This window comes from Haliaeetus leucocephalus, unplaced genomic scaffold (assembly GCF_000737465.1).
Source record: "Haliaeetus leucocephalus isolate CR32 unplaced genomic scaffold, Haliaeetus_leucocephalus-4.0 Scaffold439, whole genome shotgun sequence".
Taxonomy (NCBI): Eukaryota; Metazoa; Chordata; class Aves; order Accipitriformes; family Accipitridae; genus Haliaeetus; species Haliaeetus leucocephalus.
In genome coordinates this window covers 4561073-4633161 of record NW_010972875.1, presented here as the reverse complement: position 1 = coordinate 4633161, position 72089 = coordinate 4561073, and the positions used below count along the sequence as shown (strand labels likewise).

The 72089-nt window shown below is 39.3% G+C and overlaps 1 protein-coding gene across 1 annotated transcript; it reads right to left on the bottom strand.

Moving 5' to 3' along the window:
* Positions 1-13549: 13549 nt before the first annotated feature.
* Positions 13550-54534, bottom strand: GRXCR1 (glutaredoxin, cysteine rich 1). The gene is made up of 5 exons (XM_010574480.1): positions 54139-54534; positions 52240-52242; positions 24306-24545; positions 16655-16720; positions 13550-13729 (listed from the first exon to the last, which is right to left on the bottom strand). Exons 1-5 carry the CDS (start codon positions 54532-54534, stop codon positions 13550-13552), a joined length of 885 nt encoding a protein of 294 aa, XP_010572782.1.
* Between the last annotated feature and the right edge of the window lie 17555 nt (positions 54535-72089).

Genomic DNA, 72089 nt, shown 5'->3' with positions numbered 1-72089 from the left:
ATTACAGGCAACTTAAGACCACAGTGTCATCAGAGAACTATCTGACTTCTTTAGTGAAGTTACACATCAGCACTACTTAAATACCATTTTTGGGATTGCTCTTAGTTTCAATGTGCATTTAATATGATCATTGACTTCGGACTGAGACAGCAATTTCCATTTGTTATAAGGCTCTGATAGATTTAATCAGGTTAATTTTCTCTGCTATTAAAAAAAATCATTTAATTCTAAAAGAAAGAAAAAATTCCTCCTCACTTACACTAGGAGACTGTGATTCCAGTAATGTTTTGTGCCAAAATACTTTTTCACTGTTCAAATGATTAGGAATTTAACTGTAACATACTATAACTTCTATAAAGGATGCACAAATTTTGCTTATTTAATTATCTTAGCTGGATTACTGACACAGTAGAAATTAGAGATGAATTAAGGATACCTAAAAGGTATCTTGGTCAAGAAGCCAAGGGATAAGATTTAACTTTCATCATGTACTTCAGAGGGACACTGTTCAGCATAGCAAGATGAGCAGTTGCCTTCCAGAACACAAAAATGTCCAGCAAACAACAAATTAGACATGATCTCAAAATTTCATGTAATTCCCTATCCAAGGAGTAATGAGTCTGTGTGAAGTTACTCTGCCCTGGCTCAGACCAGAAAGGTGGCTGTTTCTTTTTATTCTCTTTCAATAAGGGCAAACCCAGATCTCTGAACAACTCAAGGTTCTTTGGTACAAAAGAAAGAAAAAGACTGAAGAATTTCCATAATAGAAGGAAATCTGAGAAGTTAGCAGACACAGTAAAATGTAGCAAGGAGCCTTCCAGGGTTGTAGAGAGGAAGATGTGAGGTCTACGTAGGACACCCTTAGGTTGTGCCTCTGAGAACACACTGAAAGAGAACACAGTTTGCAAACTCCCATTGTCCTTGAGATGAGATAAATATGGGCAAAAGAGAAGAAAAGCGGTGAAGGGTCTGTCCTTTGTGCAGTGACTGAAAGGCTATAAAGCATCCAGCTAAATATATGGGAAATGTTTGAAACAGCATGATTTAGGACAATATTTTATTGGTTCTTTCAAAATTGCTTTGGATATAGCAAAAAAACTAAAATTAAATGACTGATGTGAACATACTCATTTGTGGAGGGATTTTTATTTGTGGTTATTTTAAAGACATCTGACAGATAACTGAATACACAGCTTCTACTTGTTATGGGCAAGCACTGTTTCCTGTTAAAATTTTACTTAACATGCTAGATTTCACTAATTTAAGTGCTGAATTGGTATAATCTTTCTCGTGTAAGAATTGGCATTAAGACATTCACTAGGTGGAGTGTTATTGGAGAGCACTAGAGGTGAGTAAGTGGCTGAACATGCGACCTTGTGAGAAGGATTGTCCTACAATCTCCATGAATGTATATGGTCCAGGATAAATCACCCTGACTGTGCTTGCTGTGTTCAAGCACTGCAAGAATACAAGTTTTCCAGTTTACCTCATTGCTTTTTGAGACAGAAAGAGAAGCTAAACAATTCAATTGCAATGGAGGATTGGTTGTATCCTGCTCCTCAAGAAAAATCTGTAAAACACCTTGTGAAGACAAACTTGTAATTTAAAATTCTTAATTCTACTGGACACCAAAACCATCAAGTTGAAAGTGGTACTGTTTTTATGACACATTATATTATCCCTTGTTCCTATCTGTCTGTGTCCATAACAGGCTATGTGCTACTTCTGTCCCTCTTACCCCTGAGAGATAACTACCTTATCATCCCACCCGTTCCTGTTCCCACACTTTCACCTCCTGATACTGCCTCCACTCCTCAGAAACCAGATACCTCCGGTCTGAGGCATATCTAAATAAACCTGAATCAATTGGTTTCAACTCATATTTAGCTCTGAAATTGGTTGGGCTTTTTTTCAGACCTAAAGAAGGAGCTGCATATTGAAAACCTGCCTCTTTTTACGAGATACAAGTTATATAAAAAAAGCAAACTCTCCCTCCAGGCTTCTGTTGCTTATATTTTTGGACCATACAGCAGAACATGTGTTCATTACACTAAGGCTATACTGACAACAAGCTTGTGTCAGGCATATGACAAACTGTGTCTTAGAGGACAGTTTCCACCCCTGCATGGGGTCACACTTTCAGACCACTGTCAGGACAGAGCTTGCGTCTGATGTTGAGGGCAGCTTTAGAGAGATCCCCAAAAGTCAGGCTAGACACACTTATAATGTTCTTCCACGTACATCTTTGCCGAAGGGATGATGAGGAGGCACTCAGTGTCTTTCAATAAGTAGATAAGTCATTAAAAATCAGCAGTTGTGAACAGCTCTTAGTATAGGAGAACAAAAGAATAAGAAATCTGAGGTTTATCCAGCTGCTCTATTGGGATCTGGGGTCTGAAGTAGAGGAATTTTCCCAGAAGCGAAAGGAGTTTTCAAATTCAGGTGTTATTTCTGGCTTATGGTATCTAAAATCGTTGGAGCAGGAGTCAGAGAACAACATAACTGTTATTTGAATAAAATTAAAGAGATAGATATAGTTATATATATACACACACACACACACCTCTACAGAGGCATGAATACTAGATTACATTCTATACTATATGACCTAAGTTAATAGAATTAATTTATCTGCACTTGCTATGCTATTGATCATTTAGGTATTAGAATAACTTAAACAAGTCCACCTTAGTTTTTTTTGTTGCACACTGAACTATACTGACAGAGACTTCTCTCTCCAGCATACTAGACATCTGTTAATTACTAAATATAAACACTGCTACTGATTAAATGTATATTTTGTATAGATGACAAAGTTCTTCGGCTCGGTTTTTTCTGAAATAAAGAAGTTGTTACCGAGAAAACGTAACTGAAGACATCCAGTCTCTCATTCTACACAGAATGCTTATAAATTTCCTTTGTATTTTTAGCTGTGAACAGAAATGTTTGTATCTTATTTGAAATACTTTGTATAAGCTGTAGGTCTTACCAGTAAGAATTTCTAAGCTTTAAATAGATCATATAAAGCAAAATGCTAAAAGTTAATTCAAAACTGTAGCAAAAAATCATGGTAATCATGAGTAATATGACAGGTAGTTGTTTATTTTGTGAAATACAGAAGCATTATCTAAGATCTGATGTGTTTTCCTAGTTATGGCACAGATTTTGGCCAATTCATGGAGGTACATGAGGATTTGTAGCAATAGGTGCTACAACATCAAAGACACTCACTGTGTCGTCCTGCAAGCGGGCTGGAGAAGGCATGGTCGAATGTGGGGCATAACGCGATATCCAAAGCCTCTGCTGAAGTGCTGCAGTCTTGCACAATGTCTCATGCAGGACTGAAAGTGCTAAAGAAGAATGTAAACTGGTCTGGTCCGGTAAAGTCTAGAGCAAGTCATAAGTATTGTGCCAGGAAAGCGTCCTTCTAAACATAGCTTTGGGCCCACCTCTGAGAATTTTGCAATAAAAATAAGAATGCCAGATGGCACTGTGAGACTAGCAAATCAGATTGCTGAGGATGATGGGACAAGCATTTCTATTATTTTCTTCAGAAACAAATGAAGGAAAATGGGGCTTTATTATTCCACGCTTTGTTTTTAGCTATGTGGGTTTTCAGCCAATAACTGATGTCACTTGTGATAAATAATACTTCTGTTTTTTCCTAATCTCCCTTCAGATGAAAGAAAACATTCTGAACAGATTGCACACATATCAAACTCTAGAACAAAAGTGCATGAGAGTAGGAAGGTAAAACGTAGTTAGTTAGTAATCTTAATTTGGTTGATTTCATTTAATAGCAAAACACATAAACTATTTCATCCATGAAGGATGGTTGTTATTTTTCCTTCAATTAGACAAAGTATCCAGCTAATGCATATGTCATCATTAAGGTCTTTCTCTTGCAGTTAAGGTAATAGTGGTCCTTCATGGATAAGATATGTCCCAGTATTTGGTCAATAGAAACAGCACTTTAAAATTCTTATATCCTTGTGCGAAATGACAAAATACTTGCAGCCAGTTCCAACTGCATCTTACAGGAGAAAAAAGTATCACTACGCACAAATGCTCAAAACTGAAAAAGTTTTCCAAAAACTTGTGACAACCTCTCTTAGTATGAAACATAAATACTTGCTTCTGCAGACATGATATGATCCTTTTGAGCTGTCATGTAAAAAACACTCAGAATGTAATGACTGCTGAAAATATTAATAGTATTTTAATGTCAGAGAATCAAATGCTGATAAAGATAAAAAAAAGTTACCAAACTTGCTACCACCATGTCACTATTGACATCTATCTCTCATGAACGGTGATGACATGGTGAATATACTGCTCAGTGTTGGGTAGCAAATTTACAACAGGAAGTTCAAATTTTCACTTTATTTTAAAACATATTGGATTTTTAGGCACAATCAGATTTAAAAAGTTAAAACAGACATGTTATAGCTATGTTTAACCATTTAATTATTTCTAGGTATCTAATAACATCAACTGAAGAAGGAAAGAAGGAAAGTCAGAAATTGCTAGTTTTTCAGATATAAAGCTTTTGGAAAAACCTTATACTTAAAAAAGGGGGGGAAATACTTCAAAGAATTTTTTTTAGGGGGGAAGATTTAGTGTATTCCAATTTCTCCCTGATAACATCTACAGGAATCCAGGCATCAGCAAAGATTGGTTTTGTCTGGAGGTTTGGATTAATTTTCTCTCCTTCTGTGCCTCTGAGGCAAGCAGTGATGTTAAAACAGCAATGTTAAATCTGGCTTACCATTCAGAATTGCTGTGCTGATCTTCACTGTTTATGAAACACTTTCAGATTCACAGCCAAGAAGTCCTTTATCAGTTTGTAATTATTACTGTTATTATCAATATGAAATGTCATGTTGGGAAAAAAGTGCTTTGGGGATTTAGTAAAACTCTTGAAAATAAAGCTTACTATGTATCTAAGCCAAAAAAAAAAAAAAAAAATATATATATTGACTACTTTGGCTTTATACTGTTTCTCTGCAGGTGTACATTGGATGAAGACAGTTCATTCCAGGAGGTTAATAGTCCCACTCAAGCTGGCTGTCAGGAGGAGTGGAGGGCACAGGCTGACACCAGCTGAGGATTTAGGAGAGCAGGGTGGAATAAACTACTTCTGTTAAGCAGGGCAGATAAACTCTGTGAGGGAAAGAAGATGAAATGAGTGAATCTGGGATCAAATTCTAAAACCAGGTTATGGTATAGCAAGGTATTCTGGACCACAAGTTATAGTACAGCAAAGACAGATGGTAAGAAATCTCCAAGACAGGACAATAGGATTTGTGGCTAGGCCCTGAGGCTATAAATCCTACAATAAGTAGATATACCAAGTTGGCTGAAGGTAAGCGTAAAGGGTGGCATGACATATTTGGCATTATTGAGCATTAGGTGCTCTGCAAGAAGTATAGGCTGCAATAGGAAAGACTTATTGCCATCATAGACCTGATAAAGGAGTGGAGAATAAATGTGGAAAAATATTATAAGGTTTTTCAAACTGTATTGCTTGTGAAGTATGTCCTGGAAGATCAGATATGGTGGCTATAAAAAGAGGAGAGGATTTTATTGTTAACTTTTTGATACAGGATGTGAATATTTGATCAAGAATGTGAGAAAAGGCTGACAAATTTAGGATCATTATGTCCCAAACTGGTAAAAGAATGTGGGATGTGGAAAAAGGCAGCGCAGCACCAATCGTCTCCGTGCACTGTGTGCGCTGCCAGCAGCATTGCAAGAATACGACACCAAATAGCAAGGAGCCCTATTGTGACAATCTACATCCCGCAGAAAGCATGTTAATGGGTTTCTCTAAAACACTGAGGAAGAGGATTACAGAATAAACTTTGTGATAGGTTTGTCTGTTAATCTTGCTTTAGTTATTCTTGCTTCTCCTGAGTTCCTAACTGATGGAGGGAATAATAATGATAGTAATATTCTACTTATGTTTAAAAGTACAGTTCTGTTGCTTGATAGTAGTCTAGTAGATTTTATTCTGTGTTTATGATGAAAAAGAAAACTTATCAGCATCAGCTATTACCATTAAGCTGTAATGAGAGGAAGCTTGATTTTCCTATAATACTAAAAGCAATGATTGTAATATCTCAAATATATGAGTAATGATGATGATTGTTCATTATTTTTGTGCTTATATTTAACAAAAAAATGACAAGTTTTTACTGAGTCCTTTGATTTTGCAGACTAAGGTATTGATCTTATGTCCTGTCTGTCTGATTAGATCCCTGAGGCACTATAAAGCACTCATTGCCAGTGCAGCTCTACTGATGCATAAGGTTTAACATAAATATGTCATCCCAGAGGTTTGGCGGCTTTTTGCTGGAGTACACCACCTCTGTCCTGCTGTGTGCTACTTCCACGTGTCATATGATGGGGAAAATTAAAATGCAAATGAACTTTGGGGGTAAGACAGAGTCTAGATGTTCTTCAAAGTCTCAGACTTTGGCTCAAATCAGGGGCAGATAGCCAAACAGAAAGAGTATAAAGTTTTTACTGGGAGTTACCTCAGACAGTACTCAGATTTACATGATGCTTCATAGTTTTGTCATCCTCACTCATTTATAATTTACCTGACTTGAGATCAGAGAGGAATTTCTCCCATATCTGACAGACGAGAATCCCTCCACCAGATTTAATACTTATAAAGTAAAATAGCCACTTTCAAGTGGTAATTTGATGAGGGTTCACCTTTAAATTATGACATTTGATGACTTTCTAATGATCATTATTTGCCTACTTTGAACAGATCATGATCGATAATAAAAATAACAACTTGTAGTTAACCCATCTGACTGGTCATATAACCCTTCCTTGTTTTGTGTAGTCACAACAGGTTTTTTCCTCCAGATTGAAATGTAACTCTGTCAGCTACCAGAGACCATTACCCTGCAGCATATTTCTTTTACATAGTTTCAAAATTCAGGTCACTAAAGGATAATTATTTTTGTTGAACTTAATATCTGATTGGGGTGGTGTGGGGTGGGAGTGTGTTTTTGAATAAAACTTTGTTTTCAGTAAGATGATACTTCCACCAGTGGAAAAAAAGTGCCTCAAAGAGAGACAGGCAGTATATGTCTTATTGCAGTGCGGCTTTTCTTGAGCAGAAAACTTATTGGATTTCATAAATCTTTTAACTCATTTGAAACCAATTTTTCAAAGCAGAGCTGATAAGCTAGAAGAAGCTTAAACTGCAAGTTTTTTTCACAGCCATTTCCTTCTAATGCAATTATTTCCTGATTCATCACCCCTAAGCAAATTAATGCAAGAAGAAAGAAAAATAGGATTAAATATAAAGATTTATTTCTAATAATTTTTACTTTTCAATTATTGTTGGATTACAATGTCCTTTACTATCATCTCTAAATTATTTAAAGTAAGCCAAGCAATCTAAATTCTTCTCCTTACTAAATTATTTAGGGCATAAATGTTTCCTGTTGAATGCTTTTGTGGTCAAATAATGTATCTCGGGCTAAGTGAATAAAATTAATTTTAATGCAATAAGACAAAGGCAATAGCTAGGAAAAGTACCTGACGGGTCTTCCATTATGTATTTACTCATGCAAATTGTAAAACTCAGCTCACTAAAATTAATTTCTTACTTTTATTAATGAAACCCCAAAACTCTCAAGAATTTTTTGTTACTTTTTGCACGAGACACTGAAGTCAAAAGTAGTAAGTTTTCTTCCAATAAGTGTTTACTTCCAGCAGAATTAACTTCTCTTCTTTCAAGACATATTAAGTTCTTTTCATTCATAATTATGAGTTCCCAGGTGTGACAAATTAACTCACAGAGTGAGTGAACATCTTGGAGGCCTTCAAGCCACACTGCATTCTTATTTTAAAAAAGGCATTTATACTAGACACTATATAGCATTAATTACATAACTCTGTATTCAGTTGCTTCATTTGCAAAGGTAAGATAGGCTAGACCCAATCAACCAAGAATTTAAATCACTAGCATTGTTCTCATTGATTTAAGAGGACTGTGTGTGAGATCGGCAAACTTTAGAATTAGGTACAGAGGTCAGTAAGCTGTATGTCTGATATTGGTTTTAGATATGAATCATACAGCATTGCCTGCAGAAACTCTCATTATTCTAAAGTAATATAAAATATTTTATTACAGTAGGCTGCTGACAGGTAAGACAGTCAATCTGTTTCATGTGTCTTTAGAAATAGTACACCAAGGAAGCAACCAGAGGTTGAAGGGAAATCAACTCCCAGATACACTATTTCTTACTGAAAATGGCTGGATTTCACCCACAGCAAATGAATGCCTATTGGTGTGTTAAAAGAGCAAGCTACTCCCTAACAGAGCAAAACCGAAAATGTGTATGAAATAGTGTAATATTAAATAAAGTTAATAATCCCTAGGCTCTTAAACAGTGCAAGTGAGAAACACATTACTCTGAAATACCCCAATGTTATTACAAAGAAAACAAAGTGAGGAGGATGAACACCCTGCTTAAAGCGGTCCTCCCTATTTAGAGTAACGAATTTTCTTACACTTTACTCTCATGAACAGTCAAATCCTCTACGGAGTAGAAGACTGGTCATTTGCTCAGATACCAACCTAAGACTACGTAAAATGAAAGTACAAGTAGGTTTGTCAACGTGCGATCATCTGTTGAAATTTAATATATGATTAGTTTCTTCAGTATGACATGGCTTTTTACTTGGAAAGAAGGGCCGAATGTTTTAAGGACATTCATCACTTTCTTAAAACTCATCAGATCAATATTGATAACAGGAAAAGAAGGTTTCAGGTCAAAACTTGTAGAGGAAAACCTGATATTGCGGCCTTGAAGTCAAACGTCAGGCAAGAAGGCAGAAAAGAAAGCTCAAAAGCTCCTAATCACCATCTGGTCACTGAAAATTTGCATGCACAACTTCTCAGAGTACTTGTTCGTCTCAGATGGGTCTGAACTCACATGAGTGAATGTGTGTAGATGCTGAACAGGCATCTGACTTCTGCAGAGGTCTCGGGCCAGGTGTGAATTCGGTTGCTAGTCCCTACTGCATTGGCATTTGGTTTTGTTTTAGAAAGTAACTCATATACATCTTCCTCTGCCTCACAAGGGGCAGTTGTTCCCTGTCAGAGTGGGAAGATGGTCCCGGAGTAGCGATGGAGTCTCAATATGAGTATGGTCATTCTCCTTTATTACAGGGTTTTACAGGGTTTATATAGAAAAAAGGTGATAGCACGCGCTAGCTATAACATTATTATTGGCTAAGCTTCTATGTCCACGCGCCTTATACAATACTCTAATTGGTACGATACCCCGTTTCATGCGACACTATCTTATTCTCTATTGGCTGCGCAAACTTCTTCACGAGGTGTCCAGCAGTTACTGATCTCATCCTTCAGCATCCAGGTGTTGTTTGTCAGGGTCTTCTTATCTTCCTTTTTCCCAGCGTACAAGGACACAGCGTCCTTGTCTGCTCCAGTATTTTGTAAACTTATGCTTCGTTCCCACATAACGGCTGGATTGCTCACATGCCTTCGCTCAGCCAAGAAATCCTCAGCAGTTCCCTTTCCAAAAATTAACCAGAAAAAGTTATCCATAGCAGTCTAGTATTTTCTGTCTTACTCTGCTTCATTTCCCCCTCTGTTCTAAACACTCTATTTCTTTTTAAGTGTCTCCAGTTAAGCAAGAGTAGTTCAAAAGTTTTCTCCTTTCAAAATTGTCATGAAGTCACTAAAGCATGTGCATTCTGCACGTCATTATATACCGCAACATCATATTTGTCTAGCCAGTCAGTTAGGGTGATATATACAATCCCCAGAGCAATAGTCACAGAGTCTTTGTGGCTTATACCTGAAACGATTCCTTTATTTGTCAGTCAGTAGGAGCCTTTGCCATGAGAGGGCCTGCCTTTATCCATGAAGTTTCAAGTATGAGAGACCTCAGATGGCCCTGATGTGGAAGCCAGTTCCCTGCAACATTTCAGTTTCTACTTTTCAGTTCTTTTTCATGAAAGTAAGCAGTAGCTACAGCCCATGAAAAATTATATTTACAGAAAAATCAGAGAACCAGTTGCATCATGTCATGTCCTAGGACATGAATCCTGGTAAAGCCAAGCTACCCAATGGCTGTAGCATATCGGTATGGGGAATACATAGCCCACTGTGGAAAGCATGGGGCGAGCTACAGGACTGAGAATTCCTAGCCATTCTCTTTCTCAGGATCAAAAAGATTATTTTGCAAAGCAGACAGCCTAAGGATTACTTTGCTCTCTGATACTTGCTCTTATATACGTTAATATGCTGATCTGTCAGCCAGAGAACATCTACTTGGATCCTTACTTCAGTGTAGTGATGAGGGCTAGAAACAAGAGGAGCACAGCTTGATGTATTTAGAAATAGAAAATTTCCTGTACAAAGATGCAGCTGAATGAGTCTTATTTGTCATATCAGAGGAGATCACTGCCAACTCCTTGAAAGTAAAGATGCAATACTGGTGTAAATCAGAACAGAGCTGTATTCCTTGTCTGTTCTCAGACTGGCTTAAAAATTGTATTGCTAGCTGCTTGATATATCTCTTATATCAGAAAGTGTCATATCCCTGAACTGGCTCCTGGGTTTGCATTAGTAATACTATCATTCTGTCACCTGCAGTGCTTCTAGGATGGTTGGAGTGATCTGAGAAGCCAGACCCAAAACCCTAGCAAAGATGGTAAACCATGCAGTAAAAACATATTCCTGCCAAAAAATTTGGGTTTGTTTTTGTTTTTCATGCAGGCTGTTAGAAGGAAAATATAGCTGGAGAGCAAAAGCTGGTAACTCAGTTGATGACAGAGGAGAAAAGAACTTTTCCAGTACTGGAAATTTGTCATAGAATTCTTGAAAAATATATAGTCCCTGGAGAATGCTCTATTTGTGAGCGTTATGTGTCTTGTGTTTTGTTTTATTTCATTATCTTCTAGTCTCCCATAAAAACCCTCTGATAAAAAGATTCTATGAAACGTGACCTTTTGCTTTCATCCTTTCTCCTTCTAAAAAGAAAACTAAGGAGATTTTGCCTCGTCTTTGCTTGTAGGAGTTCAGTGCCTCTGTTAGAAGGGTAGTGCCTTGGCTTGGACAGTCTCTCTAGATTTCTTGCATGGCCCCTGGAGATAAATCAGGAAAGAAACTGGATTTAGTATATTTGTCTCACTCTGAAGAGAAGTAATTTTCTGATTGCCTGAGAGGTGGGAAAACCAGCTTCAAACCCTTATTCCAGATCAATGAAGAACATTTTCAGTTTCACTGAAAATGTTTAACATACTTTGACGAGTTATAGTTCTTTGGCCACATGGTGCTTCAGTGGAAGAATGGTGATATGGACTATCCCATCAAGCAAAATGCCTTTGGGGGGTGTGAAGACCGTGGAATTACACTATCACAAATACATTGGCATTTTCTTCAATAGTAATTTCCCTCAAGGACAAATTTGCTTATGCCATCTTAAGTGCAGTATTCACTACCGTGAATGTGCTCACCCCCTAGTTCCATAGCTTGTTAACAACTAAAAAGTAAGTTTTCATGCATCAGAAATCATGACATTCCAAGCGTCGGTATTCTGCTTTATGCTACATTTCAATCCCTATCATACCAGTCTGGACTGCAATATTAGACAGAAATGGAGGTTACATGAGTGTATTAAATAAAAGAAGGGAACTGTATTTTCTTTCTTTTCTTCTTGCCCATGCAGTAATAAGTTAAGCACATCTGCAATTCAGAGTTTTATAGCTGGGGTGCTGCTAAGCATTGTGGATGGCCTCTGTAGAAAATTTAATCTCTCTCATGTTATGCAGAAAATCCAGACACTCCCTCTGAGCCTCACTGTGGAAGCTGTAGGAGCAGTAGCAGCTTAGAGGCACGTTCAAGACTGCACATTCAATATCTCATAGAATATGCATAAGTCCCTTAGATTCAAATGTTCAAAAAGATAAATTAGCCCAACTTGTCCAACTCTTCAGCACCAGCTACCATCTCTAGACATAGCAAGTGGAATGGAGGTGGAGGAAAGGTTGTTGTCTGTTGATTCAGGTGAGGGAAATAAGGCATGAGGAAACACAAATGTTGTCAGAAGGAGCTTTTTTGCAAGCCACACTTTCTGCAGCTGTAGCTATCCTGCTTTATACCACAGCTGTGCTGTGCCCAAAACACTGAAAGGAAAGCTGAGTTTTTCATCACAGACAAATAAAGGAAGGTTGTACGGGGAAGAGGGAAGGGGAGTGGTGTCCCCCACCAGAGTAAGCAGTGTCTAGTAAAGCCAACTGCCCTTACCTAACCCCAGTCAGCACAGCTTTACAAGGAATGAGGCAAAGGGCAAAAAGTGACATGGCTTAACATTTGTTAAAGCAGTTTGGGCAGGATGAAATGCCTACCATGGAAGCATTTTCTAGCCAACACCAATTTCAATGAGCTGCTAAACCTCTGTATTGCTTGTGCCAGTACAGACTGACAGCAGGAGCAGATGTGCAATGTCAACATAAGCAGAAGGTGGTGGTGCACTAAAGTACCCTGTTAAAAATATGCTGTGGAAGTGCATCAATGCTAATGCACTTCCAAACTGGAGTATATTCAAAGTGGAGAGCCCACAGCCCATTCAGTCTAATTACTGGGTAATTCTCTTGTGCTTGTGTTGGGGAAACCCACCAAAAATGACAAAGCTATATACAGTGCTGGAGTTGTCTGGGCATAGACCAGTGGCCCTCCTGGAGAGAGCAGATACCCTAAAACACTCGCGCCAGGCTAGTTGTCAAACCACAACACTTACTAAGCTGAAAAAGCAGAAATCTCGTCCTCAATTACTTTATATGCAATTTATAAAGCTATCTGGTGTTCTCACTTGATCACTATAAGTTCTGCTGTGATATGTAGCATCATAAAGCTCTGAGATAGTCCAACAATAGTTATCAACATCTACGCTGTTAAATGTTTATGTTACTTTGTCTAACAACATTAATTTAGTACCAAATGCAAAGCAGTACTGAAAGAGAAAGCTGATTCATGAGGCCTTTAAGAAATGTTTCTGTTCTTCTGTTGCCACTTAAAATTCAGGCCAGAATTCAGCCATAGTGACTTTTCAGGGAAGTGCTAAGTGGAATGGTCTTGGGCTAGTCCACATCACAAAATCTTTATTCTCACTGATCTTGAAAGCAGCAGCTACTCAATAATCTGAAGGTTAAGTTTCGTTTTGCTGTAATCTTGAGGGCATGATTCGGAAACACCTACTGTTGCTGATGATCCCCTATAGAAAAAGGGAAGACTTCACATCCAAAGGACTGATGATACAAGATTTGCAGACTACAAATCTCTCTATAAAGAAAGTAGAAAAATATATTTCAGAGTTCATTATATGGTCAGCGACCTAAGTTTAAACAGCTCAAATGATCAAACCAGCAGAAGTATACTACAAATGGATTTTTATTGACTGAATTGGATAAATGGATTAATTTTAAAAAATCATATTACAAACTGGTGCAGTACCATAAAATCAGTTTTGTACATGTGGAGATGCCATTCTTAGCCTGCACAGCTCCTGCAGCGCTGTAGCCCATTCTCATTGCAAGCGGTACACTTGAGGGCTTTGAATGAGTCCGTAAAGCAGTTCCGAAACACAGACATCTTGCTCCCATGGCACGCTGAGCACGGCAGGAAACCAAAGCCCCCACAAGAGGGGCACTCGTGGGGATGCTGGACTCTCTGCTCAAAGAAGAATGAGAGAAAGACAAAAATGTTACCTCACCAACGGCCATAAGCTCTAGGGCAAGGAGGGCTCCAGGACAGCTGAGAATACACATCTTGAGCAATACCCAGCACCCTATCCCAAGATATACCCCCACTGAAGACCAGTGCATCTGCCTTTTCCTTTGGTCAGATCCACATGCAATGGTCAGAGGCTCACGGCAGATTCATCAGTCACATATATATATACATACATACTATACCTTAGTAGCCTGTGTTTATACTTGTCAAAATAGCTACCTAAAGGATAGCTTGCATACATTACTCTGATGTAGTTTAGGTCTAGATCAATTCTAGAAGGTATTGCAATTGATTGAATCTAAACTCCAGGCAGTTTATGTTAACACTATATTTTCTATGCTGTATCTTAAGTTATTATGACTTTTAGCATTTGCATGCTTGCGTTGAACATATTGTTCCTATTACAGTTAGAGTTGATCATATCAAAAAGCAATTCATAGCTTCTGACAAGTATTGCTTGAGGAAATAAGTGGTGTATTCAAATTTATGGATGTAGAATGCTGAAGCTTTAAGTGTAAAGAAGAAAGATCATCAATATTCAATGGTTATACCTGAAGAAAATTGCTGCAAGCAAGGTTTGGGCTCCCTCAATTGTCCTAATTCCTGAGTAAAACAATAATTTTACTCTATTTTGTGTTGAATTTAAAACAATGGAGAACACAAGAAGAGATTTCAAAGACATTTTTTAAGTTTCACTTGCTGAAAATGTTGCTAGTTTGTTGAATGATTGCCTTGAACTTCTATATCAGAGAAATGAAAGGTACACCACGTTGGGTACTTACCACAGCACAGATATGTGGCTTTAACATCTCACTGTTGAGTAAAGACTTTACAGATTTATTTACAAAGGAAGAACAAAAATCCGTACAATTCCTGCTAGTGTTAGTCTGCGGAGTTATACGCCACTAAAAAATTAGTCATAAATTATTACCAGAGTATACTAAAATATGTACAGATAACGTAGACGTTCTTGTAGCTTCATCGAGAAAACTGAAGACGTTTCTGCAAAACCATTAATAATAGCATTCATCTATTGACAACTCAGACGAAAATGCAACAAAGGCACTTTTTCTTTTTGTCCTGTAGCTCATAAGCTTGCCGCTCTTCTTCACTTGGCAAACAACTCCTATTACTATTAACTTCTCCAGGGACAATATTTGGAAGTATTTAATGTAAAATTAGCATTCTTTTTATCTTGGGACTGGCCACAAACAAACCACCAAAAGGCAGCAAAGCAGTGATTGTATTCAGTAAGCGGTTATCAGCCTGCTGTAGTCTGGCACTGTTTGTCTTATAGATGTACTTTCTGTCCCAAGATTAGGACACACATTGGGCTAGGCAATAACATTATAGGACCCCCCCAAGCAGGATCTGGGGACATTTCATTCCAAAGTAATGAAAAAATGTTAAGGGGGTGTATTAGCTAACCTTTCTAGTCAGACAACAAAAATGTTGCATGCTTTAATCATATGTATGCTTTTGTTTAATAATTTATGGTTAGCTATTCAATGTGGTTCAATACGGCAAACATTTTATACAGAAATACATACACTGAGTTACAAGGCAAGGAAAGTTTTGCTGAGTTAAGGAACAGGCCAGACAACTGCAGAAGGCACTACCTGCACTGCAAAAGGACAAGACAGTTCATGATTTACTGGTAGTGTTGAATCTGCCTCCTGAATAAGATAGAGGTGAACAACCCCCGGGCTCAGCCTGACTGGAACTTTTGGAGGAGTTCAAGAAGGACACTAGCTATAAGAAACCAACATGCTTCACAAAAAGAGATACTCATTTTGTGATAAACTCAAAGATGTATAGTATACAAAGAGTTGCTGAGAGCGTGTTAGGAAAGCATATGCTGTAGTTCAACTAAATGCAGGGAGAGAAAAACCATGGGGTTAAATCAACTAGATGTAGCTTTCTTCTGCTCTTTCATCAGTGTCTTTTACAAATATCATATCCTCATTATCTATTTTTAATGTTGATGTTACATACTTCTGAAGTTTATGTGTTTTCTTAATTTGGTTAGGGGTAATTTCAAACTAACAAGATAACTAATAGCAATACGCTCCTTTTCTAAGGACACAGCTATCCACGTAACCCAGACATTATGACATAGGTCTCCCCAAAATGTCCTTTGTTGCAGGCTATCCAAAGGAAAACAGAAAATGCCTTGAGCAGCCAATAGCACAAGACCAGCAGAAAAGTGATGCCCAGCAGAGATCTCAGCTTACAGCAAAGCTGTGGGAGCAGACCCACATTTCAAGTGTCCTCAGGGAGTGTGCATCCACTGTTCGCAATAAAAGACAAACTTGCACCACAGAACTTCGATAGACAAGGCAAACTGAGAGCTGGAGAAAGGCATGATAATCTGTAGTTTGAAATTATGGCAAACTGGTGTAATTGGAAACTTCCAGCATTTGTCCAGATTTTGTAGAAGTCCAGCTTTAGGTCTAGCCAGAATGCAGATGTGCAAGTTCCCAGTATGTTCACTGCAGTACACAGGGAAGCGGTGCAGCTTCCACGCAAGAGGCCTGACTCCCCCAGGGCATGGTGAAGGTTAAATACCGAAGATGATGTCAAAAGTTATGGGAAAGGGAAAATTACTTGTCTTTCGGGCTGTGGCAAAATCAAGCGAAAATAGAGATGGATGTTTTGGTTTGATGTTATAGCCATTCACGGTTTCTCGAACTTAATGGGCTCTGATACTAGATGTCATTCATCCAAAGAGAAAAACAAAAAAAGCATTTGGGATCATCAGTTTACAACAGAAGAAAAGGAAATGGCAAAAAAAAAAAAAATCTACTCAATTACAAATATGCAATGTACGTTCCTTGTATTTATCTGCAGAAATACCATTACCTCAATTTTGGTTAAGAGATCCTGCAGTTCCCCAGATTCATTCATTAGTAAAATTTTCTCAGCACCCTATTAGGAAGAAGAAGAAGAAAAAGGTCAGCCAGTTTAGCATGAAAAAAACACGGATTATTAGAAGATTTGGTCTTGAAAATCTAAACAGGCTGAGGACAAATTTGACTCACATTAGGTATTTTGTAATTAGGTCAACCTTAGGAAAGCTAGAAGGAGAGGAGAATCTAATCGCAGTTCTGATAGAAGTACCTGAAGTTTGTTACCAGGTGTCGTATCATATTGCCTTTTTGTAAAAGGTGACACAGCTTGGAAATTCTGATTGTGTTCCCTTTATTTTACAGGGTATGTTTCCTGACAGAATAAAAAATATGTCTAGTTAGGGTGTCAAAAATTACAATTATATAAATATACAACACATCAGAGAATGCAGCAAAACGAGAGGAGGAAATTGTATTTCAAATATTCTGGCAGTTGAGCGTTGAATTAAGACATAATATGCCTAATGTATAACACAAGGAGAAAAAGGGTAATGAAAATACTGTAACAACATTAAAGTCAGACACAACAATGAATAATAATAATATAGTCTGAGTACATTAGGCCTCTGAGGGGTTCTGTGATCCGAACCAAGGCAGCGCTGAAGTGTTTTTTCTTTTTTCCTCCTGAAAATAAATGCTAAGAGATTATTGCAGACAAAATTAAAGTGTCAAAGATGATGTAAAACTTTTTTTCCTCTTTCTTCTAATTAGAGGGCCACGTTTGAATGCTTACACTTCACTTACGTAACCAAATTCACTGAATACTAAATATTACCAAATACTTAGAGACACTTTTAATCAGTGGATCACAAGAAACCAATAAACCGTGAGGAAACCGAGGCACAGACGGAGGGAACTGCACAGCCCTTTACCCACTGCGAAGGGCGACTGGCCACATCTACACCAGGTGATGGGTTCATGCCATCACGCTGCCCCAGTTTGCCAGTCCCTGCATGCCCGGACTGTTAAATTTCATCTTTGGATTTGCTTCTGGCATGAGCTGGGAGGTGTGGTGGGATGCCAGCAGATGGCTGAGGTGCGGTGGGATGCTGGTACAGAGCTGAGGCGTGGTAGATTGGTGGCACAGGGCTGAGGTGCGGTGGGATGCCAGCACATGGCTCGGATGTGCCATTACTTTGAGCTGCCCACGGTCAGCTGAAGGGGCTCTCAGCCCCAGCTCCCCACCAGCATCGCTCTCCTTGTTACTGGGAGGTACAGGAAAGGCTGCTGGGGAGCACAGGGAACACATACAGGTCACTAATGTACGTGTTAGTGTCCAACCATTCACAGTGCCTTGCTGGGGAGTGCAGAGGCTACAAGTGTGTAGCTCAAAAGCCAACTAAGGGCCACCAAAACATTGCAAAGGATTTTGTGTGACACCTTACTAAGGTTAGTTTCTCTGTAGAAAGTCTTTTTGCTCCGGCTTTGCACAAAAAAGAAGGACTTTTGACTCTGTGTTTGATGATTTTCATTTCAGTTAAAAAGCAATATATTAATATTTTAGTGGATGTGAGTGCCACTTTTTCAGTGAATGCTACTCTTACAGTGCTACACTTTCAGAGAGTTGTTGGTTTTTTTTAAAGAAGTACCTCCAAGGTAATTAGTTGTGATTAATTAGTCACAGAAGATGACAGGAGACTCAGGTTAGCTAGCCTTACTTGTGCTGACTCTTCTATCGAAATCTGTTCTAGACCATGGGCACAGAGTGCACCAGCTTCAACATACGCGTTAGGCTCTCTGTGTCCCCAGCAGAGCAGCTCTTAGCAGCCTGTCAGCCCCTTTCACACTTGCCCTCTCATCTTTCTCTGCTTTCACACAGAACGGGCAATAGGAGTGATTGGCACAACAAAGCGAGGGTTTGCCAAGGCGGCCCATGGAGTATTAGCTCTGGGCCTGAATACACTGCAGCGGCTTAAGACAAAGCTTGCGCTGCCCGTCTGATGCAGAGACGTTAAGGATTTGCAGCTTTATTGATGTAATTGCAGCACTGCAAATTCCCTACGCCAGACAAGCCCCATTTTGCCCCCATTTAGGCAAGGATCTCTTCTCTGTGGCAACAGTTGGCAAAAGCTTTCCTGTGACTTCTGGTCCGTGTTACAGTGATGCTGTACGATAATGCTGACTGGCTTTTACAGCAGCATAATTAAAAGTCTGACAGGTTTCCCATTATAGATTCATATTTTAAAGGATTTATATTTCAGATGACATTCAGTCGGCCAGCTGTGTTGCTTTCAAAGTGGAAAGCCTCATTACTACGGTTTTAAAATTAAAAACCAAACGTCCAAATGGCTATCAACTTTTTTAAGTGTTTCGGCATGTCTTTTCTGATTAACGGCTGCCTCAAGTGAAATTTGACTAAAAGATACTTTGCAGAGGTTAAACTTCCCGTTGGATCTGTGAATCTTAACACGCAGAGTCTGTAATTAATAGAGTAATTAAAGCAGCTGTTAAATAAGTCCAATAGCAGCTTTCTGACCAGAAAGCGATGCCTTTCTTTTTCTTCCTAGATTGTGCTCAGTTCACAATTACCCACAAAGGGATGTGAAACATTAGTCTGTCCCTCCTAAGACTCACATAAGGAGCACAAGGGACACTGGCCATAACGTTTAAAGAAGCAGCTGGGAGAAGGAAGTTTTCAGGTTTTTTCACCAGTTAAATTTCAAAGCACCAGCCTGCAAATCCTTTATCTACTGACTTCAACAGCTCTCTACCGTGGTGGAAGAGCCCAGGGGCTGCGGTCAGGTCCTTGCCCTTCTTTTGGCAAGGAAATGCCACGGACTTGGCTAAATCACTCGTCAGGTTTTCTAGACCATGTTCATTCTTCAGAATATTTTCCCAATTTTCTCTTGAGAACATCCAGAAATTAACACTGTATTTCAGGTATTGTCCCACTAACTGCAGAACTAGGACAAATCCAAGGTCCACTGTTTCCTACTGCCCCAGCTCTGTTCTGTCACTAAACCCATCTATTGCTCGCCTATCTTGGATGTAACCCATTACCATTTTCACACTGTAATTATTCATAAAGGAATATACATAGATATATGGCTCTGCAGTTGGCTGTACTACAATACCTGCTGATTTTGGGAAGCAGCCTCTCTTCCACATCCTTCCTTATGTACAGAGAAAAATTAGCATGGCACTGCAACATCTCGCTTGTGAACACATTTGCTGTCCAGATAAATTGCATCCCTTATTTCCTTAAAAACTAATTTTGCTGAGTATACAGATGAGGCCTCTTGCTAAGGCAGCAGAATGCAATGACGAGCCCCACTGTTACTGGACCTGCCATGTTTTTTCACTGTGGCTTACCAAGGAGACAGGCTGTATTTACCCCTGTCTTTGGCCAGAGCTCACAAGCTCTTCAGCCTACAACACTACACCTCTGACAGTGAGGTGCCGCTTGGCAGCAGACAAGCATGGGGTATGATTAAATGCCTGGAAATCTGCCCATAAACTGAGAAAATTGACACTGCAGTATAGTACCAGCACCAGAAATGCTGGATTGGATACACAAAGAACTGAAAGGTTGACGTGTAAAGAGCTATCAGATTAAGTGAACCCTGCTGTTCCGCATATTATAAACTGCAAAATGGAGGAAACAAGTGGTAAAATGCCAGATGACTTGATGCAATAATTGCATCATAGTTTTACCGCCACAGAGCCATTCATATCCACCCCATCAAGTGAATGCCAGGTGTGTTTTACTCTGACAAAACATGGAGGCAGTTGAGAGCTACTAATCATATATGGCCACAAGAAAGCAGCAACTGTTAATTCTTGTGTAACAAAAAGAATATGTTACACAGGTATTTTCTAGAAGTCAGTTACAAAAATAGCCTCAACATTCTTGGTAAATAATCATAACCAATTAGTCAAATAAAAAAAAATTACTGTAAATCTCATGCTGTTGTGGATTCATTACAACTGGGAAAACTAAACAGGAAACAATTTCTTCAGAAAAAAAAATATTAAATTCACATCTTTGAAAAAGATTCAGGTAGGTTTGTATGGCAAGTCAATACTGGAATTCAATCACGTATTTAAAGTGAAAAATAAAATAAATGTATTTTAACACTACTATGCAGCGAGCTAACATGTTTACTAAGGATGACTCTATTTGCCTTTTTTTATGTGCATCCCTTTTCCAGCAGAGTGGGTCTTTGCATAACATAAACCTCTAACGGCCCTGAGTGCCTTTGTAAAAGAGTAAATGAATGCTCCAATTTTTCTTCTGTGTTGCTTTCTGTTTTTTGGAAGTCATTTTTTATTCTGCTTTGGTGTCCCAGCAGATGGCATAGTTCGTTTTCAGATGGAGGCAGCCTCAGGTGAAAAAGAGGGATTAGATCAGCTGGTAAAGAGCATGCTGCAGAAAGAACCTGCAATTTCCGGACAGACTGATATTTAGACAGCGTGTGTCAAGAAATATAATGATTCAATCGTGAAAAAATGAGAAGATTAAAAAACCTGCTGCACTGCAGCACACAGGACTTCGCTTGACAGGGGCTAAATACGATTTTTCTATTGCTTCTGCCCAAGTCGCGGGTTTGTGTCATTCCCCCTGTGCAGGCAATGATAAATTCCACAGTGCTGTGAAGATTTATCCACACAGCCTGCAGTGCTCTAACAACCTTGTCCGTGCTTCTGAACAGCTTGGATACCGTATACTTTATCAGATGCACATATGCTGTGTTCTGGTGCTTTTGTTACATTTATCTCATTAAAACTAATCTTGTCCCCTTTCAAAACTGTTCACATTTTAATTAGGAGTTGTTGGGTTTTTTCCTCCTTGTGACTCATTGAAAGGTGCATGGCTCAATATAGATTCTCCTTTGTATTGCTACATGCAATCTCCTTCACGGAGGGATTTGCCAGGAAATAAATATTCAAAATTTAAGAAGAAGAGAGACAGAAAAAGAGCGAGAAAAAAAATATTGCATGATTAATTTACTGACACACCAGGCTTCTGGATTTCTATGTTGCATTTGCATATCAGAAGATAATTATCATAAAAGGCATTATAGAAATGTCCACTGTTACCAACGAGACCAAATTCTGTAATTAGTTCTCAATCGCATTTTAATGAAACATAAGCCCAGCACAGGTTCCAGCCAACTTACTGCCTTTGGAGTCACTGACGCATTTTCTTCTTGAGGTGCCACATCCACCAGGCATTGACATAGCTGGGGGCTGAACACTTCATTGCCAGACCTTCTCAATATACAAAATGCCCCCCTCCTTATTTCTCTTTGTAAATCAGTGAATGCCAACCCCTCTTACGAAGTTATATTAAGACAGAGGAATAAAAACTGCCATAAAATAATAGGTTTTGCCCCATTTACCAAAGAGAGTGTGTGGACACAGGTCCCTTGCCAGCGCAAGTGACAGGTTCGCCCTGGGACTCTCCTTTCAACTAAAGCACAGTCGAGAGTGATTCTGTAGCGAGCAGCAGTGCCCCCCAAGATGATGGGTTTTAGCGGAGAGCAGTGGAAGGCAGAAACTTTGCGTGTGAGCGCAGGTGAGGGGCACCACTTTGGCAGAGCAAAGGGCTGCCCCAGTCCTGGCCAGCCGCGATGCTCCCCATGAGCAGAGCAGGCATCTGCAAAGCAGATTGTCCACAAATAATATCACTCTTACGTGGAATAACTTTAATCCTCTCCTGGAGCTAAAGTCTGTTCCATTTAACCACATTGTGCCTCATCAATTCCATTAAAAAAAAGAAAAAAGAAGCAAGAAAACATCCCCCAAGTCTGATTTTTTTCTGCTTTTTAGCAGATCAATACTTTGTGTTTTCTTGTGTTAAACAATGTGAATGCAGTTGCCATGCTGTAATAAATGTCTGTAGACCAGAACATCAAATTCCGTCTTCATTTTTTTACCTACAGGAGGTAAAACCTGCTGACTACCTGTCAGCAGGTAGTTGGATAGCTAGATTTGCCTCTCCCGCAGACAGCTAGCTTCCTAATTCACTTGCCTTCTTTTCTATACCTCTCCAAAGTATCTCAGACAATACTTAAGTAGTTTTAATGAGATTGTATTGCTTGTTACACTGTTGCTCCTCTGTTAAAAGACACATTTCCCATGATCTTCCAAAAAATGAAGCAGCAGTGAATTAATGGGCCATCCATCATACCAAAATTACTGCAACCAGACTTCACCTACAGCTGAGCAAATAATTTATTCAGTCCATTTCAGTATTTTAACTGAATTCTTTCGACAAATTGATCACACACGGACTGAGATTTTCTTGGAGTCGGTCATAACTCACTACTTTTAACATGATAATTAGGTGAGCAAAACTTAGTCTGAATCCTGTTGAATTTTAAGCTGCTTTTGAATGAAGCACTTCTGCTCCTGGCTGGCTGGAGAACTCTCCGACTCAAGTTTTTGATAAAAGCATCTTCTACGCTGATTTTTACTACGAAGTAAAAATCATTGTCTGCTAATATTCTGCACACAGGCAATTTTGCAGTTGCTGTAGTGGTCTGGTGAGCCGCGTGCCAGCAAATGGATTTGTTATGGGGCTTGGGGAAGGCTGCCTCATGCAGGGCACACAGAGAGCTAGGAAGGGGATGGGGAGAAAGGGTATTCGAGTGTTTCTACAGGCCCAGTATCAGTTATGCCTGATTGTTGATTACATTTGATTTTGTTACTTAAATCTTTTGTGAAAATGAAAGTGTTAAGCAATACAAACACAATAACCCCACTGTGTTTAAATATAGTTTGCCTTCACAAATCACAGTCTCACTCTTGGTGCTAATTGCTAGCTCTTTACCGCTTGAGACAAATACCTTCTCTGAGCTCTCAAGCTGTTTTCTTTGTGCCACTTTCCAGAATCTTTTTCTCTTAAACTCTGATTTTTTCAGTTTCTGAGAAATACATTTCGAAAGTACAGGCTGGCCTTAATGAAAAGGTGATTTCAAATATCAACAAGCTTTTAGACCCAGTACAGACCAAAGTACTTTTAGACCAAAGTACAAATTTGGATTGTAGTTTTCCATTTGGAGTTTGTGTCTTGTGACAGGGCAGAGTTGGGCTGTTTTTCTTTCTCTTTTATGGATAAACTTTTCTAAAATTAAGTATTAACCAATTCTGTGCCTAAAACAATGTTCAGTTGATTGCAGATCCTGGTACAAACTACATCATATAAAATTCAATGCCTGTTTAAGGTCTGATACCCCAAGCTGTTAGTTTCATATTCAACACAGATATTACTAAATGACAGGTTTATGCTATGTGCATTCATCTTCCTGGGTCAATCACACAAACAGGTTCCCATGAGGAAAAAAAATCCATTTCTCTAGATTTTCATGGTTTCAGCTACAAATATAAGCTATTTTTTAAGAAACGCGGGATAGCTTAGATTGTATTACTGCCTCTTATTCCCCTCCTGATAGCCTCTCCCTGGTTATCTTTTGCATCTTCAGATCAAACCTATCAGTGTGGATCTATGCAGCACATACCACAAAGGGATCTCTGTCTTTGATTGTTCCCATCATTCCAACATTGCAAGCAATTTTCTAAAAACCCCGCTTCTCATCCATCAAGATTTTCATCTGTTCTTCCAGACTGCAGAATAAAACACAGGCTCATGCTTTACTTACCCCAAGATAATGGCCATCGATAAACACAACAGGGAGTGAGGGAACTTCACAGACCCTCCTGCATCTTTCATCTAGTTCTTTTCCATAATCGCTGTTCAGAGCAATGTTTTTTTCTTCAAATTTGACTCTGTGGTTTTGAAAGATCTTTCTAACCAGTTCGCATCTTTCAAAAGTGGTTCTCACCACACGAAGGCTAGTAGTATAAATTACTATGCGGCCAAACTCCGGCACTGTTGATACCTGGAAAGAAAAAAAATTAGTTCCCATTAAATTAAGTAAGGTGTTAATAATTTCCAAGTATTGAGTAATTTCATTAAAAATATTATTTGAGAAAAAAAAAATTACCTTGAAAACACAATCCAACATTTTACTTTTTTGAAATGTAAAGATGCAAGGGGAGAAATTAAGTTCTTGCAAGCACCAACTTAAGGCAATTTAAGCTGATTATCTAAGTGCAACTTCACTTTTTCTGGAAGGTTTTAGAGATGCTGAATCAAGTTAAACTTTTTCAAGAAACAGATATATTTTAGATCCTGGTGGACTTCCAAATGTGAATAAACCATCGCTGTTTTGTTGATGTCTCATTTGTTATAACAGTGACTCATGTTTACACAGAGTGTGGTTGTAGCCAGACTAAGTCTAAACTTGCTAGCCCAGGTGTTGCTGACAGCCTCCTTTAAGCAAGGATGGGAGTCCAAGCTAAGCTTCATCACATCCATGAGCCAACATTAACTTAGAATACTTTAGGTCTCTCCACACTGAACTAGATTATGACTAAAGAGGGGACAGATGTATCCCTAACATTTAGGGTGGAATCATGTCATATTACCCTAACATCCAACCAACAATTAAGAAGTACATTTTGTATGTATTCAGTGTCCAATTCAAAGCCCACTGCAGCTAGGGGAGGCAGTTCCCTTGGCTGTAAAAAGTTTCATACTACAATTCAGATTTGACTTTTTACCCCACTTCTTTGTATGTAAAAGTTTATGCCACATCTTACCTTTCTGGGATGAAAACAATTAGGGAGTGTAAATACTATAGGAATTAGTTTGCCCAAGAGAGAGTTGTACATTTTCAAAAAGCCTGAGAATCATTGCTCTAAACAAAGATAAATAACTAAAGTCTTAGCTTTTTTAAAAAGGTGGTAAGGCATTTCCAAACTTTTCAAACTATCCATTATATTCAGCAAATGATATTTAATTATTTCAGCAGTATTCCAGGAGTAAAAAAACAAGTGAGAAAATAAAAAGCAAGGATGCCTGTAATGCATTGTAGCAATCTATGGAAAATGAACCTTGATGGGTGAATAGATAATTTTTTTATTATGTCATGCAATAATTGTAAAGACACAGTTGTAAAACTGGGCAGATGCCATTGCAGATTTTGCCACATGATGAAGTCATGGTTTATCTTACTACGTAAATGCAAAAAAAAAGTCATTGCAAAAAGCATATTCTGCTTAGAAAGGTGTTTACAAGGTTCAATGTTCTGTGAAGGTTCTCAGGAAAAACGCTTGCATTTTACAGATCACTTATAGATCACTGGAAGTGTAGTTGCAAACATATGTAATGTAACCATTTTCCATCTCCCATTGCAGGAAGGAAACATGTTGTGATAGGTCAGTATTTATTCCTCTTTGAATAGATGTCAGAAATTCAATTTTAGGAACACATGTTATAAATAGTGGCTACTTTTTTCCAGCCTGTTTTCTAGGTTGAAAATCTGTTATACTGCTACTGCAGCATTGACTCCTCTCCAGCACATTGTTCACACATTCCAAGTGAGAGGATTAGCTCATCCTCTGCTTAAAAGACAAGTACTCTACATAAACACTGCCAAATATTTTAATAACCGCACATGGGTTGCTGGAAGGAAGAGGAGTTCATCCTTTTCAGAAGTAACCAAAAGGAGTTCTTAAAATATTCCTTAAAAAGGCAATTTCACATACTCATTATTTCCTTGTCTTTAGAGTGAAAATACATTTTGAAGTGCAAAACAATTCAACAGGATGAAAATTCTTGTTCCTTCATAGCTCTAATCTCTAATGCTGTTTGTTCCCAGACACCAGAGGCTGGCAGTATAGACACAGACAGTCATTATCTAGCGAAGCATCAGGGCTGTGGTGTCCCTACAGCATACAAATAAGCAGCTGAAGAGACGGAAAAATGGAAAGTTGTAAAGTGATCTGGAAAGATATCAAATGGAAGGTGTGTACGCAGAGTCACTTTTATGTTTATTCCTTCATTTTTTCCTAATGTGGCAGTGAAGAAATACCCCTGTTTGCCCTGCAAAGAATATTAAGGGCATTGACTAAATAATTCTTTAGGGAAATTTTAGTAAACACCTTGTTTTCTGTGCTACAAACACACAGAAGTTGTCCTTGGCAGGACTTCATCATACCAGGAAAATCCTTCCTGTCACCTGCCTGGAACCACACTGGTTATTAAAAATAGGAGTGAAGACAGTTAGAGAGATTTACAGGGTTTTTCTTAATGAGAATCTGTGCTAATTCTTATTTTGCTACCCATTCAATGGCTACAGCCTGTAATATTCAGTGACTAGAATACGCTCTTGAAGTAAACCAGAAGAATAATGTTTGAACTGCTTTTCCTTCCTAGGTTGGAACTGTGGCAAAAAACATAATAAATGACAAGCAATGTAAACCAATGTATAGAAAGACATTTTAGAAAATTAACTCTTACAATTTTACATAACAAACTTCAAATTAGAATCTTCTCATATAACTCACAAATGCACATAAAATTTTAGCTGAAGTTAAACAGAAGGTAATTCTCTGGTTAATGGGCATGACAAAACTTTACTTAGGCTGTGGAAGTTGGACAGATGAACAAACCAAAAGATTTGGAGCAACCTACGTTGACCACTTTCTCGCACTTCCTGTGAGCGGGATTCTCATTGAAACCTGAAGCTTATGGAAATCTTACGGCCTGAGGGGCAACTTTTGTGTCAGATTCAGAAAACCCCACGCACATGGGCCAAAAGCGTGCTTGAAAGAAAGTGTCCACGTAGAAAAACTGCCAAGGGAGGGATTTAAGGTTTCAGAGGGAAATAAAGTTGCTTTGGTAACAATCCTTTACATCATTTACAGCTCTTAGTTTAACAGCACAGTGCTACCATCTCCCCAAGGTCCAAAGGCAGTATCTGTTTTACTGCATCAACCTGAAGAACTTGCATTTTGCTTGGGAGCTTCAAGCAGGTAGCAACAACAGTAGCCTGACCTGCATCACTTCACAGCACAGACGCCACTCCCAGTGAGTCAGGAACAGCTGCCCTTTTCTTCTCAGTCTAGAGAGAAAAAGTAATTGTTGCACCAGTTCAATCCTGTTCATGGTTGAACATGAGAAAAACAAAAGATCTTTCTTATTTTGTGCCTGACTCAGTCTTTTCCCAGACTTCTCTACCAGATGGCTCAGGCTTTTGCAAATGAGGAGTTAGTTACACTTTGGTGTACAGCCGGGGGAAACCTACCCCTCTGCCATCCCACTGGCATCCATTTGACATGGTTGCAACTAAACGTAATCATTAACTAAGCAAGTCTTCTGCAAACAGCATGACGGATGTCATCCCATGAGGCTAAATATGTGAGCTTAGCATCAAGAGAGACCACAGGACAGAGGAAGAAATTGCTGGTAAAGAGAAGGCTTAATAGAGCAAGCAGATGAGCAACAAAACAGAGGGATGCAGGGCACTGAAAAAGGGCTGAAAAGACAGAAATAACCAAAAATAGATAATAACCCCAAAACCAAAATGTCAGGATACTGACAAAGGAAGAGTAGTACAAACCAAATGTAGAAATAAAAACATGAAAAATATGACAAAAAAGAGACAGACAGTGAAACAAAACAAAGTAAATGAAAAGACAGAGAGAAGGTCACTGAAATATGACATCCTGAACCTTTTTAGAAGAAATCCTGATAGCCAGTGTAAGTGTACAATGACAAAAGTTTTACAGAATATGTGAATCTCCAGGTTGTTTCAATATTTTTGTGGTTGTTTTTTTTTTAAACTTTGCATACTACTGGAGCTGCAGAAATATGAAATATTTGGGAATCATACTCCTAAAATATATGTTTGAGAATTTACCTTTTCTGTATAACAGCTGCCATGACAATAATAACAACATACTTCTCAGTAGCTCTGAAAATATAGTATAACAGTCAGGAGTTTCCAAGGTGCTTCTGAAAGCCAGTTAAATGTGTATGCCATAAAACTCCCATGGACGTCTCTGGGTTCAGACCTTCCCTGCTGTATCTTATCCCTGGCTTCTGGATCCAGCTGCAACTGAAGTAGCAGCAGAAAGTGTCCATGTTTCTCTCCTGGTTCCATAGCTACCCTGGCCCTGACCAGTCCTCCCAGTCTGTGCAGATATCACTCATACACTCATTTGTGAGGGGAATTTATAAAATGATTACCAAATAAAAATACTAGATTATTTCTTCAGCATATTTGTCATGAATTGCTGTCCCAAGGCTGTAGATTTTCTTTAATATCTTTTAGGACATTTTTTATGTCTGCTTTGCTGACTTTGAGTGGCTCTTTATCTTTGGACCAAAACTCGTAACATGGATGTTTTTGCAGCACAGCTAAGAGCTGGCCAAATTCAGAGCAGAGGAAGGGGTCCAAGGCAATGCTTTTCTACTTGTGGTGTGAGGACCACTGCTGCACCTTGGAGCACAAAGTGATTGCTTGTAGAACAGTGGTAACATTTTCTTTCTGAAAACCTTTGTATATGACCATGTCTGCAAGCAAGTAAGCAGGCAAACCCAGCAGTAAGAGGAATACTCATGACATTAACCTCATTTTTATTTGTTTGCAAATGAAAAATGTGACAGCAACACTAAAAAAGCAGTCATGGGATTTTAATTTTTTTTAATCCTTTCTCTGGACAGAAGGCATAAACATGTGGTTTAACCTCATTGGTGTGAAAAGAATAGCTATTTACATTCATATCCATATATAATTTATTTCAATGGTTGCGTCACCCACAAACTTACACTTGCTTCCTTTAAAGTACCAAGTAACAAATACAAAAAAACCCTCACCAAACCCACTCTATACTTTGCATTATATGCATTATATGAGCAACTGCATTCTAGCAAAAGCAGAATATTTTTCTGCTAAGATTAATGGGCTGGTACAGTACTTTGGCAAAAGCTGAAATGTTAATGCCAACCTTTATCACGTATGAGATTTTTAAAGGTTTTCACTATGTTCAGATATAACATTCAACTAATGTTATTCATGTGGTAGTGAATTGCTTCTGTGACCTAAATCAATGGCTGATATGCCCTTCTCTGTCTCAGAATATCATCTTTCAACATCTCAGAGTGTTCTCCTGAAATACGCACCCCTCAGCTCTGTAATTAGATACTATCAGATTGGCAGAAGTATCTGCTGTCCACTAAGTCAGCTGAGGCAGGAATCTAGAGCACATTACAAACCCTGCACCAGAGATGCTTCAGTGAGTAAATGCAGCATTCATGATCTAAATAAAATGTTGAGCAAGAGAAAATGAATATATATATGTATGCATATATGTGAATATGTATATATTTTCGTGTATGCTTGCATATCTAGAAGTTTTGAATTAAGCTGCTCACTTCATAATTGGTATTGCATAGCTTATAGCTTGAATTAGTATCAATAACTGAGTGGCAAGAAGAATTATGGTATAACACTAATTTTCTGATCACAATCTGTTTTGGACTTTTTGTTTTTATTTTCTGCTCAGAAACAGAAGGGAAGAAAACAGCTACGACTTTCATGTTGAAGAAGTGCTGCAGAAAAAAATAATCAATTTAAACATTTCATTTCTGCAAGATTAAAAAACTTTTACTAGCTTTTGAATTTTAAAAGGCTTTCAAAATGTATACTAAAACTAATGAAAACTTTCTGAAAGATTATTTTAAAGTAAAAAGCTATCACCAAAATGTTTCAATTTTTTCCTACATGACACTTCATCAGAACATATATGTTTTCCAAAATGTATAGCATTTAATGAAAAGCATACTTTTCATCATGTCACTGTTTAGATGAAAATGTTCAACATTCTTTGAATGAGATGGTTGGAGATTGAAGGTCTGTGTTCTAGTGAAAACTACAATATTTGCCATCACGACAGCATAGTACAATGCTAATGGAGTTGTGAAACAGTTCCTTCTGACTGTCATTGTTGGTTGCCTGGTTCAAATTAAAGATTTAATGGTATTTTTCAGGAAGAATTTATTCACTGGCTAGAAGACCTCTTCCAACAAACAGACCTCATCGACCAAAGTAAACTGTTTTTCTTTGGCAGGTAAGATCTATTTACACATACAGGAGGAATTGCAAGCGGTCCCCAGCTGCAGTGTGCGCTCTTGGTACGAAATTACATTCCCCTCCACTTCATTGCAGTTCCATGGGCTCTCACACAGCAAAGCACAATGCATACTTAAATTTAAATTTAAGCACTCTCTTAAGTGTTTTATTACGTTAAGGCTGTAGTCCTGTTTGCACTGCCTTCAAGGACCTGGCACTATATCAATATTTGGGCAAATTCAGAACTTGAACTTTATTAAATTCAGAAAACTGTGCATTTTAGTAAAGCTCAGTAGAATAAAGACTAAATTTTTGCAACAGTACAAGTCATACACTCAAGTCAAAGCATGTACTGACCTTCTCTTAAATACATCACTTCAAAAACGCTACACTTTTTCTTATCCAGTTTTGGTAATTACAGGGACTATAACTGTAGGATTTGGAGTATGTGACCCTGTGGGACAGTAGAATGATATCACCAGTTATCATTCTCATAACCACCAGCAAGCTGGGAAGGACTATCAATACCAATTTACAAGTGAGGGCATCAAGAGCTGCACTCCTAAACAAGGTAGCCAGAGAGTCTGGGACAGTCCCAAATACAGATATTAGTTTTGCTTTCCCCAAGAAAGTGGTCAGGTCCCTGTTTTTCTCAGCTTTTAAAATAGCACAAATACTTGTGTGTCTTTTGTCTGCCTGTATTCTGGCACTCGCTTCCCCCCACAAACAGCAGCCGTAGGAATATATCCTTTTCCACAAGTTGTGTAGGAGCACAGGCTCCTCTGCCTGATTGAGTGTCCCAACACAGGGCATGAAACACCTCATTTTGTCCTGTTTCAGTTTCATAGGGCTAGATAACTCTGAGGAGCTGGTCACAGTTATAGAGAAGCGCTGTGATCCAGCAAGAACCTGAATTCTTTCATCTTCTAACTCCTGGGCAGCTGTCGTCTCTCTTATCTACACAGCCGCCACATACTGCTGATTGTAAAATAGCACGGTTTTACCTCCTTAAGGTTGGCATCCTCAAAATTGTTCATCACTGCAGTATAATATAGATATGGGATGTCATTATATCTAAAACATTGGTATAATATATTTATATATGTCTCTAATTCATTTGTACTTTTCAGGCTGTATATCAGTTTGGGGGATGTCAGATGAAAATAACAAAAGTAAAATATTGCATGTGACATTTATACTGTTCCTTTCATCCTAAAATCACTTGACTGAATACTAAAAAAGGCAAAGGAGGGTTTTCCATCCTCTGACACCATGTATATGTGTGTTGTTGCCCCTTCTGTTCTTCAAATAATACAATATAACATCATACCTTTTTTTCTGCCACTGCAGGCTTCCCCACATATCTTCTGGCACAGACCGCTCTTCAGGGGATGTCAAAGTGTGTTCATTTCAAAGCAGAAAAAATACTTGCAATACCACAGCAAAGGAGTACAGGGCATGACCCTGCCTCTCCCTGCTCTTTGTAATGCTTCAGGAATCAGCAGGTTCAGAAGGTACAAAGACTACAACTGAGCTCACCTCCCAGTGTCCTTATTACGGTTCATCCAGCATGCACCCATACAAGCAGGCTAGAGCCTGCTCTCAGGTGACCCGAGCTCAGATAAGAGAACAGGTTATCTCCCTAGGGTTCATGGTCTCTGCTAGACCCTGATGCCTCTGCGTCTGTAGGCTTTTGAAAGTCAAACTGCCTGCTACAGGTGCGGCACTGACGCTGGGGAAAAAAGCGGCTCCTGTTCAACAAGGCGCAGCGATGCTGTGGAAGTCAGCCAGAGCAAAATTTATTACAGTGTTCAAATAGTTGAAAGAAGATCCTTATCGTCCATGCCTGATTGGCTTTTATTTATCAAGCATTGGAAGGTCTATCAGTATTTTATTAGTTTACTTATGCCATTATGCATATGATAGGAATTGGATTTTATTTATCAAGCGCTGGAAGGTCTATCAGTATTTTATTAGTTCGTTTATGCCATTCTGCATATGATAGGAATAAATGAAACCTTTGAAAATCAGAAGCAAAAGATAATCCTGTGAGTAATTCTAATCTGGTCTGCAATTCTCCCAGGAAGAAACAAGACTGTGATATAATGCTTGTTTCTCTCTTTTGGTTGCTGACTCCTTATTTCTCCCTCTTCATATTTACCAATTTGACATCTCCAAGAAATTCTTTGCAGAGAAAAGAAGTGAGAGAGTCTCTGGGAAGACCCTTGCAAATGTTACATGGGTTTGTAAGAAAGGAGAAGGATTTCTTTTCTGCACAAGGAAACTGCCCATGAAGACTGACAGAGAAGAAGGAAGAGATACTGAAAATAGTTTTGTTCTCAGCAGTTTACATGAGGCACTAGAAGCTGATTGAAAAAGGAGTGTCCAACAATCCCCTTTCACATCTTGCAGTTCTTTGAACTATTCCTGTATTCAGCAGAAGAGGCCTGAAGCCAGACAAGTTGTACCTAGACTGTCCTGTAACATCAATGAAGCTACTTGTGGTAGGCTGGCATATGGGTATAGGTTAAGACAGGTAATAGCTGAGCTGTTTACACTAGTTGAGTGTTTCTGTCTTCTATATCTTACAGTCCTTATCAGATTAGTAGATCTCATCTTTCTTTTTCTTTCCAAAGGAAATATAGTGACTTAAAAGGAATGGTAGGGTATTTTTGATCCCTGAAGTATCTTACGCTGCATAGCCAGCACAGTAGTGTATTTTACAGCTAATAAAATGTAAGCATTTAGAGGATCAAACCACATCTCACCAAAGTATTATCTCTCATATCCCTTTTTTTGAAGCAGCCAATTGTATCTATTCATGGATAATAACAGAAGAAATTCTTACAGCAAGGAGTAATAATGGCCAAAATATTGTCGTGGAAACAACAGATATCGCAAAATTGCCAAAATGTGGTTTCCCTTTTTCAATTTCCATGTAAAGCCCTCAAACATAATCCTGGTGCATTGTGAAAAACCTTCAAATTATACACTCCTCATCAGATACTGTTTATGTATGTATTAATGTAACTGCCTAAAATGCTGCTTATAAGTGAGATATAATTACAGTGTTAATTGACAAAATGCTGTTACACTGTCCTTAAAACGCAGTTGAAAAATCTTTCTTAGATAATCCAGTGATGGTAGAAGGAAACAAATCATGGATATTTCTTACTTAATTGACTTTATTTCATTTTTTAAAAACCCTTCATTGTTGCAGTGATCTCTGTGATTCAATTTGCTAGCACCCTACTCCCCTCTCATCAGCCTTATAAAGACACCAAGAAATGTTAGGAAGCACAAAGCAAATAGCGATAAAATATTAGAGCCAGACAAATGGATGCACAGGTAATCTTTTTACAGTTGGCCTCTATAAACTTTGGACTGCCAATAACTTTGAAACTTCCACTACCAGTATAAAGAAAATCTCTATGACTTCGTCTGTATCAGAAAAATCTGACACATAACTCAGGACAGTGCAATTTTCTTAACAGCACTAGCCAGAGATACTGGTTTTAGAAAATTGTCATCAACCAGCGCAATCACCATGCAAAAATAATGTGCAATTATTTTTTAGGACAGACAGATTCAGTTCTTTGCCATTTACAGCAAGAAACTCTCAGTGCAATTTTAAGGCAGCAGTCAGGAAATATCTAAACCAAGTTTCAGCAAGGCATATGATAACTTTCCCCTTCATTGGCAAAGAGTGCTGTGGAATCTTACACCAAAATAGACAGCTGAAACCTGATATACTATCTTTCAGCCTTATTATGATCTCACCTACAAAATAGGACTCTGGAGCCAGATATTTCCTGGATTAAGTAGCACTTAAAATCAGGATTTGGGTGTTGTCCCATTGCTTTAGTTTCTTTGAGTATATCAATCATTATAAGGCATGGAAAGCATTACTCTAGGATGATTATTTTATAACAATTAGTTTGACTGATGATACAGACACATTTGGAGGTTTTTAGCCAGCTCAAACAGATAACCAAGATTCAGCCCTGTAAAAGTAAACATGATGGAGGGAATGCTCTGCCATTCACAAGCCATTCACTATAGAAAGTGAATGAAACTGCAATATTTCCTACAATACACTATGTAAAGGGAAAATATTTGTCACTAAGAAGGTTGACTGGAAGTAAATTTCACTGAGTGATTTCCTAGCTCTTAGACCACAAACCCTTGAGCACACATCAGTGTCGATTCACCTTGTTAAAGTTCCGTGGGAGTTTCTCAGTGTATGCATTTTACCAAATACAGTGTTTGCTTGTCAGGTGAGCAAAGTGGCCTCAAACCACATGGGAAGTATACTTGCTTTTTCTGATATTGATCTTCATCTTCACTGAGAGCTTGATTGCTTCTCAGCCTTCAGTGGCAGGGCCACGGCACAATCCAGCCTTGTTCTTCCATCTGTTAGTTTGATAACTGTAATGTCAGCTCTGAAATGAACTGATTGGTAAAGGGGAGAGTAAAGAAAGTTTAAAATTGCTCTGATGCTGCTCATCAAACAGCCTGTTCATCTATTACCTTCCTCTTCCCTCATCAATTCATTTCAGAGTAACAAGCCTTCCGATACAAGAGGAAAGGTGCTGGGATTACTTTACTTACACAATATTTTCAAAATGGCTCTTTTGAGACAATGAACAACACTAATCTATAAGACTTTCTTTCCAGCAAAACAAACTCAGTTTTTCAGTAGGGAAATGCTGCTGTTTCTGACAGGTAGTTTTCACTTTTCATAGCTGTTTTACAGTATATTTAATACGAACAAGCTTAATAGCTACCTTAATCTATACAGAACACATCATGCAAACCAGCCAGCACCTGCCCTAACAATGAATTTTCTTTGGCAAGGGGTTATTCCACATTTCTCCTCTGTGCCTACTCTGTGTCAAAAGACTGATTGTAGTGTGCTGTAACCTGGCATCCAACCAGGGAAATAATTGTTTTCTACAGGTGCAGTGTTAGTAGGAGACTTGTAAGCTAGTTTTACTAATGTTTGATTATCTGCTATGTTTGATAAATGGCTTTCAGCTGAACAATCTGAGTGGTGATATAAACAATTTCTCTTTGTTTGATGTAATTGCTGGATCAGGAAATTGAAACCTATACTTCTGCAAAATTGTGTTAGAGGAGATATAAGCTCTCTGATTTGCTGCTTGGCTCTGCATTAAAAAAAGCTAATTAGAAATGCTTATTAAATTTTAATACCACTTCTTAGGAAGTAAGCTGTGCTAGTCAGATACAGATGAGGAGCTAAATTCAGGAAAATTCAATAGTAAAAACTGCAAAAAAATTTGCAAAACTTCAAATTCCCTTGTGGTCAGGACTGAAGTTCTGGTGGAAAATTACGCTACAGTTTGTTCTTCTGGCTAAAACAAAGTTAGGAAGAAAATTCATGATAGATGTGGCTAAAATATAGGTATTTTTAAGTCATAATCAAAAGAATGAACAAAAGGATTATTCTTAATACTGGTCACCAACAGGTGTTGTTGCAGTACACTGTAAAAACCAATCCATGTCTTCCCATACATCTGGCTTTGCCAAACGTTCTGAATTCAAGCTATAATTGAAAACTCACATTTCCGTAGTGCTTTTTTCTTTCTTTTTACTTCAGAGAACTGACCAGATTGCAGACTAAGCTTCCCTTCCCCTCCAGCAAGCCTGATTGCTCTTCATCTCTCTTCCAGGTCAAAGTAATCTCTCAGGACTTTAACACCCAGTTCTCCCCAGGCCCCCAGGAGAGATTTGTACTTCCTCCAACACTGTCAGCATGCAGAAGCCTTTCTTCTCCTGCCTCTCTCTTTCTGCTTTATTCTCTCAAGACAGAGTACTTCACTGCCACACTTGACATTTGTGGCAGCTATTGAGGGACTGATTTAAGTGAAGCCCATATCTTTTCATAAGAATTACGTAAGGTCAAAATTACAAGCCTGTGCTGCAGGCAGGCTGCAAGAATGGCTGGGAACTAGAGATTTCCACAGTACCAGCTCAGAAGTAGCCAGTGCCTCCTTGTTACGTTTCAGTAGGGCTGAACATATAATGAATCAGCCAAAATGGGACAGAAGCCCACCAGAGAGGACTCACACCACTAAGCAGGTAGACGTCCCCAAATCAAACCTAGGAGCATCTGCGGTGAACACAGTTTCCAGGTGTCTGGCCATGTCTTACTCAGTTGAAAGTGTCACGTATATCTTATCCTTTCACATGAAGATCATCGCCACACATTGCCATGGAGCATGTATAATGCCACCGTTTCAGATGAACTCTGCCTTTCTGGTGCAAACTAGTGCCACAAGCTAAGCCAGGAAAAGACTGAGACAAAACCTTCAAAGCTTTGCATTGGTTGCAGTTAGTGCCTGAAATGTGATTAATTCAAAGCATCGCTCCCCTCTCTCGTAGGTTCGTTGAGGAATTCTGTTAATCCAAGTGAACATATTTACCTAATCATCTTAACAAAAACTGAAAACACAGGGTACTTAAAAACATTGCAGAGCATCTCCACAGACATCACACCAGCTTTTCAGGCTCCCAAACAACATTCCAAACACTGACAATCACAACTCTTCCATTTCCCTCCAAGATGTCTCTGTGAATCCAGATAGCAGGAAGCTTTCTCAGGCATCCTATGGATAAACTCAGTTTTTCTTCACAAGTATTTGATTTATCTCCTGAATTCCATCTACAATATCAATGTTCCTCTTTTATTCCTCTCCAGCCTATCCCATATATTCACAGTCACAGAGCTTACATAACTACCACCTGAGATTTTCTTCAAACTAATTACTTTATTTCAATATCTACAACCCAGCCAGTCTCATTTGCCATGATCTTGGTTTCCACTAGTTCTTCTGGCTCTTGGTTAGCCTCATCTTTTCAAATACCTCTACAGAATAACTTGACAAGGATGCTACATAATTTCATCAGAGAGGTTTCTCCAAAGACTCTTCAGTTACCTTTATCATCCAGAGAAGAGAAGGACCTTTGCTTCACCCACCAATAACCTCTTGTGTTTTACCCATTTACTCCGAGTATCTAATCATAGTTTTCTGTCTCACCTCCTGCACTGCTTGATGTAAATTGAATTCCTTTAAAAATCATCAGATTTACTAAGTATTTACTAAAGTAATGAGGTATTTGACTATGTGTAAATAATTTGCACTAATATTCACACCCAGTCCACAGAAAACATGGCAGCTATAAAGCATAGTGGCATATCTGTGGTCAAACTGAAACTTCCCACTTCTGCAAGAAGAATATTATTTCTGGCAGATATGGCTTGTGTTGTGACAGGTCTGAATACAGTTGTGATGTCTACAGAAACGTACATTACGTTGTTGCATGAATTGTGTGACCATTTTGAGGTCTTTTAATTCAGATCTAAATTTTGGCCTGAACTTTCATTGCATATTAGACTTATTTTGGCTCCAGCTTGTCTTATCTATGCAAAACTAAGGGGACATAGCTTTTAAGTTATCCCAGTCAGGGTTTATGATTGTGTTACATCAAGGAGAAAAAAAAAGGAAAAGAGCTGAATTTCTACTTTGGCTGTTTGCAGTTGTTTACCTGGAGACAGTTTTCTAAGACTCTGCTCACAGAACAGCAGCATAACAGTTTATGCAATGTGACTTTGACGTGAGAAAGATACAGGCATTTTAAAATGTTTGGAAAATTGGGAACTCAAACAAAATGTGAAAATAAAAATGGTATATTCACAGTTTATGGCAAATTGGAAGGTGACTGTTACATCTCCAATGTACCTTGCAAACAGAAACTAATTAATGTAACAGAGAAAAAAAAAGTCTACTACATGTCACCTAAAGAAATGTTGCCATCAGTAAATTAAAAATGTATGGCTTGAGCTGCATAGCATCTGCCTGCCTAAAGCTACGTCTGTTAATAGTGTGGAAGACCAGAGAACTGAAACAATGGACCACAGATGGGTCATGAAAAGAATGTTAATATTAATTATATAATTCTAATCAATGTGCAAGCCTGGAAATCTGAGAATAAATCTATTCTTAGAAGAAGATTTGTCCTAGATTACATCATTTAATTTCCTATTGCTTAACAGTTATGAGTTAATACTTGGTGATAACAGTTATATGTAGGTGCATGAAAAATAATTATTATTCAACACTTGATCAGTGTTTATTTCACTTCTATCTTTTTATCGCTAGCAACTGGGAGAAATAGGCCGTAAAATGAGAATCAAATTTCAATATAATTGAACTTTTTCTCAAGTTTAAAAAACATTCAATTTTTACATTAATTTTTTCTGGGCTTTTCTGTTTTCTGGTTCTAGAAGAAGGGCTGGAAATAAAGGAAGATATCATGTAGGTCCACTTGAAAGAGTTTTGACTAGCACTTCGTGTTTGGTCACTTGCCCAAAAAGAACTTTTAAAGATATCGACTTGCCTATATTTGGTTGTATGTATGAATACTTGAATAAATGACAAGTTATTTTCTTATGTAGTTATTTTTCTTACTCTCAGTTCACATTTTAAGTTACTTTGGGGCTTGCTTTTTAATAATATGAGTAGGATTTTTCAAATATGCTTTATTGTCTTGTCAAGGAATGTTTTGTCTTGCTACTTACTCACACTTTGGTTGTAATTCTACTATTTACTTATGTACCATTTCCCATGATGTCACCCTGAATTATTAAAAAAAATCCACAGTACATTCGTCCTAAACAGCACCCTTAGCTGTGGGGCCCAAATCCTATTTTCTTTTGTCATAAGCAGCTTTTTCTTTTACTAGTTATTTATCACACTGTCCAAGATGATTGAATCTTTAGTTGCCTGTCCAGGGAGGATCACTGGGCAGCTCGTGTCCTATTCGAGAATATTCTGTAAGTAAGGATGGCTTTAGCCAGAAGTGAACTAGAGCAGGACTTGCTGAGGGTGGGCAGATAAACATGAAGGTGTTTGATATCTCAGATCATGTGGAAAAGTTAGCAAACAGCATGGATCTGAGTGAGTCCTGGTTTGAGCATGCTGGCCCCATCTGTCTGTAATCACTGCTGCTTCACTCAGTAGAACATTTCATACTGCAGAGAAACAGACTTGTGTTGATCAGCAGCAAATGGCTGTCATGAAAATTACTATGTCTGGCCCATTTCTTTTTAACTTGGCATCAGCTTTGGAAAACTCTGTTTACTGTTCTCCGGCAGGCAGATGAAGTTTAAAAAAAAAAAGAAAGAAGGTTGCTATCCCTTCCCTCTTTCTCTTTTGACCTCTCTTTCACCAGTGCCTTACTCATCCTTTCTAAAATATTCCCTTTGTATCCTTAGACTTCTAGAAAGACTGATAGATGCTAATAATAACATGATAATAATACATACATAGATATATACATACATACATACATGGATCTCTCAGTCATTTTACAGTTTACTCATGCAGTGATCCCCTTTATAGTTCACAAATGTCAATTACAATTTGATTAATTAAAAGGCATTAGTGGTCTATGAAAATTAATTCTAGACTGTTGAGCTTCTTACAAATGTGATTCACCATATTTCTCACTGGAGAATAAAATAGTTAGCTGGTGAGATCCTGCTTGTGATATTACATGGATCTTCCTTCTTTGCCAGGCTATGCTTTGTGTGGTGAATGGATCTGTTTTCCTAAGACTTATCTTCAATATAGCAGAATATCATAGGAAAGAGCACAACAGCCCATGACTTCTTTCTTATTTGCACCAGTGCTGCAACTGGTGATTTTCCTAGTGTTAAAGACAATCAGCAAGTAAAAACTGGTATTCAGGAAAGCTCTTATCAGTTAGACTTAGCTCAGTTGAAAATTTACTCCATTCTCATTGGCAGATGTTTCAGCCTTTCATCATGGATTAATTACACCCTAGAGTCAGTCTGTCTTATACAACATAACTACTTCTGCTCACTCAGAAAACAACTAAAGAAGGTGATAGCATAAATGAAATAAGGTGCCATTGTCAACTGCAATCAGTAGCAGAGAAAATTTAAAATTACAATCTTCACAATTTACCTTCCTAAGCAATAAAATCAGAGGAAAGAATTAAATGAAGTCTGATTTTGATTTGGGATACACCCTGGAATTTTCTCGTTTGGCAGATAACAAGCTTTCTGTCAAAAGTTATTATATCTTTTACTGTATTCCTGTGAATGGAAGCTGGAATGAGATCCTGAAACTCCCAAGGAGTGTTGAATAAAACTGGGAAACCATCAGCCTCCCAGTATGTTTGGGTTTAATTTCCAGACATCTGGCAAATGATGTACTTTTTCTTTCCTGCCACTTTATACAATTTAAAATCTACCTGAAAATGTTACTCATCTGGGCTGATATAAAAACAGGCTATTCTGTAAAAAGTTGAAGTTGTCATTAGTACTGCACAGTTAAGGAAAAGGCCAACCATTTTTCAGGTGGACACAGAGCATTCTCTTGCATAGGGTCACAAAGCACTCTGCAACCGGTAATGAATTTTGCACAAGTCTTTGAATGAGGCAAAGAGCAAAGTTAAGCTATGCTTAGTGCAACAAAGTGCTGATGAAGTGCTGATTCAGTCCTTACTCCTCAATGAGAGAGCACCTTATCACTCAATATAGGAAAATGATAAAAAGGAATCTCTTGTAGTTATAGCACTACTTTGTTCTGTATTAGCACTGAGTGATGAAGGACCTTGTTTCCCTGCTATATTACTTAACCTAATTGGAACTATGCTCTCAGCTATCTCATTACTTAATGATACCTAGAACTTTGGTACCTTCATCTTCAAACCCCGAGTAGTTAATCACTAGTTATACACTCAATCTCCATTTCTTTAAATCAAAGATCCATCTGCACTGCACACATACAGTGCTTCATTCCTTTTCTTATGCAATAGATTCCAAAACTAAAGGCAGAGAGCTTGAGATTTTTATGCAGACACAGAGGATGCAACTCCTAGACAGCATACATAAACCAGCTCTGCCCTACAATAGCCTATACTGTGGCTGTTAGCCTTGATGTACAAAAGGGGACAGATGACTCATCCACCATTTCTGTGTGAGCAAAATAGCATACATCTCCGTGGAGCAAAGTTATAGACTTTGTTGCTGAAAAAATCTAAGTTGTAAGATTTTTTTGGCTTTTTTAACGAAACAGGTAAAATGTCTGAAAATCAGAACACAGCAGGTTTATGATTTATACAAGTTCCTAAACCTGTTAGTCAAAATAGCTGCCAAGTTAGTTACTCCATATATATCACATCTGTGGTTGGAGTAATTTTTTAGCAAGTTCAGTGTGAACAGCTTTAAGCTGTAGTCTAATTCGGTATTTGGTCCAGAGATGTGTATTTTTTAAAGAAAACAGAAATTGTTATTCTTATAATCATACTTTTCATATAATAATGTTCTTATAATAGGGCTAGAATCGATATTATGTCATAGAGTTAACTGTGTTCTGGTCAAGGAATGTGATTACAAATGCAGGTACTGAGGTGATTAAATTGGCTATCTGCTTTTCTTTTGGAGCAATGTTTCAGTGGCTCTTTTGCATAGATATCATTTAAACCCCTGTAGCAAGAAAAATCAATAACATTTAGTCTAATATCATATCATGTCTTCAAACAATGCTGAAACTCCATACTGATTACATTTCTGCCAGTCGTGTAACCTTCTGCCAAAATGAGAATTGAGACAGCGTGAAAGACAGGTCAGAAAGTTCACTAGACATCTCTCCTTTTTTGACAACTCTTGCCCTTATCTGTTGTGACTTCAAAAGAGAACTGCTGGAGCAGCTGAGAATAAAACTACCTGGCTGAAGGAACTACATGGTTCAAGGCTGCTCCCAGTCAGTGGCAGCAGAAAAAAAGATAGTATTAGTCACCTGTATCCAGCTGCAAATATTGGCCTGTAAAAGTGCCCTTCCACCCCAGTCTCTTGCATGAGGATCCATGAGAACATCGTGCACCAAGCAGACAGGTTTGCACAAGGCCTGACCACCCAGCAGATACAAAACCAATAGCTGCCATGGCAAAATTTTGCAGACAGATTTAAATGAACAGAATCTATTTCCTGAACAAGTCATTTAGAAACTGCTGCCTCTTTTAAATCTTCCTGACAGCTTAAGTTTGGACTTGGAGGGACTGAGTAGGTGGTTCTGGTTTTGGATCATGGTGGGATTTGGAAGAACAATTGGACTTACCCACTGCATGCTTGGGAATCTAATTGAAAGCATCAGCCAACACCTGGAAAGGGAAGTTCTCAAGATGCAGAGTAAGACCTGCGATAGGTGGAAGGAACTCTAGCGATAATGCTTAAAGGTCTCATTTTTCACTGTGTCTTTCTCTTATGATATTGTCCATTTGAACAGCAGTGAAGTGCTTCACAGTTGCCTGTGGGGCTAGGAGGGAGAGTCCTTTGCAGTTAGAGGTAGTAAACCAAGAGCAGGACATGAGCAGCTGGGCAGGGAAAGATCGCATTTTCTTTAAAAAGATGTAACTTCAATTCCAGGTTTAGAAACTGACTGCTTTCTGTCTTACAGAAGTTGCATGGGGAAACAGATTTTTCTTAAATAATACTGTATGACTGCTGTCAATTCTTAATATTTTTAAGGCTTGAGAGATAATTAGCAATCAGTAGTATTCCAAACAAGGCTACTGGGAGTCAATCCCAAAGAAAAATTTCTTTGCCTTTGCACCAGCATGATTTGTCAATGCAGAACATAACAGCGCAAGTCGTTATAAACTTGTGCAAATATTGGCTAGTAAGTTTTTCTATACTTCTTTGTGAGAAGTGCAGAAAGAACTTGTCTGTGTGTGGTATTTCTGTGGTATAGAAGACATACTCCTCTGACATTATTGATGGATGGTGTCTTTAGATACAGTTCCAAAGCAAAATTGTACTAAGGTTGTTAAAATGCTTTCCACAATTCATACTAGCAATGAGTGATGGTTTTTCTGTCTTCTTTCTTGCCATGTGTGAAATGAGTCTCTACCTCACTGACTCCAGCTGCTCGCCTGTGACCATTTTTGTTGCTTTGTATGATGGAGGCTGTAAAGAGTTGTGCTGTGACAGCCTCTCCACAACGTAACTACTCTGTCAAGCAAAACCACAAGATCACCTGTTTGGATGGGGTATTTTTCCAGCTCCTTTTCAAAATCAACAGGCTGGGGATGCTACCCTAATTACTATTTATCTTACAGTTTTGGAAAAATTCAGTGAGATTTGAGTTTCATGCTTTGTGTGTACTACCTAGTATGGGATGTTGCAGCAATGAGGGAGCTTTTAATGCATTAAAGTCTCACCCTTTTCTCTCTGGCTGCAAATTCCACTCTGAAGCATGTTTTATTGCACTTAAGCTACAAACTTATGATGCTGCCAAACGTTGCAGTCACAGGTTAAAGCTCCAGCCCCAAAAAGCAGTATCTCTTTGACATTTCTTTCTTTTAAGCTGTTAATCATGTACTTTGAGTTGGTGTAGTGTGTAATAAACTGCCAACACTAGTAGACAAATGTCAGAGCAGGCTGCTGACAGACCAGAGCAAAATAGCAAGCATTATCTGCAAATAATGCATGACTTTATTTCTTCTTTCTTAGGGAAGGAAATAGTCCTCAATGACACCCACAGGCCAATTAAATTGGCATCAGGTGACTCCTGAAATGTGTTTTTGGTCAACTGCTAAAATACAGTCTTCCTGGGTCATTGTAACACAATATCTGTATGGCATTTATATTTGTCTAGCTTGTGTAAGCTTACTAGTGTAAGTATTTGCAAATCCTAGTTCAGAACTGAAACAGTTCTGAGATCTGTAAACTAGATGGAATTGTAATGTAATTAACTTGTGTCCTGGTTTCAGCTGGGATAGAGTTAACTGTCTTCCTAGTAGCTGGTACCGTGCTATGTTTTGAGTTCAGTATGTGAAGAATGTTGATAACACTGATGTTTTCAGTTGTTGCTCAGTAGTGTTTAGACTAAAGTCAAGGATTTTTCAGCTTATCATGCCCAGCCAGGGCACCTGACCCAAACTGGCCAACAGTGTATTCCATACCATGTGATGTCCCATCTAGTTTAGGAACTGGGAAGTGGGGGGGCAGGGATTCACTGCTCGGGGACTGGCTGGGTGTCGGTCGGCGGGTGGTGAGCAATTGCACTGCGCATCATTTGTACATTCCAATCCTTTTATTACTACTGTTGTCATTTTATTAGTGTTATCATTATCATTATTAGTTTCTTCTTTTCTGTTCTATTAAATCGTTCTTATCTCAACCCAGGAGTTTTACTTCTTTTCCTGATTTTCTCCCCCATCCCACTGGATGGGGGGGGAGTGAGTGAGCTGCTGCGTGGTGCTTAGTTGCTGGCTGGGGTTAAACCATGACAACTTGTTAGAAAGTATTTTTGCTAATAATGCCTTCTATGGCATGAAATCAAAAGCATTAGTACCTGCCTGGAGAATCATACCACTAAGGTAAAGATAATTCTTCACTTTTTTGATCTTTTTTTAAAGAAAGGGGCTCTGTTTTAACCTCATTATTACCATATTTTTGCAATTGTGCAACTGCCCAGCTGTGCAATCTGGTGACAAATTGGCCCAGTGTAGCCAAACATTTGCTTCCATGTTTGTAAATTTAACTAAAACATACCTCACCTAAGACACTCAGGTGCAATGAGGACCCTTAAATATTCAGTTGCAGAGTAATTTATTTGTACACAAAATTGGGGGTCAGTGACCAAGAGTGATGCTAGTAATTAAGCATATAGGATGGTTCATATTTGTAGGCAATTAATTTCAGCTTTATGTGTTCCACAAAATTTGTGTTTGCTTTATCAAAGGCATGCAGATATTCAGAGGCAAGAGGACCCAGCAAATGAGCTAGCAGGCAGCCTCTTGTACCATGTCAAAGAAAAGGGAATAACCCCAACTTTTCTTGATAGTCTTAGTATTAATACTTCAAAAGACATTTTCTCCTAATTGTCCTGCTAAGTTACTGAGTTAAGCTCCACAGCTGGAAAAAGTGAAGAGTTATTGTTACTAATTAATGATTAAGACTAATCAGTTCATCTCTTTCATCTCTGTTGTAAGAGGCCAATTCAGAAAAAAAAAAATAAAATCTTTTCCTACTGTTAGAATAAGTAGAAAAACTTTCTGCAGTAGCATCCTCAGATTTTTTTGGTAGGCTGTTTACGTACCATTACTCTTTTTCAAGTCAGTTTGAAGATGAAGCATTTGTGATGTTAATTCAAGGGCTGAGCATCTTATTGAGCAGTTCCACAAAGGAACATTATATGAGTCCCAGAGCAGTACATAAGCTCAGACCCAGAGTTCATTTAGTATTCCAGGTCATCTACCATACAGATGATTAAAAATAAGAGGATGTCAAGCATAAATAGTATTTCCTCCTAATACTCTCATTTTATGACTATTTTCAGCTCAGAGAATTTCCTGAGGCCAATATGATTTAGGAATCCCAGTTAGTACAACCAGGAGGCATCTTTTTCCATTTGGCATTCACATTCATTGCCTGAAAACAAGTACACCAGTTGTTTCTTTCAAAAAGAAAGCAAATGTATCTTTAAAGAGAGAGGATGAAACAAGGTGGCAGAACATGGTTATTTGCAATCTCTCATGTCTTGGCTACCTGGATTCAGTCTCCTCTCTACCTCTTGTTCCTAACAAGCAAGTCAGAGGCTACAAGCTTTTCTAGGACACCTTCATGCTAAAGCAATGCCATCACTATAATGCTTAAGAGTCAGAAAGAAAGAAATGGAAGTCAAGCACGATGCTGAAGCATATTAGTATTTGGTATGGCAAGTTGAGAATCAGCAAGCCTGTGTTCCGCTCCTGCTCCAGCAACTTATTCATGCTGTCTTGTGACTGTCTAATTCAAAGTACAACTCCCACCACTGCCTCCTGCAGACACGATTTGTAACAAAGCAGCATCTGCTTATGTACAGTTTGTGTAGGATCTGATCCAGTAGGCATGCTCAGAGGACACCTACTACATCAAGCCCTGCAGGTGAGACAGGCAAAGGAACACCTATTTTGTGGTTCCCATAGGACATGAGTAGGAGGTAACTGTCATGGCCTGTCAATACCGAGATGCTGAGGCACATGGCCAAGGCAGATTATTAGTCAAATTTTCATTAATAAAAGGCTTTTGCTGCCTTTGAGACAAGGTGGCACCAAAGAGAGGTTTGGAGGGTCACAGTTTTAGGGCTCGATGTCCAAGTCCTTCTTCAGAAGCCTATGGGGTTTTTGAATCTATACCTGAAGTCTTGATTTACTCTAGTGCTACATATGCTGTATAGACACATTTACTGCAGTATTACCATAGCTTCTTTGCTATGCCCTTTGTCATGCAAAGGATAAGGCCAGGGGATGAGGCTTATTAATAAACCACTCTGGGAAAGCAGCCACACAGCACAGACATCACATAGGGAACAATTTAATTCTGTTCTCCCTCACAACCCAGGGCAGCAGCTCTGCTTCTCCCTACAGGCTGCACAATCTGCTTGGACCACAGGCACTTAGACCCTAGCTGGGCTAAGCCTGAGACAACTCTATTCAGTACCAGTCAGTTGTTAGAAGTTGTTTTCTATCAACAGAAGAGAGAAGGTGCTAATGAAGTGCAAGATTATCTTTTCCTCACTGCTGCTTCCATCCTGCATCTACCAGAGTTTGGTTATACATGAGACTCCAGTGTGTCTCACAGACTCTTGCTAGGAAGTGCGTTAGTTCAGTCTCTGTCTCAGGGAAGGCTGGTGTACACAGATTCAAAACCACACCACTCATGCCACTAACGCCTGACCTCTACTGCAAAATGTGTAAAGGTTAGTTCTCAGCTCTCTTGCATTTTATGTAGTCATTACCTATGCTAAACAGATGAAAATATTGCAGCCAGTGGGGAAATATTAATTCAGTGTCATAACGATTTTCACTCACCTGCATGTAGGTGTGATTCAAGAAGCAGTCAAAGTACCTGCTTATTATATACTCTGAAGCAGAAACACATGTAAACACAAACAGAAATGTTTATTGTCCCAGGACGTGCCTCTGCTTGACCCCATACAGTGCACCTGAGTGTCTCACAGTGTCCTCATTTATGGATCCTTTAGAAGGATCAAGACACATCAGAACAAGGATAATTTTAAGGCCATGTGGTGATCTGGAAGGTTGGACAGATGTCCAGTACATGCTGATCAGACTGCCTGCATAAAAGTCTAACAATTTTTTTTCTTCAATTATTGATTCAGTCTTGAAGAAGTGACAAATGTAACCATGTTTTTGTTGCTAAGCTTCCCAATGCTGAGGGTATTGAAAAGTCAAGACATCCCCTACCTACATTTCTAAAAAATGAGACAGTAAAGTATTTTTTAACTCAAAGCTTGTACATCACTTTCAGAGGTTTAGGTAGTTCAAAGTCTATTTACTGATCATTTCAAGTCTATGTCAAATACATATTTCAAGCCCAGTAGCAGCAAACCCTAAAATATCATGAACAGTCTAATAATAGACTTGTCTGAGCTCAGTGCTTTGCAGCTGATTTATACGAGAACATGAGAACAATAAATATCAATATCCTAAGTACTGATGAACCCCAGGCTCCAGTTAAAAGCTCACGGACCTGAACTTCTTCCTTTTTAAATCAGTGTGGCTATTCAGCCACCAGCTCTGGAAACTATCTGTTTTAACTGTGACTTAATCAGCTGAATCAGCTGAATCACTGTCCCATGCACTGTGGTCACAGATCAAAGCACTTAGGAAGGTATGAAGGAAGTGGTGAAGGGACACTATGCCCGTTCCAGTGGTGATCCAGTTGTCCCTCTAACACTGAAGTTTCTGTAACAAACAGAAACCTACTTTCATAATCACTTGATCCTCTGTGTCATTACAATTTTTCCTATTCTTCAGTGGATTTCAGTGTGATGCTGTTCAATAATTAGTTTTCCAGACTTGCTAACACTAGGAACATAGATGGGACCTTTATACCTGGAGGAGGTACCTACAGCTCACTGGGATTTATCTTCATCCATTTAAGTGGCATTACTACAGCAAATGCCATGGCTTTAGGTTATCAGCAGGTTTCCCTAACATTGCTACTATTAAGTACAAGCAATCCAGCACGTCTTTTCGTTTTGCAAGGTATGCCCATTTGGGAGTCACGGGGCAGTGTGTATGGATAAGAATATGAAGTAAAGTTCAGGAAACTTTTTACAATCTTAGTCCAGTCCTAGCAGTGGTCTTTGGGTTCAAAGAGTCCAATGATGCTGGAGTGTCAGCACTGATCATCTGCCAAAGAAGTGAGGAGGAAAACGTCATGACTTCTCCCGTGAAAGTGCAGAGCTCTCTCTATCTTCTCCCCAGAGTTTTGGGGACTGTGGTGATACGTTTTCCAGGGGCTGGAGTGGTATACAACATGCCACCCCCCCCTAAAAATTTTGCTTGTACTATTGCACCAGAAACTTTCCTTAACAGCCTTCTTTGGAAGACAGTTGGTTTTGCTGCTGTCTTTCATTTTATCTTCTCTATGGTATTAGCTAGCCCTACTGGTTTGTAAGCTGTGCATGTCCTGCTGTGTATTCACTTTTCCAGGTCACCTACAAGAAAGATGAAAGTGAACCTAACCACCCCAGAAGCTCTCCTCTTAACAAACTTCCACCTGATTCTTAACTATTTCCCACCTCTCTCTCTAAACATTAATAAGCTAATTCTTTACTGGGCTAAATATTGACTTGCACTTTGCAACCTTAAATGTTCGCTCTACCTGAGACACCGTGCTGGAAAATATCATGAAGACCAAGTACATTATGTCTGACTCTTCACCCGTATCCCCTCTGATGCAATGTTCACAAAGGCATTAATCGGGTTTGTTAACCAGGCCTGCCCTTTCGTAATAGGCGTCAGCAGGCCCTGCCTGAGAATGAGATCTGTAGCTAATTGTGCAGAAGGTGACCTTTCAGAGGAGGCTGGAAGGCCAGTGAAGTGTGTAAGTATGGAAATGGAGGAAAGGACCCGTGCTGAAACAGTGGAAATGACGGGAGACCTGTGTAAAACCTTTGGCTGAGCTCTATTACGTTGCACGTTGGGATGGAAACCCGGCCTGGCATGAAACGATTGTTGCACTAGTTGGTAATATACCAGACAACCCAAGGATTTTTGCTCTGTGTCACCTGGAAGCCATCATAGGGATGGCCTGGTCATAAAAATTGGTCATGAAGAGAATTATATTTATTTCAGAGTAACACAAACCATTTCTCTACTACTTTCTATGGGAAAAATATAGGAAATATTCATACCCGTTGGCATTTGAACAGTATTCTAAGTATTAGAAAACAAAAATTCTAGTAATGTACTGAAATAAGACCACAATTATTTTGGATATGCAGAGAAGGGGCTTATGCTTCTGGTGCAATTAGCAGGTCACGTCCCCAGCTCTGGAGCTGCCGACACCATCAGTTTTAGTGCTTCGGCAGGAGATAATTTCACTTATACTCAGTGGCGTATGTTTCTCACGAATAAAATATTCGGGACCGTTCGACAGCTGTATCGCCAGCCCCGTGGAAGGCCACCCCTCGTCTCCCAGGTCAGGTGCGCGTGGAGGGCCGGGCGGACACGCGTGACCGTCCCTGCCCTCCGTAGGTCACGGGTGACCAGGCCTCCCGCCCTCCCCGCCAAGCAGGGGTTGGGGAGGCGTTGCCATGGCAACGCCCTCTCACCCCCTCCCCTCCCCCCCCCAGGATGCTGTTGCTATGTCAACGCTCTCTTTGTGGCATCCACCCCTGGGAGGGGAAGGCTGGAAGGGTTGCCATGGAAACCGTGCTCCCCTGAAGCATCAGTCAGTAGGGCTGGTCTCTTCCCTGCCTTTCTGCCCCCAAAATGTCCCGCCATGAAGCTGAGATAAGCCCCGGACATGTCCTGCTCCGTCCCGCCCCGTCCCCAGGGCCGTGCCGGCCCCAGGTGGACACGGCCGCTCCCACCGGGCTCGCGGCAGCTTCCACGGCCGCGCAGGCCCGACCTGACGGGAGACCTTTGACTGTCACCGCACTGGAGCAGCTCACGTCCAGGCACACAGGCGGTCGTGGGACAGGCACACGGGGGACTTAGTTTGTCTTCTCAAAGAGCAGTGGAAACAGGAAGTCGCTGGTTGTGCTGGTGATAGAAGTGCTCGGTGCGTGGATGTGGGAAGACGTAGCAGGGGATGCACGTCTACTTGGGAGTAGATATACATTCTCGGGCCGGGCTTGTCTCGTATAACAACAACAACCAAAACCACCTTTTCATCTAGAAATACTTCCTGTATTACATCACTCTTTTAAAATTCCCCAAAAACGCCAGGTGGTGTGATTTTTTTTTCAGATGAGTCTGTTGTGGGAAGCAACTGACTGAACCAATTCTGCAGAAAGGCTGTAGTTAGAAAATGTGGAAAAATATTCAAAAACCCAAATATTCCATGGAACATTAAAATACATAGGAGTGCTTGTAGCACAGGTATTTGAACAGAAAACATCAAAGGTCTTGACTGCATGATTTAACATAGCCCAGTTAATGAATCTCTGCTTATCCCTAGAATATCTGAGCAAAGTGATTTGTTTTAAAGGATCTCTCCTCTGTCACAGGGAGCATCTGGGGATTTGGGGTAAGAGCATAGTAGAGGAGTTTACAGATGTAGCCTGAAGAATCAGAATGCTGACACTGCAGAAAATCTCAAAAAAAAAAAAATAATTTCAGGGTCACAGGACGCTGACACATACTCAGTATTTGGCTTCTTGCATACACATTTTAGTTAATAAGTGATACATCAAATACTAAATAAGAAGTGTTTGCATTCAAGAATTTGTCAGTGCTCATGATTTAGGACTGTCAAGAGTTCATGTGCAGACTCTGAGATTACAAATACCTGCTTTGACACTGACTCTGAGAAATATACAATGAGGTCACCTGCTGCTAAATCATCAAAGGGGCAGAGAAGGGCTCTCCTCAGGGATAAGGGACTTTGTATACATTTTAACTATTGTTATACATCTGCTGTTGCTTATCTAAGAGAAGCAAAACATGTAACTGCAGATGACCTCACATAATCATGGGGGGAACTTACAAAAATGGCCAGATCAAGAGATTTTGAGTTATGTCTTCTAATAGAGATATATTTCTATCTTGTCATATCTTTGAATGAAGAACTTCTGTTGTTCTCTATGTGGTATTACTCCATAATTCATTGTCTGGAACATACTTACAGAAAACTAGAAATCATCCTCTAATCTCATCCTAAAGGACATTACTTCATTTGCAAATGGATGGTTTTCAATCATATTTCACATTGGGATCAAGCAGTTCCAAATCAGTCTCAAAGCCAACCTTTGTGCTTTGCTCTCCTCTGTGTTCACCATGTGGGATAGAAAATCAGCTCACAGTATGACATAAAAGATATGCAAACCATCATTCTTCTTCACTAGTCTTCAAACTTTATCTCTGGGGAAATGGGAACTTGTTTGTGTAGAAACCTCAAATCATGGTGTTCTCTGTATTATTGAATAGATGTCTTTGATCTGGTAGATGCTTAAGGTAAGAATATGCAGTTATTTCTGGAAATTAGTCATCTAGACCTGCTTAAGCAGAAGCTGCTCATTTCCCCATATATTTTCCTCACCTGCTTTCAAAACCTGACTATTCTTTTGGCCTTTACAATGCCCGTAGCAGAGAGTTCTTAAATTTAATTATGTGCTGTATGAAAAACTGTTTAGTTTGTTTTCACCTGATAATTTAAATTTTCCACTTTCTTCTGCTGTAAAATATTGTCAATACAAGATCCTTATCACATTTTAAACCATTCATTATTTTACAGGTTTTAAATATGGACTTCTGTGGTAGACTTGGCTACATATTATTTTCTGAAGTTATCAGATGGATATGCCTCCTCTCAAGCATTACTTTCTTCCAGCAAAACACCTCATGGAAATAATGCTGGTCCTAGCTGTAACTCTGCTAGGAATAAAAGAAACTTCACTGCAATCGAAGTTCATTGATTTCAGTCCACGAACCTTTCCTGAAGAACTTCCAACCTAAAACTGGAGATAGAAACAGCAAGATGACAGGGACACTAATTAAGGTACATATGTCTTCAAATGGGTCTATTTATTTAGCCGACTCAGATTTCTTAGCTTGATGTCACTGATGCAGTGGAAGAAAGCTTTTAGAAGGGAATGAGGCTAGTGAGGTGAAATGGTGTACTCCATGCAGTGAAACAACACTGAACAGTATTTGGAATCGAGGTTGGAGAAGAACCCAGACATGCCCCAGTTCACACTTCCTAACTCATATCTACTTAGAAAAAGTGAGTTTGTTACAAGTTTATCAGAGTAGGGAACTCAAGGACAAACTCTTCAGTGAGTGGCTTGAAAGAAAGGAAGCAAGCTACTTGAGTGCTATGTAATGTAATGAACAAAAATGAACAGCTAATTCATCTTTGAAACATCCAACTTTCACAGAAACATCAGTATTGACAAAAAGATTGTTATAATTTAGGTACAACATAGGGGATAATTTCATATTCAGAAGCAAAAGAATGTTAATCTATAGTCATTTCTAAATGTATTATGAAATGACTTAGTTTCAAAGAAAGAACTTTAAAAGGTTTCATTTCAATACACAACCACAGTCATTACTAATATCAAATTCCCCATGCTTTAAGACTGCATAAATGCTTTTAAAACAATGCCCTGAAGGTAATTTTAGGTTAATTTAAGTGACCATCATAATTATGGGTTACAACAACCTTTAGAAAGAGTTTGGTTGCATACTTGTTGCTATTCTGTTGGAATATTAATGATTTGAAGGCTTGAATAACATATATTGGTAAATTATATATATGAGATAAATTTTTTAGAACTTTTATCTTGATTTTTATGAGGACTGTGTTTCTCTGCCTTAGGCATCAATGTGGCGTATACTGTTTCAAATACAGATATTCTGATCCTTCTAGAAAATAAATGGAAAACAGAACTTAATAAAAGAGACCTCCGACTACGATTTCATTCCTCTGAAATTTTCATGTGGGAAAACCATCATGGCTGCCATCCTGCACCTGATTCGATCTACTTTGCAGATTAAACACAATGGAATTTGCAAGTATACATATTTACATGTAGGGGACAGCAGATAACATCGTAAACTCATTAGAACTAATATAATAGGAGTGGAAACATGACACGTCCGTGTCCAGTGGAGCTGTATAGATCTCCAATAAAGCCCCAGTTAATTCCTCTGTTACATGTCTTTCCTGGTCCGTATACAACATACACATTTCTACTCAGCAAACATTAGGTCAACTTTGAAAGAAAAAGTTCAGTCAATTTGGAGTGTGGAGCTGTTGTATACCAGAAAGAGCAATGAGCCCTTCCTGTGCAACAACAGCAAGCAGATAGCAATGGGAATGAGGCAGAATATTGAGAGATCATAAATGAGAGAGGTTTGGAAAAAGGGAAGAATAACAAGGCGAGTTAAAAGGGACAGACACGGGGCTTAGAGCCGGCAAAGCTGCATCACCTACCTGAAATACTTTTGCCAAATTGTCAAAGAGGGCTTGACCAGCGCTGACTTTATGCTTGACTCCCCTGACTGTGCCGTTTTTGCTGAGGATGTTGACTCGCTTTGTACCAAACCCCCTCTCTTTAGTGGCTCTGACTAAAATGAGCAAGTCATCCTGCTCGTTCTCATTTTCGTCGCACTCGGACCCTACATGTCCATTCTGCTGCCCCTCCACTTCGCTCAGCCGGCTGGTTTGGTCGGTCTCCGAGCTACTGGCGTACTCAGAGTCCAGAGAGTCAGCAGCCTCCCCGTCGGTGTACACCTCCTTCAGCACCCTCCCGCTGTGCGAGGACGCAACACGGAATCGAACCTTCCTTGACAGCCTCTCACTGTCCGTCTTTATCTCACTTTTAAACATCGCCTCTTCCATTGATATAAGCAGTTTGCATTGTTCCAGGGTGGTGCCCATTGCATTTGCCAGTTTGTCACACTTAACAACAATATCAGCGCTGTTTTCTGTTCACAGGGGTTCTCATATTAAACTAAAGAGGGTTCCCAAGAAGCTACACTGCCATCCTGCAGTTAATAATGGATGCATTTGTGCTATGGTTACCTTTAAACTAAAACCCGTAAAACGATCTCATTAATTAAATATTAAAAAGCCATTGTGTACTTTTTAGCACTAAGGAAGAAAGCAAGAAAGGGAGAAATGAAATTCATTGACTAAAATAAAAATTCAAACCCACACATGATAAACCCAATAACAGAAATTACACGAGTTTGTATGAATGCAGTTTTTTTGTTTGCTGAGAAAGACAAAGAGGAAGAGTTTTTCACAAGATTTGCAAAGTCAAAACTGTTTATGTACATTACACCTGAGGGGAAAATCGCAAACTTCAGCACTGAAGAGGAATCAATGACGGGCATGTTTCTTCCATCAAAACACTTCATTCCCTTACCAGTCAGACCTCATTCACCAAAGTTTGCTTTTTATGTAATCTTACAGAGATTTGGCAGGGAGCTCTGACTTGGTCATTTGCAATGCTGGCCTTTTCACAGACGGGCAGAGCAGTGGAGAAGCAATTAGTCACAATTTGTTGCACAGAGTAACACAGTGTTATTAAATAAAATGGAGCCATAGCTATTACCACACAGTAACCACAGCCTCTGTTCTGTTTTGTCAATTATTCAAGGACTGGGCCAAGGGAATCTGAACAAGGAATAGGAGAAAGCTAATTAATTGGGTCAACAAGGATCAAACAAAGAAAAGTAGGGTAGGTGGATTCAACCACAGGGGAAGCAACGTACCCTAGTCCAGCAAATCACAAGCAGAGGTGTTAGGCACCCGGCTCTAGATGTAAAAGTAACAAACCCACACTTGAGGTTTCTGGCTGTGTCTACTCACTATCATGTAGTAGCACCTTAGACCCCCAAGCTGGTTCTGAGTTTGCATGATGATCCCTACTTACAGTGCTATTTCTGCATTTTCTTCATTTACGGTAAAATGCAAAGCATCCCTTAGAGCAGCATCGAGAACTCCATCCCCGTCTCACTTTGCCAGCAAACACTCCCTACACACTCTCTAAAGCTTCATTTTCTCTCTAGACTCATCAATACTGAATTTATTCCTGAAGCCTGTGACCCCCCAACAGGTGTAGGCATGAAATGAGTCCCTAGATGCTCAGCCAAACCAGAATGGTAATGCCTGCAGTCACAAGCAGCTGCAGAGCTTCAAGCATCTGAGGAGGCTTTCTGGCCAAGATTTTGGAAACGCAGGCTCAAATCTTTCAGCAATTAGGTGGGGCTTATTGCAACTTTCTTTTGAACAACAGGCATGAAAATACTGCTCTGCAGCCCAAGTAAAATCACAATTCTTGTGTCTAAACTCTAAAATTACTTATTTTCCATCTACAAAACAGAAACACAAATGATTAGTGGCATTTCATAGCGCTAGTGGTTGCCACACTTCTTTCTAAAATGAGGTGATTTGCTGTATTATCAACTACTATTATTCACACAGAAAAAAAATAGGTAAAAATAAGAAGTTACAAGAGTTAAAATGCATTTCTTCTCATCTTTCAGAGAAGAAAAACAGCTCGTATCAAAGTCTTTACTAATTTTGAATACAGTTATAGGACACCTTGTGAAATTCAACTGGGGGGGGGGGGGGGTTGAACCACACTGATTATGATATAGCAACCTGTCCATAGAAGCTTTGATAACAAATATAGTTCATTATTACTAAAAACTGACTTAGAACTAAGAACATTCTGTAACAGCATGAATATTTCAAAATATCTTTTATGGAATTGTCGAAACAGGGCTGCAAGATACCTGGTGAACACATTTAGCCTGTTACCTACCCCAAAGTTAACTGTATCATAGTGTTTCTGTGATTACCTGAGTGGTCTCCTCTTAGAAACCTGCAGTAATTAACTTTTTGTTCATATTCTTTTTTTAATTAAATAATAAAACCTAAATGCTCTGCAATTAATTGCCACAAATCAAAAAATCTGAGCTTCTATAACAGAAATATTTTTCACAACACTTTCATAATTTTTGTCTCCTCCAATTGACGTTATATATTTTTTAACATACAAAACATTTTACTCCTATTGCAGGAAATGGGAAAGCTTGTATTGCCTGTAGTGCAAAGGATATGAAACTGAGTGATTTTAAAAGTTAATGTAGCATTGAATAAATGCAGAATTAATCAGTACCACATTTTAAAAACACTCCAAATACTGTTAGCATCTTGTTCTCTGTTAGTAGGAAATTAGCTCATCGTGTAGTTTCATGGCAATTCCATTATTCACTGGGAAATATTTTTATGTCTGGTTATGAGAAGTGAGAAACTGTATGCACAGTTTTCTCTGCAGAAAAATAGTTAAGCACAGTGGAGCATGCCCCTTTACAGAGGCATTTATACACATAAGATTTCATCTTGATGTTCCAGCTGTGGACCTTCTCTGAGCAAACATGCGACTTTGGGGGCAAGTGCACATAGCCAGCAGGAAGCAGATTACAGACTCTAGACTGGTTGTATTCATGACATAAGACATTTGAGAATTCAAAGACCTGAAATGCACATATTTGTACCATCTGCTGGGTGCATGTTCTCAAGAAAGGCAGAAAGGATGGAACTTGACTAAACATCTCTGTCCCTCCTGTGGAAGAAAATCTGTAGTAAATGTTGACACTAACTCCACCTACCCAGTTTGATGCTGCACCCTGTCAGCTGTTATATTTGTGTTTATCATTTCCTAACTTCTCTAAACAAACTTCTTTTCATTCAGAGGGTTATTTCATTTAATGAGCAGTAACCATTAAAACATAATGTGGTGGGGTTTTGCAGTAATGAGCTATTTCTTACCTGTAATTATGACTCTTCCTGAATTGTTTGGCTGTTGTTAATTTTTGTTTCTGCTTAATTTGGTTCTAATGTTCTGTCATTGATTAACTCAAGGCCAGAGGGTCCATCAAGCATAAAGTTGAAGCACACAGAGAAAAAAGTTGTCGCTACAGAGATCTCTCCTGAATAGAGAAGCATTCTGTAAAAAAACACCTGGAAAGAAGATATTACATTCATTGCCTCTTCTTTGACTCTGTCTCATCTCACAAGGAACTGGACCAACCCATTACCTTGATGTTGTGCTAAATAATATGGTTTCCAGTAAAATCGTCACATTTTATCACGTTCAAATTTACCACTAAGTTGAAAGGAACAAAGAAGATGATGCTTCTGCTAGTTTTTGACTTCTAATGCTTCTTCTTGACACAGAGTCGAGATAACAGTACTGGATGAAGCCCAGGGGACAGATGCTGTATGTACAGTGCAGCCTGAAAGACAGACATCTGCTCTCAGACAGACATACGAATCTTCCACACTCAATGCAAGAAGGTGCCTGCAGAGGGCAATTCATCACGTCTTTCTTCCATGGCAGAGAAAGCAGGGAAAGTCTAGCTAATAAGCTTAGTCTGAATATTTACCTTTTAAATTACTGAAATTAGGTCAGGTGAGTCAAACTCTTTAATACTTTTAAGATTAAAAGTTTGAACTAAGCTAAAGTAGCAATCACATTATGCCAAGTGAGACCTTTATAGCTGTATCAGAGCTATAGAGAATAAAGAGCAGTAGAGAATAGAAGGAAATTCTAGTCTCATTTATAACCCTGACACAATTTCTTTAATATGTAGGTGAGATCTAGCTGTCAGAGTTCATCATATATATATAAACCTATATATGCTTCAATTTCAGCAGCTTATACAAGCAGAGAATCCGTCCTAGGCACTCCATTTCTGTAAGTTTGGAGCACTACCAGCTTCACCTCTGGAAAGGACTACAAATCAATAATATTAAACTGTAGCAAAATGCTTGAAAGAGTATCTAGCCATATGTATTAAGCAGCAAAGATTGTTTGCATTTTGCTGAAGAAATGTAGAGTGGGCTATTTGAAACTACCGTAAAAATGGACCTCATGACATTCCCATTGATCCAAGAATAAAAGGTATAAAAAACTGTTAGAATTGGTAGTATTAAAGTAGCAGTGAAATGAAACCTGAATCATGAAAATGAGACTTTTGGAAGAAAATAGATGTCCAAAAAAGAAATAAACTAGGTTGAAAGCAACAACTGCCTTGTTCATTTCTGAACATGTGATAATTTTAATAGAGCAGTTTACCCTATGACGAAGTGTTACTCTCTGTTTTGATGCACAGTGTAAGTGGGGCCATTTTGCCTTACGTATTTGCAGGTTACTAAGTATATATAGCAAATCTGTAGGTTGACTTGAAACCATTCACACTGGTGTCATTGATCATTAGACAGATGGCATGAATTCACAGTGACATGTCTTGTGATACTAATTTTCTTCACTCTACAAAGTCTGTGTGCAACTGCCTCTGACTTTATTACACTTGTAGTAATCAGAAGCATATTCTGTAATCTCTAATTGTTAATGCACAATTAGCAGAGCAATCATCAGGACCCGGATATTCAAGAGCCTTAGATTTCCCATCTGCTGTTGGGAAGCAAGTACTTTGGTTTGTAAAGGCACATGTGGAAAGTTGAGTTTGTTTGTTTATTCTGTTACAAGTAAGTAAAGTTCGTGAAGAACATGCTCTATGCTTTAGAGATTACAAAAGCAGATGATTTGAACAGCAAATGCTAAAATTGCTTCTAGCTGAGACAGATTTAGTGCATTTCTCACTTCCTCAGAGAAGGAATGTTCCTATTTGCTAAGCTGGCAAAACATCTATCTACTTTTCTGCAGGTCCAGAATAACATTTTAACTGTAGTGAAGTTCAGGAGGACACACAGAACATGTTCAGGTACCCATCAGGGAACTCTTGCATCTGGCAGTTGTTTGTCAGGCATAGCAGCTGCTAAACAGAAACACTACAGATGAGAACAGACCAAGCATACTGTTGCTATTATAATGTCTAATTATTCATATGACAAGTGCTTGACACTGCCATTTCATTTCATTTGTAGATTTCATTTAACTTCTGTTAAACAACTGTTAGACAGAATGGCAGGGTTTCTGTGCCTATGTTTCTGCTTACATTAGTGAGTTGAATGCATTGTTCCTTCAATTTATTTAATGAAGAGGGTAAATGAATGAGGAAATCAACACATGTATCTAGGCCATGCACACAAGCGCACGAGGAGGTAAGAGGGCATATGGGATCTTTCTGCTACCCTTTTTGCCAGGGGTAGCAGAGAGCCTCCATTTCCAAACTCTTCAGGGAGAAATGCTCTACATTGTATCTGGAAAGGTAGTCAACGATTATGTTTAACTTGAAATTCACAGCCATTTCAGCATAGTTCTTTCGTTTCTGCTTTTTCCACAGTAGGTTTCTGCAGGAGCCAAGCTGCTGAGCTAAACGCAGAAGCAGTGGTTCATGAAGAGCTTCTGTCTTTATGTGGTAGGTCAGCCTCTGCTGAAAACTTATTTTGTTTATTTACTCTCAACAAAGTAAAAGGTCAGCTCTTAAATGTGTTAAATATCTGAGTTATACGAGGCACAGACCAGTTTTCCTTCTTCAGAAGAGCCTGTCAAATACTTCTAGCCTACTGACTACAGTAGTAAGAATAGTGGCTGGAAACTTTGATCCATGTCAGATGGCTGATAACAGGCATAATTGTTTATTTCGTCTCTTACACAGCCAGTCTCAAAATTCATTCTTTGTAGCTCCATTTTTTCTAGTCATGTAAGTGGTCATCATAGGATGTGTGTGTTAGCTGTCTTTACAGAAGCTTTAGGTGGTAGTTGGCCACCAAAATTTGTGGTGGCCACAAATTTCAGAGCCCAGAATAGGATTGAATTTATATGCTGATCTCCATTAAGAGCTTTGGTATATTTTCTCCCATGTTCTAGTTTAACAGGTAAAAACAGTGAGAGAAAACTATTGCCATTATAGCAGCAATTTGTAGAGGAGAGAACAACTGTGTTATGAAAAAAAAATTCTTTTATAGTTACTATGCATCAGGAAAAAAAAAAATCTCAAATTCAGCAGAGAACAAAGCAGCATGTCATAAGAGGTAGTTGCTCAGCCAGACTGTTCCCTCGTTAGTGTACTGGCTAGATATTAAGCTAGACATTAAGTTCTGTCTACCCAAGTAACACCACAGTGAATTGTGAACCTACCAGTTTGGGGAGCCACATATACAGTCCAGACATGTCCTACTCGGTGTAGGATTAAGAACAGAGCGTGCACCTCTTCACCAAGCCACCTCCCAACTGAACATGACAAACAAGTGCCAGGGAAGGAGGTCTGGATGCCAGAATCTAGCATAGAACACATTTGAGGGTCACTGTCAACTAAAGGGCTGCTACACTGTGGAGCAACCATGAAAAAAATATGACAAAAATGTTGTTTTCTGTCTGATGATTCCACAATGGCTCTGCTTGAGCCCATCTCAGATTGGGTTTACTGTCATTAATACTGGAAACTGTATGTGAGGCCGTGTTGCAAAAGAGAAAACTGGAGATTAGAAGACATTGATGGTAGAGAAAAATATTTGTACACATTTCTTGTAAGTTCTGCTTAAACTTCCTAAATGTGAAAATGTGCTCCCATCTTTTTTTGGTGTGGTTTATAACACATTTGTTTGAATTCTGGTCTAAAATCTGATAGTCCTTCTCCATCAAATGTCACAATCCACATATTACCAAAGATTTGGAAGAAGAACCTGCTACAGTAAGCATTGATTCACTAGGAAGAATATCCTTTCCTGCACCCATACTTCATTTATCATTGTTTCAGTGACAAAGGAACAAACAGGAACTTTTAAAAGAGATTTGTTCTTTACTTGGAAAGAAAAATGATACTTAGACTCATGATAGTTTTCAAGGCTAATTTTCAGGGACTGCAAACAGTCCCTCTTCACTGTGAACAAAGATAACAAAATCAACACGAAAGTTTCAGAGAGTCATTTCCATTCTCAGAGTTCCACATGGAACAGCCTCAGCAGCAGCAGCGATACCTGAACCCTGTCCTGAGATTCCTCATACATCTATATCTCTTAGCTCCCACTAGACACACAGGCCATCTTTCTGTGTTGAGCCTGTTGTTGAAAAATGAAAATAACACAAGTATAGGGATTAAAAGGATCTGGCATTCAGTTATATTGGAATGAAATGGGTGGAAATAGCTAACACACTAGTGAAATTCACTTTAGTACTGCTCTTCCTCATGTGATTCATTACAATTTGTTAAGTACCCCAAGTACACTTTCAAGCCAATCCATGTTCACAGATAGCATCTCTGGATAATATCAGCTAAATAAAGTTTAAAACAAATTCTATCAAACTACTGTCATCTTCTGACTCATAAATACATATATTCATATGTATACCAGACACAAAATCCTTATAGCCCTTTTTAAAAGGTAGGTATGTTAGGCCTGCATGTTGCTTTCAATATTTTGGACAAATCCCAACTAGATCATTGAATGCTGCATTGTTAAATTTTGGATGTGGTGGTCTTCCCCTCGCGTTGCTATGTTATGTTAAACAGCTGCTGAGTCCTACTTCTGAGCTGTCAACACTTCATTAGCAAGTGACCTTATTTAAACACATCTCTTAAATGTTCCTTGGAGACAAGAAAGATTTAATTATATAGTTTTACTGGAATTACTCTGAGACTCTTATAAAGAGACAGAAAGAATTTATAAGTACTGTGAGTAGGCTTACGTTTTTTTAAATTTTATTCTTAGATTATGAAAATGTTTTTCAGGTCTGTTTATATCCAACCTGGGGATTTGGATGGGTGATATTTATTTTGGGACTTTGGCTCTGAGGGAATCAATGCTAACAACATGTAAGCAGCCCTTTTTTAGTCAGATTTATTCTTTTGTGGGAGTACATACAAGTTACTGCTTGCAGACTGTATGGAAATTCTGCTGCTGAGCATGCAAATGTCTACCAAAACCCTATATCTGACTTGAAGCACAGATCTTGCATGCGTCTCTCAAACTTTCCACTATGTAGTATTTTTGACATATATTTTTGAGCCAAAAATATGACTACTAGTGATATAGATTTTTTTTTTTTTTTTTGCATCTCTGGCTTTCACAGAAGAAAATCATATTCAGTGTTTTCTTCCTATCATTTTTTTTCTCCTTAGAAAACAACATCATTATTGTAGACAGTAGATACTCTAGAGATAATAACATATAATAATGCAGCTTAGCTCTCATTTCACACATGGGAATAAAAGTGATGAAAATAAGATAAAGGACTTTCATTTAGTTCCATTGTTACTGGCTAATGTTACCACTAATATTCTTTCTGTGGGTTTCTTTTATTCAAAACTTGAAAAATCCTTAGATGGTCTTTGTTCTCCATGTCTTCAGATCATTGCTGAGAAAAGAAGGACTCCAAAATCTTGTGAAGTTGGGTTTTTTCCAACTGCTGTTCATGTATGTAACAGCAGACTGACTCCTGTATAAGGAAGATGATCTGCATATACTGTGATTTCCCATATGGCCACTAGCTGATAAGAAAAGTCATCCAATCCCTGGATTGCTGTGCTATTTTTAATTTAAGACAGGGTGGATATCAGTTTTGGTGAAGGAAATATTTATGTATATACAAATGTATTAAATCCTAGATGGAAAGGGAAGGATAGCATTTCATACAGCCTTCAGGATAACAGAAACATATCAGCTTTGTCTTGTGTGCCCCTGAGGAGAGTTTAATAGCCATGACTTCCCTGTGGTGGGTTGACCCTGGCCGAACACCAGGTGCCCATCAAAGCTGTTCTACCACTCCCCTCCTCAGCTGGACAGGGGAGAGAATATATAACAAAGGGCTCGTGGGTCAAGATAAGGACAGAAGAGATCACTCACCAGTTACTGTCACGGGCAAAACAGACTCAACTTGGGGAAAATTAACTCAATTTATTACCAATCAACCAGAGTAGGGTAATGAGAAGTAAAACCAAATCTCAGAACACCTTCCCTCCACCCCTCCCTTCTTCCCGGGCACAACTTCACTCCCGGATTCTCTACCTACCCCTCCAGTGGCGCAGGGGGATGGGGATGGGCTTTACAGTCAGTTCATCACACGTTATTTCTGCCGCTTCATCCTCCTCAGGGGCAGGACTCCTCACACTCTTCCCCTGCTCTAGCGTGGGGTCCCACCCACAGGAAACAGTCTTCCATGAACTTCTCCATTGTGGGTCCTTCCCACGGGCTGCAGTTCTTCACAAACCGCTCCAGCGTGGGTCCTTTCCACAGTGTGCAGTCCTTCAGGAGCACACTGCTCCAGCGTGGGTCCCCCACGGGGTCACAAGTCCTGCCAGAAAACCTGCTCCAGCGTGGGCTCCTCTCTCCACAGATCTGCAGGTCCTGCCAGGAGCCTGCTCCACTGTGGGCTTCCCACGGCGTCACAGCCTCCTTTGGGCACCCACCTGCTCCAGTGTGCGGTCCTCCCTGGGCTGCAGGTGGATATCTGCTCCACCGTGGACCTCCATGGGCTGCAGGGGGACAGCCTGCCTCACCATGGTCTTCACCACAGGCTGCAGGGGAATCTCTGCTCCAGTGCCTGGAGCATCTCCTCCCCCTCCTGCTTCACTGACCTTGGGATCTGGGCTGTTTCTCTTACATGTTCTCACTCCTCTCTCTGGCTGCCATTTCTGTCTGTCCCCGCAACTTTTTTCCCTTCTTAAATCTGTTCTCCCAGAGGCACTACCACCGTTGCTGATGGGCTCAGCCTTGGCCAGCAGTGGGTCCATCTTGGAGCCGGCTGGTATTGGCTCTGTCGGACACAGGGAAAGCTTCTAGCAGCTTCTCACAGAAGCCACCCCTGTAACCCTCCCCCCTCCACTACCAAAACCTTGCCATACAAAGCCAATACACTTCCCAAAGGTAAATCTTTATGAGACCTGGAGGCAGAAGAGCCACCCATCCATGGACACAAAAGAGATGAGACTGGTTTGACTTTTCCGCATGACAGTAACACATAACCAAGTCTAGAGGTGAACAGAGGAAGACCAGGTGGAGGGCAGGGAATTAGGGTATTGGTCTGTTCAATGGATGAGCTAATTGCAAGAGGGATAAATCATTAAGTCATTTAGGCTCTGTGGATCTCAGCCACCAATCCAGGAATCGCCTCGCTCAGTTTGATTTAGACAAATCCTTACTATGAGCAGAGAAATAATGTCAGCAAATGCTTGTCAGGCCTGACTGATGAAATCGCTGCCTTATACCAACAGAAATTCAGAGTTTAATCAGTGCAAACGGAGGAGCCTGGACTGGTGATGGACCCATTGGCACAGGGATGTCAGGTCCTGTCCAGCCGGTCTCCGGGTAAGGCTGGCACACAGGAGCCACAGGCAGGGGCAGAGAGGGCTGGAGACGCACCACCAACAGAGGAGAGAGGCCTTCCATTTCTGTTTGCTAACAGAAAAACAGGTACTTTTTGATCTATAGAGGAAGGAAAAGCTTGGGAGAACAGATTAGGCTTTCTTCTTTTAACACCTATTGCTTCAACATCATTGGGAACAAATGGTGCAGTGCTGCCCAGCTTTTTCCCCACATTTCAGTGCACTGTTGTTATCATAAATCCAGTTATTCATGACTCCAATTTGCAGTCACTTCCCTGGGCCACTCATCTGCTGTTTAAAAAAAAGAGATGCCAAACATTGTCCAGAAGGATATGCACATACCATAGCACTGGGGAAAAAAAGAAAAATACAATGCCTTCTCCTTTAGCTACCCTTTATCTCTTTAGAACCAGGAAACACTGACTCACCAGCTGAGTACCCAGCACTCCGATATTTGAACACTGTTTAATAGGTTGGTTTGTACTTTATAATGAATCATATGTCTTCAGTCACATATTCTTTCATTGTTGTTGTTGTTGTTATTGTTATTATTTCAGTCTTACTGCATTCCTCAGGAAACCAAAGGCACCAAAACAAGTATAGCCTTCATACACTATTCTAATCTTGTTTTCATTTCAGCTTGGATTTTGAGCACTTAGACTCAGCTAATTCAATTTACGGGCTCATTAACCAGGCTGCAAATGAAAGGGGAAGACACTGTGTCTCCACAGGAATCATCAATGTCAGAATGGTCCCTGGGTTTTAAAACCTCAGGAGCTCCTGGTGCAGCATCAGTCTGCTTTCTCATACCTGCGATTCAAAATAGGATTCAATAGGAAAAGAAAGTGGCAAAGAAACTGAAAGGAAAATTGTAATGTTTTTTCCTCCAGTAAATATTCAATTGTGTGTGAATTTCTCTATAGGCTTCCTGGTCAAACCTTTACAAATAATGACTGACTTGCCAACAGGCTTTCATGGTAAATCACAGGTTTTTTTCTGATTGATCTTAAAGCTGTTTCAAAACAAAAGAAATATTTCTTTCTCTCTCTGTATCTCTCTCTTTCTAGCTCTACCTCTGTCGCAGCTGAGGGACAGCAACAGTATTCAACACTGTTTCCAGAAGGCATGTCTGAAGGCTGTGTCCTGAGCCTGCCTGTCAGAGCTTTTCAGTGCACCCAGCGCCATAATGTTACTACTGACCTTGTGCTAATTCCACCTTTAAGTTAAAAGATTCTTCCCATGAATGCAAGATTCCTTAATTTATAAAATGGTTTTCTGGTAGAACACCTTTTGGAGGGGCTTTTTGGTGTGTATTGATTTGGTTTGATTAGCTTTACTGTAACTGTTTGCTTTCTATTTCTTATTTCTTTGCTCCCTGGAGCTGAGGAGACTGTTGAATTACATCAGTTCCCAAAGGATGCAGCCTTCAGCTGAAGGCTCAGATATAAATTACTATTTCCTCTGTGGTGCATATTCATCAGAGGCAAATTCAAATGTATGGTCTCATTTTATTATTCTTACATTTGAAATATGTATTCACAAAGGCAAGATTTCAAACCACATCTTTGGCAAGGTTCAGTGGCAGTCCTAACTCTTTAAGTAAGCTCAGCAGGAGCTCAGACCTCCCCATCACCCCCCATCAATGTTACTGAGCCTGAGATATTGACTGAGCTGCAGCACATTTAATTTAAAAGTTTACCTTTAGTCTCCAGTTAATAATACACACATGCAGTCTCTTCTTTCAGACAAACCCTTTTCACAAGCAGTGGCCTTTATGCCCAGCAGCTAAATGCCAGATGACTAAATGTCACCTCTTTGAATGCAAAAGCTATTTCATTGTCCAGAACTGTTCCTGAAACACTGAGCAGCGTAATGATTCCTGATAAAATAGGCACCTGGGATGTCTGATACTGCAGTGAATTTTCATAGACATGCACTGTCACTAGAATCCCTTTATATTGTGGTCTCCAAAGACTTGGACCATTTCTTGGACTCAAAATCTCCCTTCTGCTGGCATTTCAGTTCCAGGCCAAGTAATTTGTGATGTTTCCCTCACAAATTTTTCTGCATCTTACATTTTGTGGGGCAGATTCTCATTTTTCTGCAGCAGGCTTCATTTATTTTCAGCAACAAAAACCCAGATGAAAGCTAAATCAGCTGGGCAGGTGAAGAGTGCTTTTAAATAAGTGAAGCATTTTGGTCGTTTAGCTCTAGCACAGATATCAGATTATATAAGGATGTCCCAGCGAGTGACCCGAATGAATCTTGGTCACCAATGATATTTCCTAAATGTTCAAAAATCATGAGTCAGGTCCCCTAAAATCTTCAGATTGGGTAAACATTGTACAATTTTAAAATGTGCATATTTCTTCTCTGTTTGATTTTGATCCTGTTATTGCACTCCTTTTATATTTTCAAACCTTCCCCTGTAACAACACACAGAGCAATCACATTTTTCATGGAAGCTGAGATCTTCATGCAATCCTTAGTAGTCATCATCAGTAGTTATGCACTTGCCCAGGACCATGTCCGGTTGGGTCTTAAGTATCTCCACATTTTTCACTCTTTTGCTAAAGATCACCAGTTATTGTGAAACTCACAGCAAAATTGTAAGGATTGCCAAATTTAGCCTCTTAGGGTGAGGTGCAACAGGGTGCATACAGCACCTTGTATCTCTCTTGAATATCCTCAGTACAGTCTATCGTGTAAGGTATAGGCTAACAAAATAGTCAATCATTAAGTCACACATCAGAAGTTATTCTCTTCAGCAAGAGACCACCTCAAAACCTGCCATCTGCTAATCCACCAGCCACCTGCTTACGTAGATTTCTACTGGCAGTTCTTACCAGGTCCCAATTACGGCAGTGTGTAAGCACCTAAGCTTTTTGTAGAGTACCTTCACAATGAGGTGCAAAAGCATTCATCAGTCATCCACATTGCTTAACCTGGGAACAGCTGGGAAGCAAGTCATCACCCCTTGCTGTGGGAGGACTTGTGATCTAGAGTGACCTCAGGGGTGAACTTCTTTACAGATGCTGGATACAGCACCACCTATAGTTCACATGGCCTTAATTGTCCTTCCTGGCATTTTAGCGATAGCATTTTGATATTTCATTACAGACCAGGTCAATACAGACCTTTCCCAGAGGGTTGCCCATGTTGCCTGCCACAAGGGCAGACGAGACTTACGAAGGTTGCTGTAAACACAATAGGGATGCCAGCAGCCAATAGCAGAAGCACTCTGATCTTCAAAGTAACCATATATGTCATGCCATTACACAGATTCTCAATAATATTTAGGCAGTTCACTCCTACTGGACAGACCTAAGACTCAGAATAGGAGCTGGAGTTTCTGAGCAGCTCAAAGACAGATTACACAGCAAATGCGGTAACCTACAGCATCGACCTGAACTGGCCCACTGTTAGCACTCAAATGGCTGTCCCAGTCTTTCTTGGTGAAAAAATTGAACTCTAGACCACCTGTCAAATTTTATTTTTGTTGTTCCAGTCCTTTCCTTTAAAAATATCAGAAGCATGCAGTAAGCCACAAGGTTAAAGCCACACTGAAACAAGAGAGGGTCAAGTGCTAAAGCAGGGGCTTTTTCTGCTCTCTCCCTCAGGCAGCTTGACAGCGGAGGGCAACACAGAGTGCAGCAGGGAACCGAGTTATCATTCACATAAGCAAATAGGATAAAGTTCACTTCAGGAACACTAAGGGCAGTGTTTTTTCACTTTGGAAACTCAGCTACAGCTTTAACGCTGTATTTTCTTAGCCGTAATATTAAAATACTGCTTTTTAAAAACCATTAATTTGTCAAGTTTGGAGCAAAAATGAAGAAATTATCACAGAATGCCTTTCCATGTTTTTACAAGCTCTGTATTACCATTATTTGTCCATGTAATACAGACTGATTATTTTTCTGAGACCCAAGGATGTCATTTTTCACATAGATGGTGCCCACAATTATACAGAGAATACTTTAAGCAAATACTGTAGCTGAAAACATAAGAAATTTGTATACCTTTGATTACTACATTTCTGTTACTTACGACATTACTTATTGTGGTTCATAGGTCTGAAAAAATGCTCAACGAGGTATAAAAGTAGGCATATAGTGTGATGATATATCTTACAAGAATACCGTGATTGTATTACTGAAAACACATAAAGCGGTAATTTTACAGTACATATACTGATAAATACTTGATTAGGACAAACCTGAAGTTTAAGTCCAAGTTTTGGTTGTCCATGACTACAGCTTGCATAGATGTACACACATGCACACTCAGTGGAATGAAATGCATGGATGTGTCTGGTTATTTTCCTTTTTGGAAGAAAAGGAAAATCGCTTCCTCCCTGTCGGTGCATAGTTGTAACCTTTATTTATTTCTTAAGACCACACTAGCCATCATACATGAGATGACTGATTTCAAGAGCTGGTTGGTTTCCTTGTGCACAGTAATTGAATTTGGTGTCAGCAGCTGGAGTCAGAAGAGTCTCACTTTACCTCAGAGTAAATTAAAAATGCTGGTGACCTTTCTTTTTTAAAAAACATTTATTGATGTATTTCATGTGTATATCACAATTTCTTTGGCATATGTTGTTCAGTTTGACACACTATTTGTACACATGTTAATGCTCCTGTTTCAGTGTCATATTTGCTGTCCTTGTACCTCCCTTTCTCTGTCCAAACTTCTCCCAACTTCAAGCATTTTCCTCTAACTGTCAGGCACCATTAACTAGAAAATAAAGCAGAGTGGAAAAGATTAACACAATAATTGAGAAAGATATTAGTTTGTATAATAATGTCATTTAGCTTTGTATGTAATGATTTCATTATGAGCAAATACTTTGTTATGATCAATTTTTTGAAAGCCTTTTAATCAAATTCAAAATTCATGGCAAATATAGTAGTCAGAGCAGAAATGTTTGCATATTGAGCAAAGCTTCCACAGTCCCGGTTTTTATTTTCTCCATTGCTCTGATCCCCTGCTCAGTCTGCTTCCCCCATCCCTCAGCCTGACCACTTTGCCTGCCTCCTATGTCTGACCTCCTTCTTGGAACTTTCCTTGGAGGAGTTAAATCTCTACACTACTTTTCACAGTAAAATAAAATTATTATTTAGAATGTCTAGCTTGTAAACTTTCAGCAGCATAAGTATTTGTATTCAGTAAAGTCCTGGTTTATTACCTATATACAAGAAATACACAGTTCCTCTGACCAGAGCAAGATAGATTATAGCCAAGACATTTCCCAACAAATTATCAAACTATGGAATCTGCTGTTTCATGATCAATAGATGGTGTAATGCAAGAAGTAATTTCATACCTCTCTGGCTCCTGCAATGAAATAATTTTATTATACCAGAATTATATGTATTATCCTCAAACTAACTGTACAGCTGAATGTGTTATCTCGGGAAACATACATATCCCCAAAGTGAACTGGCTGATGCTTTAACAGTGCTTTCTTTTCCAACTTGTTGGCCTGAGAAAGCAATCTGTCTTGAATGTTTCTAAGAAGCTAGTGCTTTAAGGGAAGAAGTGTAGTATTTCATTTGATCTGGGCATTTCAATTATTATTTCCTTTGCTGGAAACAAGAAAGAACCAGAATTTATGTAGGAATAAGAAATTAAAAGATCTTTTCAAATGGAGCTTGAACTGAGGCAATTACTGTAATTCCCATTGATTAAACTGATTTCTTGTTTAAATATTTAAACAGTCTGACAAGGCAGACAGCCATTTTTGTACCTAAGTTCCAACACTGCAAAATAAGAGTTGGTATTTACATCTTTGCTGGTTTAAGTATATTCTCTTTTGGACATTGTTGCTTCATGGGTCTAACTTACACCCTCTAACCTGCAGGCTTGAAATATTACTGATGTAAGAGACTACAATGATTAAGCATTTGCTGATTAAGCAGTGTGTTACTAACAAAGTAATTGCCTAATAATATAATTAAATAATAAGCATATCACTACTACTGATTTAGTTATATCATTTTGCATAATTATTGCGTACCATTTTAAAGCTATTATCACTCAAGTATTATGAAACACACACAACTACTACTGAATTACAGCTCTATCACCCTTTCCTCCCCCCACCACTTAGTACTTGGCTGCAAATCCATCTGTCTTTACCATACCCCACACCAAGTCTTTCAGACATCGAGCTGATGGAAAGTTCAGTGGGTTGTCTATGAGAGCTCCCTCCAGCACCCCAGAAGATGGGCCAGCATCCCAGTCCACAGGTCACCTTCACTAGTGTTTGTGGAGACATGTGCTCCAAGCATCAGAAGATTCACCCCTCCTGTGTTCCTTACCTGATTTTATACCTTATTCCAAATTACTGAATTTCCAGAGCCACCTTTTTGCCATTCTTGCACCTCCTTTCGTCTGACCAAACTCTTCCTATGGACCGGAGGTGGACCAGATCCTTTGCTTGAAGGCATATCCGGCTCCTCCTCACCTTTGAGTGTAGTGGACCTATTTTGTACTTGTAAGTCCTTCGATGGGGCAGGATCTTTCCTCTTGGTGCTGGAAGTCACCAGCTTCCACCCTTTCCCTTCTCCAGAGGTTGCACTTACCATAAGACTAGGTGTGGACACTGCCTAGTTCTCTACTGCAGTTAGGGTCCAGGCCTATTCAAGCTGCTGCATCTCAGAGAAGATCCCATCTTTTCCAATACTGCAGAGCCTGCTCTCTTCCTTCTTTAACTCTTCCACTTGGTGGCACATATCCTCCAAGGTGACACAGCTCCTGCAGGACAAAAGGCCACCTCTCCTGGCATCAGAGAGAGGCTCCAGGCACTCCTGCAGTTTGGGAGTTGTAGGACTGCATCTGCCATCTGAAGATCAGTCTGTGCCAAAGCCTCCTGCCCTAGCACGGACAGGTGCCCAAACACCTCCTGGAGAAACTGCCCTACCACATATCACCACTACAACTAAGCACCCAGCTCTTACATAAACCCATCCCAAGCACCGGCTAAAAAGGCATTTGATCCTTCCTAACTGCGGGCAGCTGCAACAAAGGCTTCAGTCACTTTGAGTCAAGCGTAGCTAATCATGCTTGTTAGAAGCTGCTAGAGCTTCCTTGGGATTGTACCCTTGTATCTCCCTTTACCTTGTCCTTACGCAG

What these genes read in the sequence shown, in the direction of transcription:
- GRXCR1 (XM_010574480.1), bottom strand. Translation starts at nt 54,534, where the DNA reads ATGTTTAAAAGTGAGATAAAGACGGACAGTGAGAGGCTGTCAAGGAAG. An exon ending in TCGATGGCCATTATCTTGGG is followed by an intron (nt 16,721 to 24,305) that starts GTAAGTAAAGCA and finishes TCTTCCTAATAG; the next exon opens with GGTGCTGAGAAAATTTTACT. An exon ending in ATCTCTTAACCAAAATTGAG is followed by an intron (nt 13,730 to 16,654) that starts GTAATGGTATTT and finishes TTCTTTGAGCAG; the next exon opens with AGAGTCCAGCATCCCCACGA.